The 72089-nt window shown below is 36.9% G+C and overlaps 3 protein-coding genes and 1 non-coding gene across 4 annotated transcripts; 2 read left to right on the top strand and 2 right to left on the bottom strand.

The window, feature by feature from the left end:
• Nucleotides 1-8556: 8556 nt before the first annotated feature.
• TRNAR-UCG (transfer RNA arginine (anticodon UCG)) lies at nucleotides 8557-8630 on the bottom strand. The gene has a single exon. It is a non-coding gene; the product is annotated as a tRNA-Arg (tRNA).
• An 11955-nt stretch (nucleotides 8631-20585) lies between these two features.
• On the top strand, nucleotides 20586-30126 carry LOC143891581 (uncharacterized). The gene is made up of 2 exons (XM_077396077.1): nucleotides 20586-24677; nucleotides 29787-30126. The coding sequence occupies exon 1, from the start codon at nucleotides 22875-22877 to the stop codon at nucleotides 23931-23933; it is 1059 nt and encodes a 352-aa protein (XP_077252192.1). The 5' UTR covers nucleotides 20586-22874; the 3' UTR covers nucleotides 23934-24677; nucleotides 29787-30126.
• On the top strand, nucleotides 28465-29815 carry LOC143846625 (uncharacterized). The gene is made up of 3 exons (XM_077355113.1): nucleotides 28465-28845; nucleotides 29004-29469; nucleotides 29787-29815. The coding sequence occupies exons 1-3, from the start codon at nucleotides 28465-28467 to the stop codon at nucleotides 29813-29815; spliced, it is 876 nt and encodes a 291-aa protein (XP_077211228.1).
• A 14748-nt stretch (nucleotides 30127-44874) lies between the features above and the next one.
• On the bottom strand, nucleotides 44875-52550 carry LOC143846620 (FCS-Like Zinc finger 8-like). Its single transcript, XM_077355106.1, has 5 exons — nucleotides 52496-52550; nucleotides 46552-47117; nucleotides 46117-46381; nucleotides 46015-46084; nucleotides 44875-44986 (listed from the first exon to the last, which is right to left on the bottom strand). The coding sequence occupies exons 1-5, from the start codon at nucleotides 52548-52550 to the stop codon at nucleotides 44875-44877; spliced, it is 1068 nt and encodes a 355-aa protein (XP_077211221.1).
• Nucleotides 52551-72089: the final 19539 nt, after the last annotated feature.

The following is a 72089-nucleotide window of genomic DNA, read 5'->3' as shown; positions in this document are numbered from 1 at the left end:
AACTGCCTTTACGTTTGAACGCATCCTGTTTCCCGTAACGATGCTTTGTTCACACTCAATTGGTGTCCTTCTTGCTAAGAAGCCCAACAAGGAGTTGGAAATGTGAACAGTGGAGCCAGAGTCAATCCACCATGTATAAGTAGGAACGTCAATTAAATTAGATTCATAACAAACATAGCATGAGTTTTTACCTTTCTTTTCCAGCCAAGCCTTGTATTTCGGGCAATCTTTCTTTAAATGTCCCGACTTTTTACAGAAGAAGCAACGGACATTCCTTTTGACATGTACGTTCTTCTTCTTCTTTTTCTTTATCGGTCCACTTTTGCCTTTTTCCACATGTTCCTTTCCTCGATGAGAGACAAAGTTTACAACTTCAAGTCTCTCTCTTTTTAACCTCTCTTCCTCTTGTACACACATGGTTAGTAGATCATTGACTTACCATTTTTCTTTATGTGTATTATAAGAGATTTTGAGTGGCCTGTATTCAACAGGTAGATAGTTAAGGATGAAATGAGCCAGGAATGTGTTTGAAAAGTTAACCTCCAATCTATCCAATTGGGCCGCTATCAGGGGCAGAGCTAGGAATTTACACTTGGGGGGGGGGGGGGGCATGGCCCCCCTCATGCTATATGTGCCTCCGCCCCTGGCCGCTATGTCTCTCATTTCCATGATGTGTTTACGGATTCCACTTGTGCCTGAGTATTTCATTGATTACATCTTGCTCATCAGGGTGCTGGTGTAGACACCCCCATTTTGCTACTCTTTGAAAAGCAAGAGATTCGAAAGTTTCATCAAGTTTCGAGTTCATATTCTGCAATAGATTAGGCATCGATGCATTCTAGGGTAGATTTCATCTCATTTTAGGTGTTTGGAAGTTGATTCGGAATCCTAAAGGTTTCTAAGGTGTTCCAATGGTATCTGAAAGATGAAAGTTCAAGTTTCCAAGCAAGTGAAAAAACTTGGTATTTTTAGAATTTTCAGGGTTTCCCTCGTTTTTGCCAATTTTTGCACCACAGGGGTATTTTGGTCATTCCCGATGTGTCTCGTTTGACCCCCGAGTTGTGTCTGAGAAATCTTGAGTGATTCTATAAATTTTGAAAAAAGCTGCAATTTTTAGAATCTCTCAAGATTGTCCCCATTTTGTGTAACTTGGGGTTGTGTTGGTCATTTCTGGTGTGCCTAAAGATTATCTCCAAGGTATGACTGAAGAATCCTCAAAAATTTCAAGTATTTTAAGGAACCTGCTATTTTTAGAAACTCATAGAGCATCCATATTTTCATCATCTTATAGATATTTCGACCATTTCCTATATATCCAAAATCATCTTGAGGGTATGGCTGAGAAATCATGAGTAATTTCATAAGTTTTGGAAGACCTGCTAAATTTAGATTTCTCAAGGTTTTCCTTATTCTTGCACTCCAGGAGTATTTTGGTATTGTCCTGTATGATTCATTTGATCCTTGGACCGTGTCTGAGAAATCCTAGGTCGTTTCTTGGATTTTGGGAAACCTGCTATTTTTGGAATTTCTCAGGGTTTTCCCTAGTTTCACCAAATTTTGTACCTTAGGGGTAATTTGGTCATTTTCAATATGTTTCATTTGACCTCTAGGGTGTGTCTAAGGAATCTCAGATCATTTCACGAATTTTGAAAAACCTGCTAAATTTAGAACTTCTTAGGGGTTTCACTTGATTTGGAAATTTTACGTGTTGAGGGCATTTTGGGCATTTTCAGGGGGTTCCAAGTGATCCTGTTTGATATTGCTCACCAAAAGGAGCTCACCAAAATGACCCAACTTTAAAAGTTTTTATTTTTGAAGATTGACCACAAAGACTTTCCATTTTAACTTTCCCCTTTAGGGGTGAACCAATGTGAGGTAAGTCAATGATCTACTAACCATTTTGGTCATATTTGGATGTGTAATGATCAAATAAGAGCATTTTGGTCCGAAAAGTTATTTTTTCAAAAAAGATGGTTTAATCACGTGTTGAGGGTGCACCATAAATGTCATATGAGTTGGGTTCATCAATAAAAAATTTTAATTTAAAGGATTTATTGAATTTTCATTGAAAAAAAACCCAAAATACATGTCATAAGGCCCATTAGGCTAAAGCCCACAAGGTAGGGGTCCATGTGGACTCACCCATGTGGGTCGGTCACATAAGTGGGCGCCCCACATGAGATGAGGTGGTTGGTGACATCATATTTAAAAAATAATAATAATAAAGAAATGAAGAGTTATAATTAGAAGGGCTTGTATGGTCAGGTTACTAAAATGGCCATAACTTTTTTTACCTTCTTGTCTAAAAAATTTACTCTTATACTTATTTCTAACGTCTCAAAAATATCTACAACTTTCTAGCTAATGACTGTTCCTGAATCAACCTCTAAATAAGTAAAAAATGAGCTCAAACATTGGGCAGCCCTTTTTGGACGAAAATCATTCAAAAAAGCTAGTTTCCTATGTGAGAAGGCTTCTAGATTGATCTTGAAGGATCTCCATTGTGTAATCTAGCGTTGCTTAGCTTGCAAGAAATCAATATAAGAAGTAAATCCAATTTAGAAGGTAAGAGAAAAGCAAGCCATAAGTGAGAATTGGAAACTAACTAAAGGTAGGAGTCATCACATTGGAAACTTCCAAATCCAATCTAACCCGATCATTTTCAATAAAAACAAAGCAAGCACAACCTTTGGCCTTTCTCTAGAAAATTCGTCCCTCTCTCTTCCTCCTTGGAATTCATTCATCTCTTTTGTTGCTTTGGTGTTTTTCTCTTCCACTTGGTTCTACACAAAGTGCTTTCATATATTCAACATATTCAACATTGGAGGCTATATTGTTATTCTTTGGGATTTTCTTTGCGATTAAAAGGATAAGTTAAAGCGTATATCCAAGGATTACTTACCCTAGAGACAAGGAGAGCTAGCAAGGTTGGTCTTCCAAAACTCTCTTTCATATAGTTTAAACTAGAAGCATGCAATGAGTGAATTTGTGATTTTCTTTAAAAAGCTATGAAGATAAAAGTGTTTGCATGTGAAATTTTGAAGAGATGAGATTAGGTTTAGGTTATTTCATAATCTAAAATTTTTCTTGAAAAATCTTTTTTTTAATATTAAAATCTGATTTTTGAACTTAAGAGGGTTTAAATCCATTTTACAAAGCAATTCTAATAAGCCTTTGTAATTTTTTGAATTTTTGAATTTCTGACTCTTTTGTGTATTAAAAAGTATAGAAATATAGAATTTTTAAAAATTTTGACATCATTTTGACCGCAATTTGACCTTTTGAGCTTTACCCTTAAAGGGGTAAAATTTCAAAGATCGAATTTAAAAAGGTATCAAAACAGATAAAAATCAATGAAAATTTAAACATAACTGACTTTTAAGGTTTTAAAACAGTACGAATTTTTTTGAAGAATTTTGGATTTAATTTAAGGGGTTTAAAAATTTATTTAATTCCAAAGGTATTTTGGGTAAAAATCAATTTTCGAAAAGTATATAGGGTTTCCAGACGTAAAATTTGGATGAGAAGTAACTTAAATCTGATCTGATCTCTAGTGAAATTTTCAAGATTTTTGGTTGCTGTTAGACGTCTTGATTTTTTATGCCAAATCAAGCATGCCATACTAAATCTGAAACAAAATAGTAAATTACAATGAACAATTCTGGAAATATTTTATTGAGATTTACTGCTGGAATTACATGTTCTCACAAAGCTTGGATTGATTCAGACTATTTTTACTATGTGTTTCTTTGTAATTTTATAATCTAGACAGATATCTTTAAAATAAAAAATTGATAGTAAATCATCTTTAAATTCCATGAAAACTTTACAGTAATCTTATCTGGTCTATATAAAGCTACTGTAAATATTTTAGATTGTTTAGATTAGATTTGCTATAACTTTATGTGTAATTCCATAATCTGGACAGAGATCTTCAACCTTGGACAACTGATAGTAAAACACATTTAAAATCTATGAAAATTTTACAGTAATTTTCTCTGGTCAAGAGAAAGCTACTGTAAAAATTTCATCTTGTTTCGATTAGATTTGCTATAAGTTTATGTGTAATTCTATAATCTGAACTGAAATTTTTTAAAATCCTTAAGAAAATCAAAATAAATTCAAATTGTTATAAAAATTTCAGAGAATTCTAATACTCCATCATGTATTCAATTTTTAAACTAGCGGAATAGAAACCTTATGAATCATTGGCTTCCTTTGCTAATTTGCAATGCTATGATAATTTGAAGCCAAGATTGTGTTATAATCGTATCCTAATTGTGATCAATCCTTGATAATTTGAGCATTTAAATTATCGTATGTTGTTGGCTCCGAGGTCCACTGTCCACGAAAACCCTGAGAACTATGACAGGCAATAACATACTATAAGTTATATGCCAAATTATGCAAGGGTGGAAAGCACGATTCCCTTCCATGGATGCAACTCAAGGCTGAAACTTGCCAGTATTAGAGCCATTGGTATTCCTTAGATTTTAGGAGTCAGAAACCTTTAAATATCTGAAATTATTATCTTTAACAAATTGAATTAATTTACTCAATGTCTTTTGGGAACAGTTGGATTGCGGTCTCCCATCGTAGGAACCTTTAGGGCCCCTTAGGAACACTTACGTCACATTGTGTTCTAGGTTTTAGGGTGTCCTAGAGTTAGGGAGTTCAGCCTCATCATGACCGATTGTTATTATTAGCAATCGAGTCATAGATCTAGCTACACTAGTTAATCCATTTCCCTATAGGCCTAGTTAACCTAAGATTGTAGGATCATCTGCAGTAGTTTAGGGAACGTCTTGTACTTAGATAGGACCATATCATCTTAGATGAAGTCCTAAGATAATAAAAGCTACTCAACTTGAATTAAATGAATTCCCTTAAACAGTTGAAATAGTTAGTCCAATTTAGATTGTGTCCTAGATGTTTAGGCATATAGCTTAGTTTAGGCACCGAACTACGATCGACTATGATTCCAGTGAGGTTTGGATACGTAGGCAGCTTTGGATGCTTTGAATAGCATACCAAGCACGAGTCGGCCCACTACAAATGGTGGGGTTTTGTAGATTAATTTTAACTAATTTAATTAATTAAAACATATAGGATTTCTCTCAAATTAGAATTTTAAAAAAATATTCACTTAGATTGAATCCAAACAAATTAAGAAAATCAGGATACACATTAGGGAATACATTGAAATTACATTTTAGGATGCATGTCATATAGTTCGCACATTGATATAGAGTTAAATGAGCTATTTAAAAGAAATTCAAGAGTGTTAACTTTTGGAATTGAAGACCGGATTATCGGGCAAGAATGGTGCATGTGGTGGTAATTTTCCATACCTTCCATTCTCGTAATCAGGTAACGATCTAGATTTCTGGTCACTTATGGGTCCTAGATCTCTCATCTAGGTGGCGACTCTGTCATTATCTTTTGCGTGAAATTCGGATTGCTTTAGTGATCCCAAGTTCACGGAAATGATGAAGTAAATCAATAATAAAATGCACACGCCAACTGCTTGGGTACGAGAGACCAAGAGAGAGGGAGGCGGCTCGCGCCCCCCTCTCGCGGGATCGGGCCCCACAGCTGGCCATAGTCTTATCGAAACTTATAAATTGTTGTTCCACAGCTTTCATGAAATTGCTAGCCTTTTTAGTACTAGGAATGGAACCCCTAATATTCTTAGCCACATGTGCTTGCATAAGCAACATGCTTAAGTGATTGGATTTCTCCCATTTCTCATGAAAAGGCTTTTTATCTGGTGTACTTTCCGCTGTAAGTGGTGGTGGCTCTTCCACTCGGAAAGCCAGATCTAAGTCCATGCACCCCAATGTAAACAAAATACGTTCTTTCCATTCCGAGAAATTTGAACCATTGAGAAAAGGTAATGTCGTTGCATTACTACCAACAACAGGTGAAGAAAAAACTGCATATAAAGAAATAAATGCATGCCATCAATATTAAAATTTCTCAAAGTAAATCCAATTTTAATCTTTATGATTCACCTTGACGGATAACCCATCGCGTCATTACAGTCTCTCCTTTGGGTGAGTACGGTAATATGCTAGTGGTTCACCCGATTGGTGATTTACACCATAGAACTGACAAGACACACTCATTAATGCAAGCTAACTCAATGCCTTTGGGCATTAAAAGCTACTTAAACCAATGTGTATACTTGTTATTCTATTCCGTTTTATTTCGCAAACATGATGACCCTTCTTTGGAAGTGATACATCATTTCAAAGAAATAAATGCAATTTGATGCCACTTGATCTTTATTATGAAATTTAATTCATATAACTTTATCTGAAATTTCAAATCCCTCATGTTCACGGCCACTTTGGTGGTCACGTTAACATTTAGAATTTAAAACTTTCAGTTCTTTAAAAGTGCATCAAGGGTTTAGACATAAATAAACAACAAGAAGTAAATACTTGTATTCCTAAATATGTATTAAAGTCCTCTTTATATAATTAAAACCTTCCTTGTTTAAAAAATGGCCTTAAGGGTTCATGAGCCAGAATATGGGCTCGGACTTACAACTTGATTTCATCCACATGTGGGTTAAGCTTTAGGCTTGTGCCCTCAAGTGGACCAAAATCCAAGAACCCATCTTCTTGTCATGTAACCCAAACACACTTCCCTTGTGTGTGTGTGTGTGTGTGTGTGTGTGTGTGTGTGTGTGTGTGATCCATCGCTAATCATACAAATAGACAAATATGGTTAGGATCTGGTTGCCGCAACCAAAATTTTAAAATACCGTTCATCCATTTTTCGATAATCGGAATCCAACTAAGAAATGAATGACCGCTACAAAATCGGAAAGTTTTCTTTATCGGACTTTAAATGTAATTTTTCGGAGAATCAAGTGTTGGATCTTCCTAGAACTTTATGGGAAGATACCTCAGCGATGTTTGATCATTTTCATATAATCCGATCGGCCAGAAATTCCTCCGGTTGCCGCTGGCGACCGTATTCCAGCGGCTGGTCACAATATTTTTAAAGTTGGGTTAATTATTTTTGTTTACAGCAATCTGAATGTCGGATCATCTTGAAATTACATAAGAAGGTTTTTCCTTTTTATAGAAAATTATTTATATAGGATCCAATCACCAATAAACAACAAGTAAAGTCACAACCACTATTTCTTTCATCTGGTATCGACATCCATGAGATGTACAAAAAATGACGACTTTTGACGACGGCCCACATAACCATTTTTTTCATAGTCTCTTTATTTTGAATTCATTTTTCATGGTTTGTTTAGATTAGAACCTCATCAACACTGTTGCATTTTCTTAAGATTAATCGTGATTGGTCATTGAACGTGAAGATGTCAATGAAGACTTTATCAAACAGAGGTAATATGAAAATCCGTCTGATTTATTACATAACCATGAAAACCAACCAAAGCAAATCCAAGGCATTAAGACTCCAACCCTGGAGCTTTAATACCACAATGTACGATACATTGAAGGGTTATAATCTTTACCTGAAGCCATGATGTCTTTGGATATTTGATCATCGTACGTGCACTACGTTATTTTGATTTGCTGGATGTGTCATCTCCTTTGACCGTCAGAGCATCACCTCTGGTTTCCAATCTCAATCACTTGTTCCGTATGGTATGGTAAGAGAACAATGGGTGTTCTCTACTCAATCACTTGTTCTGTATGGTATGGTAAGAGAACAATGGGTGTTCTCTACCTCACTTTATTTTCTTCTGTGATGAGATGGGGACCAAACCCATGTATTGATATTGTCATATTTCCTCTTCCCATAATGGAAGGACTTAATGAGATAAGAAATGCATGCCGATTATCTCTACTTTTGCTAACCATCACCCATTAGTATGGCTTTATTTAAGAGCATTAAGAAATATAAGGACCCACATTTTGCAAATGTCAAGATGAGGCCATAACTATTATGGAAAACCCTTACATAACCCTCTTTTACGCTGTTTTCAAACTAAAACATGGATTCTAAAATCTGTGTATCTAGGGGCCGTTTGGATACGCGGATTTTAGAATCTTGGATTTCCTCAAAATTGTATATGGGAGACGAGAGAAGAAAGAGACCAGCCGTCGTTTTCTGATTTCTCGCCCTTCTTTCCGACATCAAGAGAGTAGGCGATCTTCCTATGTTTCCAGGTTTTGGAAATGTCAGGATGTGGGAGAGATTTCTAAAACCTGGATTTCTTACTTAAAATCCAAGAAACGCTGTCAGGACAGCATACCAACAACTTGATCATGACCCTCTTTTACACTATTTTCAAACTAAAACCTGGATTCTAAAATCCGCATATTTCCATATTCCTTGATTTCAAAATGGCAACATCCGTGTTCTTATAAACCCGAGAATTCAGGTGATTTGATTGATTGATAGGATTTGGAACTTCTGAAGTTCAAATACATTTTTTTCATCTCTAACCAAACAATGGTTACAAGAGGAAATTCTTAAATTTTTTTCCAAAAATGCTTGCACTCGAAAGAAGGCCACAAGGTATGCACATTTAGCATGGGGCGAGAAAACATTGTAATTCTGCGACCACAATGGGAGTCGAACCCACGACCTTTTGATCCGAAGTCAAACGCTCTAATCCACTGCGCTATGCGGTCATGTTTTGAAGTATCAGAACACTTATTTTAATATTAATATTTTACAATCAAACAAAATCACCACATACAAGGTCCTTTTGCTTAAATAAATGAGGAATGCTAGGCTCATAGGAGCCCTTGCAAAAAAAGGATGGAAGGGCTCTTCCATTAGTCAATATCCATTTATACCTCTAAATCAATGGATATTGACTAATGATATAAATGGATATTGACTAATGGAAGAGCCCTTCCATCCTTTTTTTTGCAAGGGCACCTGTGAGTTTTGCATACCTCTAAATCAATTAGCAATTTTCCCAACCTTGGAAAGTAGGGTTTCGTGTAGTCCACAGGTTTATAAAACACCATTCTTTCTTAATTTTTTTTCTTCCTCATGTTCTATTTGGGATTGAGCCTCTAGATCAATGGCTAAGGCTATGTTCTTTGACTGAGAGGTCAGGGGTACGATCCCAGGTTACCTACCAAAAGAAAGAAAACACTTTTTTAGTCGACTATTGGACTCAAAATTAAATGTGATTTTGAGCCCAATAATCGGTTTGAGACTGACTTCGGTTGGCAAAATCTAGTTTGAGCTCTAGAGGAATTTGGTGTTGCTCATATTTCATGTTAGAGCTCGTCAGGAAGTAATTGACTACGATCATTGGAGAAACAATACCTAACCTGAGGATGCTCCATAATCTTTTCGATTAGTTATTCAAAAATAATGATCTTTGGCTCTAGAACTGAATCATTTCCTTATATATGAGAAGAACTTCCATATTCACAGCAAGGAAGCTTCATTTGAAAGGGGCCTTCGAAAACGGGATTTCATTTGGAAAAAAATAAGGGATTTTTCCTGATTAGTCCCTACCAGGCAAAATAATTGCTTAAAAATCCCTAAGAAAAGCATATTATCTTAACAGTCCTACTTTTGAAAAAGAATTGCTAAAGGTCCCTAAAACTAACCTACGTCAATCTACTCCGTTAAAAAATTTAAAATGGCAAATTTACCCCCAACCTCCATTTTAGCCCATTTTCTATTTCCCTTCCAATATTTTTGGGGAAAAAATTAGAAAATTGGCGGAAATTGTATTTATTAATAGGATGTGATCCCCATTTCTAGCAAGATAAACATCCAAAGAATATCTAATCTGCTAGGATATCACCCAAGTAAAAGTCTGATCATTTGCCCGTTTTTACCCAGAAAAAACTAAAGATGTGTTCTACGACTGATAAATGAACCTTCAACATTTGCGTCTTTAACCCATTATGATAAATACACCCCTCCCCCCCCCCCCCTCCCCCCGCCCTAAAATTTAACAAACCATACACCTTATGCATCAGGCCCCAATTTTTGATAAATACACCTCATACAACTTTAAATTATTTCCAAGTTGAATCCTACTCGATCCGACCCAAGTTGCACCACTAGGGCTCATTACCTTGCATGAGTCCAAAAAATATAATTTCCCTCTTAAATTATTGAATGAAAAAAAGATAACTTTATTTACACATGAAGAAAAGATAACTCCACCCCGACTCTATTTAATTTTTATTGAGAGGGGTTTTCAATTTATTATGAAATTCATCTAAATTAACCTAAATCATATCATTTAATTTGCAATGAAAAACATGAACAACTATTCGAATGATTTTTTGTGGAAGGATTTTTGACGAAAATATTGGAAGAGATATTTTCGCCAATTTCCTAATTTTTTCCAAAAATATTGAAGGGAAATTGAAATTGGGCTAAAACCGATTAAAGGTTGGGGTAAATTTGCCATTTAAAATTTTTTAATGGAGTAAATTGACGTATGTTGGTTTTAGGGACCTTTTAGCAAATATTTTTTAAAAGTATGACTAATTGGATAATATGCTTTTCTTAGGGTCTATTAAGCAATTATTTTGCCAAGTAGGGACTAATCAGCAAAAATCCCAAAAAATAAAGACAAAGGATGCTATAGTATCTCTTCTTGCGCATGTGTCACAACTTGGTGTTTCATCTTTATTTTTATTTTATGCTTTTGAAATACACGTGATGTTTAGTAGGAAATCGAACCCTATTAACGGTACTCAACTCAACTCAACTCAACTCTACCTAAGCCTTTGTCCCAAACTAGTTGGGGTTGGCTGATGAATCCTTTAGAAAATTTTCGAACCCTATTAACCGTAATTGTCCTAATTGGAGACCACCATAAATAGAACTCAACCGTTCATCTAGTGCTGTCCCACCAATGATAGGCCGATTGGAATGTGCAAATTAGGGGAGTAGCTCAATTGGTTGGGGGTTTGTATATCAACCTTGAGGGCATTGGTTCAACCACGCAACCCCACCTTGACCAGATCTACTAAAAAATGTGGGCATATCTACTTTTCAATTACGGCCTATTAACTCAGTTGGCTAGAGAGTCTCGTGCTAATAAAACAAGGGGCTAATTCCTTGTCTTCTAATCAGGCGATTGTGGGTTGGAGTCCAACTGGGCGTGTTCTTCTTATCTGAGGGGAGAGATGCTCATCTCCTCTGGAGTTTTATCCAGAAGTTGCAAATAAAATGTGGTTATTTTGAAAATTTTCAAAGTTTTGAAGTTTTATGGTTCTATTTAAGAAAATGTTAATAATATGTTTGTGGAAAAAAATACGAATAAAATGTATATTTTGAAAGAAAAAGAAAAAATTTCTAGGCTTTTATCTATGTCTAATTTCTTACCTGTTTCCTTTGATTGATGGCTCTTCTTGTTCTTCTTTTAAGTTGGGATTGAACCTACAACCTCTAGGTCGAGGAAGAAAGCCAGATCCATTTCAGCAAGAGGCCCCATACCTGATCTAAATTTTCTCCATTTCAGCAAGAGGAACAATTTTTACGTCCATTTACGCTGAAAGAAACGGAGCCTAGGGATTTCTACAAGCAATAAAATTTCTTCCTGAACTTTATTTAATTGTTCAGTTGTCATCCTTCTATTTCTTATTTAATAGACAATTCTATGAAATTATTTAAAAAATACTTTCCACCCCTTCTCCAAGGCAAATACATCAACTAAACAGAGCCGAATTCATGAAACATGGCCGACTAATAGTAAGGCGTCTGAACTTTTCTCTCGTGAGACGAGTCTGACCTGACAAAAGTATAACTCCAAAACAAACACATGTAACCATCTCTGCATAATTCCATTTAGGTACCACTTTCCATCACTTAAGGGAGGGATAGAAAAAAGTGGAAGTATTATTACTTTGTCCACCCTTTTTTGCAAGATGCATTGGAGGAGAGCCAAGCCATTTGCTTCCTTGTTTAAGCAAATGATGATATCTTGGTTTCCACCTTAACCACCTAAAATTCCTCCACCCCATCATCATTCCATTTCTTCCCCGTGCTTCCTTGAGAAAAACTCAACCCATAAAAAAATTCAACCCTTGTCCACCTTTTTTTTTCTTCTAATCATTCTACCTTAAAAGTAATCAGTTACAACCATAGTCATAAGTTATCTCCAATATTTTTAAAAAAAATATAGTTATGTTTTGCGATTTTTTTATACCAAAAAATTTGAATTTTTCTGAAATTTCGAAAACTCATCCAGATATCTTCATATTTTTACAAAAATATCACAGCAAATTCACAATATTATTTGTTGTCCTAATTTTGTACTTAAATTTTTTATTTTTATATACTTCAAATATTTTATTTTCTAAAATTTTCTGATATAAACCTGAAAGTAACAAAAAAAAATTACATATAATGAGATATACCCTTTCCAAGAAATTCCCGAGACAAAAATTGCGACTATGCTTACAACCTACCATACAAGTAACAGAAGATTTTCTTCATCGCCCAATAAATTAAGGGAAATGAAATCAACACAACCATGTTTTGATATTTTCACTAACACATATGGTCTTCTAGTATTTAAAGAGCTGTCAAAAGGTTATTACAGTTCCCAAAAAGCTCTTAAAAGCCAATTAAAAGGAAAAAAGAATGTGCAATTATTAAAACATGGTTGCGCTGATATCATTTCCCTAAATTAAATTCGCGCCTGTTTATCGACAAAATAGCGGCAGACTTTTCCATGATAACAAACTCACTTAAATCTAATAAGCAGTGCAAAAATATTATTAGGTCATATTACTAGCCTATAGCCTAGTGCTCATCATATTATGGCAGACATGGTGGAAAGCTTACCTTTTTGCACTACACCCTGTGATAAACTTAACAGGACTACAATTTACCAGGAATATTGTGTTTCTGTGACATGATTTGACCTCCCTAAACAAACCCAGATTCCAAACATCCTCAATCATGAAGTATTACCACTGACGCAACACAAGTAAATTAATCCAAACCAAGGATGCAAAACACTAAACGCCCCAAAGCTCAGTACACAGACAGAGCCACATCTTAGCCTTCAACTCTTCCTTACACAATGTCAAGAAGAACCCATGTCTTAGAATCAGTGGAATTGCTAAACACAGCCCAAATTTGCAGAGAATCCATTAGAATATTACTCCTCCATCCAACCCACTTTCAGTCTATCTCCATCTTTCTCTTCTCCCCTCTCCCAATCTCTCTTTTCATCTCCCATTTACTCATTCACCAATTCCCCAAGATACCATCCTCCACCTTGAAACTAACAAGCCATTTATTTGAAACAAACAGTGCACCCCTTTTGAAAATTCTGTCAAACACTATTTTTTCATTCATCATCTGTTTCCCTTCTTTCATTACTTTCTCCCTTCTTGGAAAGGCGGCCACTGTCCAAGCAGTTGCCGACAGTTACAACGGTGTAAGCCTCAGTAGGGGAAGGTTATTTGCAAGAGGTGGTGTTGTTTGGGTGAAGCTCCTTCACACAATCTTTTGGGAGTTTTTGATCATTATAGGTATTTCTTGGGTATTGGTTATTGGTTTGACAACAATTCCAAAATTCTTAATTGCCTATGGGATTTGTTCTTCAAGGGTCTTGAGCTCTTGGCTGGTTTTAGGATTCTTGGGGGTTCCTTTTTCTGTTGGATTTGCAAATGTTATGGTTTTGGGGAATCTTGCAAGGGTATTGGCTGTTTTGGAAGGTGATTGCTATGGGTTGGAGTCCTTGATTAAGGCTAAGGGGTTGATAAAGGGAAGGAGGCAAACAGCTCTACTGATGGCACTGTTAAGCAATGCTGGTTTCAGATTTGTTGAATATTTGTTTGAGTTTAGGATGAATAAGGGGATAAGTATGTGGGAAGTTCCCATTTTGGTTTCCATGTACTCTTTGCTTCTTATCTTGGACAGTGTTATGAATGTTGTTTTCTACTACACATGTAAACCTTAGTTCTAGCCTTCTAGGAGTGTTTGGTCATAAAGAAAAGGTAAACTTATTTTGTATAGGCATTAGAATCTTATTATAGCTATTTTTATGTAAACCCCAATTGGTGTTTGGGAGAGAGATGCTGGAGGGATTCTTAGTACCATGAACTTATGGGTTGATCACTCGCAGTTAAATTGATGCTAAATGAGTCTCCGGTCAACATTGGCACCCTGTGATTTCCGAATAGTAAATCCACGGTTGAGCACGAATCAGCAACATCTTCAGATTTTCTCCACGTAAGAGGAGCGTGTGGCTGAGCTTTAATGTTTCACTAGTTAGGCAAATTTGTTCTTTGAATTTTCCTAATTCTAGTTTAATTGGAATCTATGTAGATAGAGGAAATGGAGGAAGAAATAAACAAAAAAAAAAAGGATTTTCCTGATTTTCTTTTGTTGGTTATGTTTTCTTTTGTGATTGGAAGCTGATTTTTTTTATAGATACACCCTTGCTTTGATAAATACACCCCCTCACTTTATTTAGACCTCTCCATTGGCTTGCACACCTCATTAAGAGTGTATCTACCTACCGATCAGCTATGGTTTACTATGTGTTAGTCCCACAATAGGTGTTTAGAATGCCTTATATAATAGGGCCCAAATTATGTACATCTGGCCAGGAAAGTCCTCTGGGTTTCACTCTTCTTACAGAACGTCTTTGGTTTGCCTAAGGTTCATGTCTTGTTTTGGGTTTCCTCACCTTCTGTTTCTAGGCTGATCCGGTCTTTTGGTAGCCTAGAGTTGACTTTACCCTGCTTTTATTTTGAGGCTAGGCAATTTGTCCTCCTGTTTTTCTAGCGTTATATATATAAAATTTTACGTCCACCCCAGGGCAGCACTCTTTTCCAGGTTAAAAAAAGGGCCCAAATTATGTATGTAGTCCATCACATATGGAGGGCACTTTAGTTGAGTCTTATTTTGGGGCCCACATAAGAGATGGTGTACCATGTGTGGGTCCCACAATAGGTGTCCATATGGACGCCGATTGCCCCAAAATATGTATGGTGTGTCCAACATGTGTGGCCTCTAATCTCACTCAACTCCCCTTTCCATCTAACCAAATGCACCACCATCTACTATTCCCACACTTTCCATTTACAATCATACACCCTACATCACACTTTTCTTCAATTTTACTCCACTGCAGTCTGCACTTGCATGCCCAGTCATATCCCAAGGATTTCTCATCTTTTTCCATGCAATTGCAACCAGGGGGAGCGCAAGGAAATCTAGGCCAATTTTGCCAAGTTCAAAGAGTTTTTGTAGTGGTTTCAACAGCCATGTCCTTCCATCAATGAACAATTTCCATGTCAATGGATGTACACTTTTTTTGGGTTAAGGAATTGCCGTGGGATCACAGCAGGGGCTGCAGGTTTGGTTAAAAACTAGATCATCCCTAATGTTTCCAGAGTTTTTATATGATGCTCGATCGTCAAGTAGCGTAAAAAAGCTACTGCCCTTGATATTTGATCCAACAGCAGCCCACTTTTTAAGAGGCTGCTGTTGGATCAAATACAAGGGTGGTACTTCTGAAGTACCCCGGGCACCATAAAATTTCTCTTCTTTCCAAGTGTGCTAAGCAAAGAAGATGAATGAGGATTTCCAAATTGTAAGGATTCTAAACATCCAATCCGTTAGAGAAACTAAGAATTTTGCCAGCCATTGGATGTCACTGTTTAGGCGAAGACCCAGATTTTGCCAGAGGTTGAAGAGGAGGACATACATAAACACTGCGAATTGTTGATTCGAACGAGAGAAGGCATCAGGACATGTGGTGTCATTGGTTATGTTCTTTGAAAATAGATTGTTATGAATGACTTGCCACAAGAACACTTGACCTTTGGAGGCAGGAGGACCATCGAGCTTCCAAATCTTGGACCACAAAAAGGGGTGTTAGGGCTAGGTTGAGAAGAATTTGTGATAATGGTGTAGGTTGACTTCACACTAAACTATCTCCCTCTCATGAATTTACCAACTAAATGATCAGTAGTAGAAAAATCCAGGACAAAGATGTGTTGAATCTGTTCGGCAGTGTCAGAAACCATATTCTATTGATCAGATCCGAGTTCCAGCAAAAGACCTTTTCCATTGATTAAATGTTGAACTCTAACAATTGGGTTGGGCCTGACTAACTTGAAATGAGGGTGGAGGGGAAGAGAACGAAGCCAAGGCCAAGAATCAGTCCCCAACCTGGTAGAAGAGTCATTTCCGATTATCCAGTGAATGCCCTGTTCAAGGATAGGACAGGCTTGATGATTCTTCTCTAAGCACTCGAGTCTTCAGAACTCGGGGAGGCCTCTAAGAACCGGTAGGATTTGAGATAACTTGCGGAAAATACATAGGTCCACAAGGAGTCTGGTTGGGTGAGGTTTTTCCAACAAAGTTTGGAAGTAAATGGCGAATTCTTTTTTTTTTTTTTTTGAATGGTCAAAATTTTCATTAAAGAAAAAGAGCGAGATGGTCAAGAACAAGAACAAGAGAAGATATACAGGCTATACAAAAAGGAAACAAAAGCAGAGTATAGAAAATCAAGGCGGAAGGAAATCGAACTGCTCTAAGTCCTCCAAGTGAACCCTGATTGTAGCAAGCTTGTCCGCCTCACTGTTGGCGGATCTCCGAACATGACAGAAGCTATAGGTGCCCACAATGTCTTTAATCACATTAAATTGATCCGCAAAGCGAAAAGGGAAAACATAGGATCCGGGTTAACCATCAAATGACAATGAGAGAGCCCCCTCTACCACAACCCGAGTAAATGCCCGAATTCTTAGCTCGAAGGTATTGATAATTGAGCAGATAAGTCCATTGAACCTTGTCAGACTAGATGGTTTTGATGAAACTCGAGCTAAATCTATAGAACACAACCAATATACCAGGAGTTTGAACATCTTCTCGGCTGAATTTAGACTGCTCATCTCAATCTACAAACATGTAAAATGCAACAAAAACTTAAGCAAGAAAATGTACGAACCATAGAACAATCAAAATAAATATACCATGCATCCAATGTTTCCAGAAAAGCTTATCATCTCACTAAGTTAAAATGGTGCATGTTCACAATTGAGTTTAGCAGAACACCCATTATTTTCTACCAATATAAGCTACAGCTAAGGGCATCATTCTGAACCTTCCCATTTCGTGTGAGTCAGGAAACGCAAGCAATAACACACCAAGCAAAACTCCATAGAAAAAACTGCCCATTAAACCCATTAAATGGATTTTTTTTTTCAAATGGAAAAACACGGGAATGTGGATATATGTGCGCTCTATATCAATGTTAGTGTTAAACCAAAATCCTGAAAATAACACTAACTTTAATATAAAAATTATAAAAGAACCTAAGCCAAAAACATTATAACTTGTATACAAAAGACAAACCATCATGCTCTCAGGGGTAGTTTTTCCATTTCTAAAGCCTCTAAATGGATCCTAGCATGAAGCTGAAAAAATGCAACTGAAGTGGGGTAGGCACAACATTAATATTTTTTTTGGTAGGTAAGCTGGGATCGGACCCCAGATCTCAAGGTTGAAGGCCAAAGCCTTTACAATTGAGCTAGAGGATCAATCCCATTGGTACACCATTATAGCATGCACTGATGCACCACAACTCACTTAAAAATTATCTTGGCAGCTACATGAAGTTTTCACCATTCTCACCCACTGACTAGTCTGATGATCCCTGACCCATAAGAAGTTTAATGTTCCACTTAACAGGACATTAGCTTTTAAAACTGAATAATACAAGCTAGACATTATAACAATCAAGAACCTAGAACATTTTTTAACACTAAGGCCCTGTTCGTTTAAGATTATGACAACCGATTGTGACTGCCAAACCCATTATTGGACTAAAATTTAAACATAATTTTGAGTCCAATAATCGGTTTGGAACTCACAATCGGTTGTCATAATCTTAAACGAACAGTGCCTAAAACAGAAAAATGGATACATGGAAGCGATGCCAAAGGAACATTGGAATAGAAAATGACAGCTTTATCGGAATAGAAAATAATAGGGGCAGAAGTGCAGAACTCTCTCCGATACAAAACATAAATTTTGAGGAACCTAAGGCATTTTGCCACCTGAAAATGTGAAAAAAAGAAGCATTTATACCAACACCAGGTAAACCAGTTCAGCGATCGGTGTTTACCAACCTACAATGATATGACCTCTTTGTCAATGTTGAGAAAATGATGATAGTGTCTCAACAATCTCTCCTAAATCTGACCTCCAATTTTCCAATTTGAAATAAGAATATCAGATAAGACAAAGGAAGACGTGATGCAACTTTGCAACTAGCAGACTCACCATCAAACAACCCACCTTATGGAACAGATGAGAGTGATACCAAAGATTTACCACAATAAGTGCTTAATAATCATAGCAAAGAAAACTAACAAGAGAAGAAAAAACATCATGCCCAGAAAATTCAATAAAAAGAACACCACAGAAACCAAAAAGAAAAGATAAAAACAACAATAAAACTTATTATTAAGGTAATAGAAGTTAAGACAAATAAGTTCAAGCCAAGAAGGCCGTAAATCATAAAAGAACACATACATCGCCCACTCGTATCCTCAACTAAAATATCGATCTCCTCGTCATCCTGCTGCCTAATTTTCGCAATCTCCATTTGCGGCCGCTCAATAATTTCTCTTTTGAATCTCCAAATCTCTATGAAACTCCATGCTCATCCTCTCCAATTCCAACATCTGCTGCCTATTACTACTCTCAATCTTCTCATAAATCTCCCCAAACCTCTGAATCGAATCCACGAGCAACTAAACAACAACCCCCCATCATCATAAATTATACGCCTCTTGGGTGGTAACCCATTCGAATCATCCTTGTCATCCTTCGAAGTCTCCGAAGGACTATCCCTCATCTCATCCAATCCATTAGTATTATTCAAATAAACCCTAGGATTCATACAAACATACTCCCCATTATCCAACCCACAAGAAAGCCCAGGTTGTCTCAAAGATGGTGTCATTAATATATCCATCTCCCTAAAATAACAATTCCCTGTTTCAGATAACTTAGGGGCCGTTTGGATACGCCGATTTTAGAATTCAGGATTTCTTCAAAATTGTAGCTAAGAGACAAGAGAAGAAGCGGACCAGCAGTTGTTTTTACTCGTTTTTGACCTCTCACCCTTCTTTCCGTCAGCAAGAGAGTAGCAGATCCTCTCATATTTCCAGGTTTTAGAAATCTTAGGATGCATGAGAGATTTTTAAAACCTGAATTTCTCACTTAAAATCCAAGAAACGCTGTCGGGACACCATTAAGCAGCTTAGTCATGAACCCTCTTTTAAACTTGTTTTCAAACTAAAATCTTGGATTCTAAAATCCGCGTAACCAAACGGCCCCTTAATCTTCTCACTTTTGTATTTTTTTCTTCAATGTATCCAATCTATTGCCACACTGAGAATCTGTCCGTACAGTTTTTGATGCATTTGAGACCTTTTTCGTGACCTCGAGCCATTTGTCTGAGCGAAGGCTTTTGCGCCCAAGCTAAAGGAAGTGTTCCCCCCCATGAGTCGAGGAGGACGAAAGTCGAATGCTCCGACCAATCGGTAGGGGAATTCTGGCCGCGGAATGAGGGTTTTTGAACAGAATGTGGTGGTGGGGGTTTTATGCGGGGGTGCAAATTCAAACCCTAATGCGAATTTATCTAATCTCTGCCTCTTTGAACTATGTACAGACTCCTCATAATCGTTCTCATCTTCATCGTCTTCTTCTTCCTCCCCTTCCTTGACGACTCGCTCAAAACCATTTTCTTCTTCTTCCTCCTCCTTCTCTTCTTCTTCTTCATAGTGGAAATTATTTTCTATGGGAGAGACGAAAGTGGGGATTCGGATGCGGAGTTTTGGGCGGTGAGAAGAAGGTAAGCTTTGATGGAAGTTTATAGGGTACGGGGGATACCTGGCATTGGCTTCGTTGTCATCAATGTTGTTTCTCCTTTGGATAGGGAAACAACGAAGAAGATCCGAAAATGAAAACCCTAGCTTTCGTTGCTCAAAAGCCTAATTTCTTTGGGTGAGACGATGGGTTCTTGGGTGATTTCGTCCTTTCATTTATTTTTTTCATTCTTCTTCGTTCTTTCTTTCTTCGATGACGCGGGTGTCCCTATCCCCTTCGGGAGTAGGACTATTCCCTATGGATGCACGCCTCTTTCACTCTATGGGGGACTTTCTGTCTGTCCCAAGCAACAAAGAGGGGAAAATATATCATGGGAAATGATATCCTGATGTGGACCGGGTCCCGGCCGAGGAATAATTGGGCATGTGGTAGTATAGGAAGGAAGTCTGTTTGTTTTAGTTTTCCTGCACACAGAATAAAGGTAGGGAAAACGGGCACTCTCAAGGGTTATGAAGGCTATGAGACACCTCAAGGCTTTGGATTGGCAAGATTAACTTCTATGAATATTTTACTTGGCCCCTGAGAGTTTATCTCATGACACACCGTAATATGGTGTTGACACATGGGCGAATTTCCTTCTACTTGGACGAGCTCCTACATGATATGATTCGGCGTGGACCACATCATTTTCAGGTGGCATTGGACTACTTCACCTTCATATGATGGTTTATGTACATTTTATGAGGCATGAGGGATGTAGTGAGGATACATGTATAAAGAGATGGTGTGTAGCATGTAGGTGTCAATTGCCACTTGCATGCCACCTCAGCCATTTAAGACAGCTGATGGGAGCTTCTAGACCCTTCCTGATTGCCTATAAATAGGCAAGAGGGGTTCTCTTCTGTGGACCTTTTTCTTTTTGGAGAAGAAAGAGAATAGATAATTCGGTTGGAGTTTCGGAGAGAGCTTGGCGCTCCAGGAGGGAAGAGCTTCTTCCTCCATGGCTAAGAGGTTGGAGTTTCCCTTTGTATAAGAGATTTTCATCTCTTGTTCATGCCATTGAATCCTCATTATGCAATTTTCAATTTCTTTGTAAATCAGTCCTGAAAATCTTTGATTTCCTCCTAGTTGTCTATTGTCTTTTCTCTTCTGCTGATGGAAATGAATGGAGTTCTTAAGGTTCTTGAAATACAAAGTTTTATTTTACATAATTTCCAGCCCTAGATCTAGGTTCCTCAATCCAACGTTTGCTGAATTAGATCCTTGCAATCCGGTTCCTCGGCGACACTAAGATTCTTCTTGACTAAATCCTACACCTATGTTGCTTCCGCTTCGTTGATTCACATCAAGTGGTATCAGAGCTTAGGGTGCTGGAATTTCCCAATTTTAGCCGATCTTGGAAGAAATCTGCAGAGGTCTTATGCAATTTATCAAGAACATCAAACAAGATTAAAAAGAGTGTGCCGATTTGTCATGTTACTCCTTTCTGGTTAAGAATTGCTGCTGGAATGCTTCTAAATTCGTGAGTTAGTGAACAATTTCTTCTCCCATTGCTATTTTTTGTAAGTGGAATTTTGTTCGTATAGCCTCTATCTTAAATTTTGAGATCTAAGAGTAGACCTGTTCCCAGAGAAAGAGCCGAATTCTACGCCATTGACGGTCTTGGTGAAGTTTCTTTAAGGAATTTGATCTTGTCTCTGCGCATGTGTAAGCACCTACAAATTTAGCTTGGATCTCAAAGTTGTTGGTTGTAATTGTATGCTCAGAGTATGTTCATAATTGTGTGAAATGCGACCTGTCTGAAGCTTCTTCCTAGTGTCTTCTTTCAGCTCTAATTTCAGACCTTAGTATTGATGGTTATCCATTCTTGGAGCTTTTATGCATGCCATGTGTTTGATTAAATGTGCCTGTTGAGAACCAGAAATTAGGTTGGTAGGTTTCATCATAAAACCCAAAGTTACCACCTCAACAGTAATTTTTTTAGCTGAGATAATAGCAATGTCTACATCCCTTAATACATGGATGCTCAAGACCGCTTAGCTACACTTTTTTTAGTTGGGAAGGAGTATTCCAATCAGCTATTCATCTTATCGGCTTGGGAAATACTGAACTAATCATTCTCAGTCCCATTGTTCTTACAAGTCTTCTCACCTTCCAAGACAAGTGGCAACCACTGCTTGCTATTGTCAATTCTCTTAAGCATTTGAAGCACGAACCACATGCGGTGTTATTTCTCTCTTGATCTTGCAATAGAACTTTATATTTTGAGAGCAAATTTTCATCAGCCGAACATCAAGAGGAAGTGATTCCGTGGTGTAAACCAGAGAATTTTGAATTGTCTCCATCACAATTTACAAGTTGGAAGGCATTAGTTCTACCATGGGCATGTACGAGATTGGGTTTATTTTTCCTTTGTCATCTTGAATCAGTTTGTCATAGTCCTTCCTTCCAGAGCATATTCATTATCATCCGTTGAAGACTCTGGAGGTTCAGAGCTAGATTCAGCTCTAGCTAGCTTGAGGTGTTTGCAAGTACCTTTCCCTATTGCAAACTACATAAGTGTCTCTGTTGGAATGAAGCTAGTTGAGTGTGTGGGACCAAAGATTAACTATGAATCACCTTTAAGCCGAGGGGTCAAGCTTCAGAATTTCAGAGGATGGATATGTTTAAGTGAACCTATTAGTGCTTTAACCAAGTTTAGAATTTTCTGAGGCTTCAGCCGCATCGTGAGCTACTATGGTGGTTGAGTGAAGAACTGAGAAGGCTTCAATATTATTTCTTGGAACATGAAATGGTTGGTTCAGTTATACCTGATCCAATCAAGGTCCATATTTTTCTTTCTTTAGTTTCTGGACTGAACATTCAGCTGAGAGTAATCATTGCCCATTGAAAATTGAGCTTCGACAAATCCTTCAACACTCTATACTGAATTTCATTTGCAAAGTGCAGCAAGACCTGCAAATCCTTTGAGAAGCAGCAGGTTACATATAGCAGATCGAGATCACTTGAAGTATACTCCATTTTGTTGTTCTGCTCTAACGAGTGCCTTTCCATTCGGACATTGAGGCAAGTACAAGATGCAGCATACAAGGCATGATATACATGAGATGAGGCACAAAATATTCTCCTCCAAGTGCACCATTAATGGTAAGGTTTGCTCATTGAGTATCGATGCCGGTAGTTGCGCCAATTTTATCTCGCGAGAAGTCGCAGGGAAGCTCTGTTTGACGCTCGAGCCACACCCCGAGCCATATGAGGTGGCCAGATTGATTAGGGACCATAGTGCATGGGTTACTGAGCGGGCTTACGTGCCATTTTCTATGGGAGTCAAATACCAAGATTCGGCGTGGTTCGATGTGGTGACGATGAACACTTGTCACGTGCTCTTGGGCCGACCTTGGCAATATGATCGAGGCGTATCTTATGATGGCAGGAAAAACACTTATTCCTTCTATATAGGGCAGCGAAGGTTGATACTTCTACCATCCAATGGAGAGAGTAGTTGCTTCAATGATTCTTCACTGCCAGCGAAGCCAAATCCTATACATTCGGTGCCTTCCAATATGATGATGACACATCCTGGGTCTGATGAGGAGATATTACCTTTGGCTGAGCATAATCTAGAGATGATGGATCATGAGGAGGGTATTGAGCAGAGGTCAGTGAATTCTAGTAAACCAGATGACGCTTGGGATGATTGTCGGTCTGAGTTGTCAGTTGTGGTAGAGGATTCGGATTCTATTGTGCAAGGTATCATGAAAACAGAGGAAGTAGAGAAAGTGTTGGAAGAACCTGCTTCACATGATGAATTCACTTTGGAGGATCATCATGAGTTGTTAGACTCAACAGAGCATAACCTAGACTATGATTTGTTGGGAGTTGAGGCTTCTTTTGTGGTTAGACATGGAAGGGTTTCCTTACCATTGCATGATGAGGTGCTTTATAAGCCTAGAACACATTATACTTCACAGGATAGAGATGGTAGCAGGACACCACTATATTTTAATTGGCGGTGGGAGGAAATTGATAAGAAGGAAAATGGCAACACTTTTAACGGGCCTCGAGGTGAGGGACTTGCACAGGAAAACTACGTGTTCGATCCAGGCATCAGTTGCACCATTTCCTTGGCCGCTTAGTGGAGGGATGACAACCTTGCTAGCCCAACAACTTGAGTTTGCGCCTCCTTCGACGATGGCATCGAGCTTGAGGACAAGCTCTTTTCTAAGAGGCGGGGGAGGGGGGGGGGTGTGTGTGGAGTTTGATGTGGACCGGGTCCCAGTCGAGGAATTATTGGGCACGTGGTAGTATATGTAGGAACTTAGTCTGTTTTTTAAGTTTTCCTGCACACAGAATAAAGGTAGGGAAAACGGGCACTCTCAAGGGTTATGAAGGCTATGAGACACCTCATGGCTTTGGATTGGCAAGATTAACGGCCATGATTACTTGGCGCCTGAGAGTTTATCTCATGACACACTGTAATATGGTGTTGACATATGGGCGAATTTCCTTCTACTTGGACGAGCTCCTACATAATATGATTGGGCGTGGACCACATCATTTTCAGGTGGCATTGGACTACTTCACCTTCATATGATGTTTTATGTATATTTTATGAGGCATGAGGGATGTAGTGAGGATACATGTATAAAGAGATGGTGTGTAGCATGTAGGTGTCCATTGCCACTTGCATGCCACCTCAGCCATTTAAGACAGCTGATGGGAGGTTCTAGACCCTTCCTGATTGCCTATAAACAGGCAAGAGGGGTTCTCTTGTGGGGACCTTTTTCTTTTTGGAGAAGGAAGAGAATAGAGAATTCGGTTGGAGTTTTGGAGAGAGCTTGGCGCTCTAGGAGAGGAGTTTCTTCCTCCATGGCTACGAGGTTGGAGTTTCCCTTTGTATAAGAGATTTTCATCTGTATTTTACATCTCTTGTTCTTGCCATTGAGTCCTCATAATGCAATTTTCAATTTCTTTGTAAATCAGTCCTGAAAATATTTGATTTCCTCGTAGTTTTCTATTGTCTTTTCTCTTCTGCTGATGGAAATGAATGGAGTTCTTAAGGTTCTTGAATTATAAAGTTTTATTTTACATAATTTCCAGCCCTAGATCTACGTTCCTTAGTCCAACGTTTGCTGAATTAGATCCCTGCAATCCAGTTCCTCGGCGACACTAAGATTCTTCTTGACTAAATCCTACACCTATGTTGCTTCTGCTTCGTTGATCCACATCATATCCCCCCTCTTTGACAGATAAAATCCTCCATTTAATGTTTTCTTTAAGTTTGAGAGGCAGAGAAAAACGTTAAAGGAGTGAATTTATCCTCAAGCAGTGAACCATTCACACAGAAACTGATTAGGGGGGGGGGGGGGGATTTTATCCATTTAGGGTGGGGGGAAATATCATTTGCCAAATATAATTAGGTATGGACGGATGAACTGGAGTGAATGAGGAAGAACACTGTAACCTGAGCATGGTTTCAAATTTCTGCGGATTTCGGTGGGGACCGAAAGCGAAATTGAAATTTGCTGAAATTCCAAATTTCGGAATTTCGATAATTTCGGTTTGACATTTTGAGAAAATATCATGTTTAAAAAAAAATGTTACAAAATTTCGGTCCGAAATTTTGGAAAGTCGGTCCGAAATTTCAAGAAGAAATACCAAATTTCGGCCCAAAATCTTGGATTTCGGTGGGGTCCGAAATCGGTACCGAAACCGAAATTTGAACCTTGAACCTGAGTCATCTTTTACGTTTTAGTTTCTTGAGATTTGAGATTTTACATGCTATGTGTGCGTGAAAAGTCCAGTATTTGTCAGAATGTACAGTGGGCCCCTTTGATAGGACAATGACTGTACCCTGTAAATCATCTCCGTAGGATGATACAAACCGTCAGCTAAGTCCAGTAAGTATTTTTTCAAAAAGTACAATGGGGCCCACTTCATAAAACAATCCAAACAGTTCACTTTCACTTGATGGGCAAGAACATAAATAAGATGCATACCATAAATCATCTCCTAGGATCATAATGTTAGAGTTAGTGCCCTAAAAGTCAATACATTTCGTATATCTTGTCATATTAAAATATTAATAAAGATTTTATTTCATGGCATCTAATGGGTAATATATGATTGAATATGTGTGATGTACTTGTGTTTGTCACATATTCGTCCTTAGGTAGCAAAGTAGGAATATCATGCTTAAGGATTCACAGATCCTAAGGAGCAGGGAGATATGCTATCCCGGTTCTTTGCAGACCTAAAAGGTTTCTGGTTGGGGTTGAGATTGGGCATCTCCTCCTGTACACAACCAGCACCAGTCTTGTCTACATGTACGTGTCGTGGAGTGGCTTATCTCAATCACTTGGGTAGTAGACCCTAAGCAAGAAGAGTGGGTGCGACAATACGGATTGTGCACTAAACAGGATCACACCAGAATAGCCTGTGGACAGGAGTTAGTAAGGTCATTCTGCCAGACAGGACCCTTTACATGTCCTTAGACCTGAGAGGTCATATTGGTCTATGGGTCCGCCTTTGATTCTTAGTCTATCTAACCGTGGTCCTTCTAGAGATCACTAGATGTTAGTACTAGAGTCATGGACAAACCCACGAGGCTGATAGTGATACCCGACATGGAATTCTCCGCCTCAACTATGGGAATATCATCTATAGTTTCGGTCAGAGCAGTAGGCCTATAAAATACCTTGGCCAAGCGGACTTGATAAATGGTTTATCAAATGTTTTATTAAAACATGTTTTTGAAATGATATTGCAAATGCATTTGCGGGCTCTAACTGTTTGACTGGAAGGTATACCACGAGTGGGCCCAGGAGGTAGTAGTTATCCACCCCCCGTAGAACTCAACTCAGTAGATGAAGAATGGAGAAAGGACTTGCACATATTAGATGTGATTATGGGTACGATGATTTCACGGTCATCTTCAGGGTTACGTCTCGATGGAGGCCACTGATCCAATGTGATTGTAGTTATTAATTACGGAGCAAAATCGCAGTGGGGCCCATTATTGGGTTCTGCAAGATCGACCGTTGGATCCCTGCAACGATCCCACTCACAACCCGAATGACCCAGTTATATCCTTTGGATAAGGGTTCGCATTTATTAGATTGCACGAACGGACTTGATTCGTCACATTTGATACGAGGAAAAAGATTTACGTAGTTCCTTTGGTGTATAAATGCTGTAGGACGCATTTGGAATATTCAAAGAGTTACTTATTAACTTAGGGGTATTTTGAGAATTAAAGAATATTATGGATGGAGCTTTTATCCCATTAAATGTGAGGAAATAAGTTTATTTAATTAGAAAGATTAAACAACAGCCTTATGGATTTGTTTTACTAAAACAGTCATATCTTTGTCATCTCTTGGCAAAAATGAGCATGTAAGTACTCCTTTCGAAGAACTTTTCAAGGGCTACAACTTCTTAGTTTATCGTTTTTCCAAATTCGTTCATCCTATGGTTCAAAAAGGAAGTCGAAATTTGGACAGCAGTTTTGTGGCCGGAATGCACTTGCATAGGGTGGGTGTTGGAACGTGCAAGCTGGTCTTGCCTTTCTCACCACTTGCCATTTTACCTCTTTACCGTTGCACTCTTGTTACTACTCTTGGAAGATTTACTTGATCTCTAAAATGGAAGATTGGGTAAATCTTATGGGATTTGATTGAGTAATTGTGGCATGACCGTTACATCTTCTTCTATATATTATTTCTAGACTTGTATTATTTTTCCCATAAATGAAAGAACAAAGGAGAGATCTCATCGTGGAGTAGGCACTGCCGAACCACGTAAATTGTTGTATTGTGTGATTGTCAATTTCTTCATGGTATCAAAGCGAGATCCATAGCCGCTACAACCTTTGCTCCCTCTCCATAGCCATATTTCTGTTGAAAGTGGGTTTCTGCAACTCTCAACAAACAACCTTATTTTTGTTCTAGAACCCTAACATAGCCCTCACCGTTGTCTGCTTTACACCAATCTCATCGTTGCCGTGAGGCGGATTTTGTTTTGCAAAACCACTTCAAAGTGGGTTTTTGCAACCCTCACAAAACCAGTTTTTGTTGCTTATCCCACAAAACTTCTGTTACATCCAGTTTTGTTTCTTCCACTAGCATTGTTGTCTCTTCAAGGTCCCTTGATTGTTGTAACAAATTTCAACAAGAGAAACAGTAAAAAGTCTTGGCTAAGGTTACTTTATTATCTCAAGTCATTTTATCTCTCTGAACGAGGCAAGATTTTTTTTTTCAACCCTCTCTTTCATCAATCCTTTTTAAATTCATTAATTTATTCCCATCATTACAACCCCATTAATTTATTTCCACCACAATTTCTGCCCAAGGCAGTTGCAAGCCATTAATTCATGCCCCTCTTTATTTGATAATTATACCCTCAATTTTCATCTTTAGCTCCCCACTTTAACCGAGGCTTCTCACTGGTGTAAGTTTATCAAGACTCTTGGGCAGACTTGTATTGTCAGATGATCGGTGGCGCAACAATACTTTTTGAAAGGCTCGAGTTACAAGAAGAGTGTATCTTGCCGCCAACTTCTAAAGGACCTTTTACCAAGTGGAGGCTTTGGTGCTCTTAGAGGGTGTCTTCTTCTGACGCATCGTTATTGGTACATTCGCTCCTTTATTCTTGTTAAATTTGTGAATCATGGGTGATAAATCCAAGGGTAAAAATATTGTTCATGAATATGAACATAATACTGGGATAAAACTTACCTTGGTTCCCCTCAATGGGCTAAACTATGTGTCTTGGTCTAGAACCGCGTCGTTAGCCCTTGGTGGGAGATCAAAATTAGACTACATAAATGGGAAGAAGGAAATTCCCAAAATCACTGATCCTAATTTTGATGATCGGCAAACCAATGATCAATTAGTTATGTCTTGGATCTTAAATTCTATGGAGCCAGCTATAGCCGAAATTTTCACACAATCAGAAAATGCTAAAGAGCTTTGGGCTGCCATTAAGGAGAATTATGGGCACCAAGATAATTTTGCAAGAATATTTCAGCTAAAACAAGAAATCTCTAAAGTTAATCAAGAAAATAAGAAAATAAGACTATAACTGAACTTCTTGCCACATTAAAACCTATGTGGGATGAATTGAATAATCTCGCCGAGTTAAAAAAGAGAGCCGAACAAGAGAAAAATTTTCAATTGTTGCATGCTTTAAAACCTGAATATGAGCAGGTTAGGAGCCAAGTTATTCTTTCTTCTGAACTGCCAAGTTTGTCTAATGTTTGTGCCACCTTAATGAGAGAAGAAACTCAAAAAAAAATTATGAGTGTTGAAACAAAGTATGAACCTGAAGGAAGTGAAAAATCTGCTTTTGTTTCAACTAAGCCAAACTTTAAACATATCAAAAGAGCTAGAAATAATGTCTCTGGAAAGGGAAAATATGATGGAAATAGTGTACGTGAAAACAGTCAAGCCAACAGACATTCTCTACGATGTAATCATTGTGGCAAAACAAATCACACTATTGATAGATGTTGGCAGAAGTATCCTCACTTAAGACCCAGTCACAATAGAAAAGGTGGAACTTCATCTGCTCAGACCGCTGATACTCAAATTACTATTGAAAAGTTCGCCCAACTTCTTCAACAATTTGCTAAAAATGGCTCTTCTTCCACACAGGATGCTACTCGTGACACAGGTAATCTCTGTGCTCTCTAATCAAGTCTTTCTTCTAATGACGGTGGTTGGATTATTGATTTAGGGGCTACAGACCATATGATCGGAAATAAAAACACTTTAACCTCTTATCATGATGTATCTAATAAAACCCCTGTCTCAATTGCAAATGGTTCTCTTGTTCCGGTTACAGGAGTAGGAAGAACTAACTTCTTTTCAGAAAATGCCAACTCTGATGTTCTTTTTATGCCCTCATTTCCTTCAAGTCTTCTATCTGTTAGCAAACTCACCCAAAACCTGAATTGTAATGTTATTTTTCTCCATCTAATTTCTTTTCAGGATCGGGTCACAGGGAAGATGATTGGTGAAGGAAAAATATCTCGAGGGTTGTACTACCTGGATCAGAAAAATAAAGCTTTGGTGGCTAATAATGTTGATCTGAGTAGGACTTGGCATTCTCGTCTTGGCCATCCTGCTAATAAGGTTTTACATTGCTTAAAACCAGAATTACCTTTAGTGTTTAATGATTGTGATGTGTGTCATTTCTCTAAGCAGCCAAGCTTTCCATTTCAGTCCTCTGAAAATAAGGCTGAAAAACCTTTTGACTTGATTCACTCTAATGTGTGGGGACTGGCCCCTCTTGAGTTATATAATGGTCTAAGATATTTTATGTTGTTTATTGATGATTTCTCACGAATGACATGGATTTTTCTACTCAAATTTAAAAGTAAGGCTTTTGAAAAATTTGAAGAGTTTTCAAACCAAGTTAAAACTCAATATAATGCTAATATCAAGATTTTACATTCCGATAACGGAACCGAGTATAAAAATAAAACTTTTTCAAAATATCTCTTAGATCAAGGTATTTTTCATCAAACCTCATGCATCTCCACACCTCAACAGAATGGTGTCTGAGAGGAAAAACAGACACCTGTTAGAAGTTGCTCGATCGATTAGGTTTGAGAAGAATGTTCCCAAAAGTTTTTGGTTTGAAGCCATTCTCACTTCATGTTATTTGATTAATAGGCTCCAGTGGACCTCGATCCAAGAGAGGTGGGGGACGAGCGCCCAAAAGTCTCTAGATTATCCACGTGAAGGAGAGCTTTACCAAGGAACTCTAAAAAAAGTGTCTCTCACAGCATGAGTGGCGATGTAAAGTGAGATACCTCTCGATTCGGGGACTAGCCCGGATTCGAGACGTACCTTAAACAAAGAAGAGTCGCCATCCAAGGAAGTAGGCCCTGGATCCCGTACTATGCTCTGTTGCAATGGATAACCAGAGATATAAAAGGTTCGTGCCTGGTTACGAATTTGGAAGGTCTGAAGAGCACCTCATCCGCCTAAGTGCAAGCATCTGGTCTCTTATGCCATTTATTTATTAATTTTGAAGAGTTTTAAGTGAAAATCATGTGAAATGGGAACATATATTTCCGAGAAGATGTCTACCTAATCATGCATGTCTCGGAGATGAATAATAAGCACACACAAAATAAACGAAAGAAGTGTCACCTAAGAGCAGCTAGGTTATGAGTGTCATGCCTAAATGATGTCTAAGTTCTGGTGTGCGAACACATGCATGCTACAGCTAAAGGTATAAGGTCTGCACAAGATATAACAAATACGATAAGCTAAAAAGATAAATGAGCTACATCTAAGCATATGATCAAGGTAAATAAGAAGGTAAATGCTAACATGCGAATAAGTAAAGAAATGATCACACATTATCATAATCCTATGCAAGAAATCATAATCAATACAAACACAAACATTAAAGTACTAACAATAAACCCTAAGACTCTAATGCCTAAACCCGAGTCTTTGGATGATCTGATGTTCATCCAAAGAAGCCTACGTATCCCTGCCTCTACAAGAATCAGAGTCACATAGTTCTTCGCACCTATTCTAAGCTATGATGCCTAAGACATCTAGACCTCTATCCTAGACTCGACCTAAAAGACTGGACTAGTTATTAAAGGTTCTTGTGCGATTATTTAAATTCTAGTGGATTGTGGATTTTAGGACACCCTATATGCCCTAACTAAATGCAGGTTAGCCCTAAGCTAGTGCAGGTGGTTCCTACAACCTATGTGTAACTAGGCTGTGTCCTAAGGAAAATAATGTGATCACTATCGCATCCTAGACCTAGTCATCAGTCGGCGATGTGAATCGCCAACTAATCGAACGGAGGCGTAATCTACTCCTAGCTAGAACATACTCCTAACTCTAGAACAAACACAACCAAGACAGACTCCTAACTCTAAAACAACTCAAATAAATAGGATAGACTCCTAACTCCAGGGGAAGATCTTTTTAAAAAGGTTTTGAAGAATTTTTGTATTTTTGGAAGGTTTGAAATGTTTATTTTGAAAGGTTTGACTGAACTTGGGATAAGAATCCCAAGCTGCCTACGTACCTTGTGGAAAGGGATCAAGCCAACGTAGTTTGGAAACATAACTTCCTAGCTATTCCTAATGACTCGAGATTTTTGATATGTTTTGGATTTTTCAGATATTTTGATATTTTGAAGAGTTTCAATATTTTTAGAATTTTAAAGGATTCTCCCTTCTAGCCAAAAGGGAAACAAAGAGACAATCAGAAGGTGAAGAACACTACTGTGATCCATAGCCTGGAGAAGGGTTAGATGAAAAGACAGAACCCTTTTAGCCTAAGGGTTGTCCTAAACAAGCAAATCAGTATCTCAAATAGATGATAGAATGGAAGGAATCCCAAGAAGGTGTGAAAACCTAAGAAGACTGAGTTAGACCCTAAGAAAAGGGAGAAGAACTAAATCAGAAATGAAGTCTTGCACTGCTCTTCTCTGAAAGAGTGTGTAGATGAGACAAGGTCTGTCTCTCAAATAAAAATGGACATTAAGATCAATGAGACATAGACTGTCTCCTAAAAGAGAAGAACCGACAAGAGAATGGGACTGGGGTGAGTCTCTTAAATGAGAATGATCATCTAATGAGACACTGAATGTCTCCTATGGAAGGCTCCAAGTAACCCTATTCATTGCCCCTGCAATGATAAATAGGGTCAAGGCAACTATAAGACTAGGTTAGTCTTTATCCTAAAGGCATGTTCTACTTGAGACTTGGATTGTCTCCTATGTATGACTCACTAATGAGATAAAGCCTATCTCCAAATGGTATGACATTTTACTAAGACATAGCTTGTCTCCTAAAGGATATGACTTTATATGAGACAAAGCATGTCTCTTTAAAGAGGTGGGCTCTCTGATGAGACAAAGCCTGTCTCTTTAAAAGGGTGGGCTCTCTGATGAGACAACGTCTGTCTCTAAAAGGTTTGACTTTCATGCTGGGACATAGCTCGTCTTCCTAAAAAGGCTCTAGATGACTCTTTCATTGCCCTTGCAATGAATAGGGGAACATAATGTCTTAAGGGATACACATCTAAAAGACTAGGCAAGTCTTTTAAATAAAAGAGGGGAGTGCTACTTGGACTGAGCAAGTCCCCTAATGATGGGCTTGGGCTAGCGCCGTCATCGCCCTGAAATTTCTTTCTAGAGCACTACAACCAATCTCTATAAGTGGATCCTTTAGCAAAAATCTATCTCAAAATTGTCTAGATAATCAAATCAAGGATTGATAAAAGTCAATAACCCATCAGTAAAAAAAAATATTCGGACCAGCGCAAAGTTAACTTTGGTCATTTAAAATGTTATTGAAGAATGTTGTCATTGCATCATAATGATTTTGATTCATCTTTTAGCTGAGACAAAATAATATTCAATAATTTAGAAGCAAGTATTAACATGAGATGCACAAGGTATCACAAAAAAAATTACTGTAAGCTCATCCCAATTTGTATTGTTATGTGAACTTCATAATTCTAGTTTTATGTATGAAAATACTTTAGCTCAAAATAAGACAATAATCATATGAACATGAAAACTCAGAATAGTGCATTGCTACCAAGAAACTGTCGATGGAATCAATTGAAAAGAATGGGGCAAGAAAAACTATGCTATTTAATTTTCATACAATCTGCGCTAATATTCACTCCAACAGAAATGACAAGGATATGGCTAATCAATTAACCCCATTCTTCAATTAATGACATTAATGCTACATTAGTTCATTAGTTACACCTATTCATTCCATGATTATTCAAAAGACAACGAAAGGAATATATCAGAGAATTCGAAATGTTCTATTATACTTATTCATGCCAGGACCATCTAAAAGCCATCCAATTACTAATGAATTATGATTATGTAACTTAAAAGTATCTAAACAAGACAAGATCCTATAACCCCTGATAATATCAACAGCCGTGCCAACAGTGTAAGCATAACAGAACATATATCGAAAGTATTTATACTTCCGAAATTTATGAAATCAAGTGCTTGTGCTAAAACTTAAAAATTCATATAATTATGAGATTAATAATGAAACATGCACCTGATATCTGAATTATCACATCTATTGAATGGCACTACTAGCATATATGCAAAATGGCCTCACAGGTTAATTATTGAACCATAAAACGAATTACTGACAACATCTCAAGGATGTAATAATACTATCCAACAGAACATTATGACATGTGTGGATGAATCACAAATTGTATCCCATACAAACTGACACTCATAGAAACTCACAATCTGTCAGTTATAAGTTTAATAAACTCAGGGACCTGATCATTAAATTCTAAAATAGTAATCATAAAGAAATTATATTCACACATCTTCATTCTAGTACCTATACCAACCTGTTTGTCTTTTGGCAGTAAATATAGATAGCAGGGCTAAAAAGAAATATAAATTCAACCAATGAATACTCCACTTTCTGTATTCACTTTCATTTTAGATAAATCCATCCAACACATCACTGAAATCCCATATATGACAGTAGTTTTCTGAATTTTTTCTACAACTATTCATAAAATTTCAGATATCAAATTCATATATTATGCGTAATGTCATCTCTTAAACATAGCATTCAAAATTTTCATTAGAGACCCCTTCATAAAAACCAAAGAGCCAAACCTAAAGAACAGTTAAAATCTATCTAACAAGTTATGGAAAGAAGTGAAGGTGGTGAAACTTTTTGTAAGGGTGATCAGGATTCACAGCATGACAACTTTAAATCGAAAGGAAATATGGTGAGTATGGGGTGATTAGCAGCTCAATTTGACGAGGGTAATATGGGCTTGTTGCAGGGCATACGATGGTGTAGATCAAACAGACAAAATAATTTATTTTTTTTACCAACAAGAGGTGACTGGAAAAGGGTCTGATAATCTGCACCAAGGAATAATAATGGAAAGAAATGAAGTTTGGATATTGAAATGGTAGGGGAATGAAGTCTGGAAAATGAGAAAACCAATTAAGATCTTTATGATTTCAGATCTTACAAAGTGTTGAAGATAGTGGAAGAGATGGGGATAAGTGATGAGAGTGCCAGAAATTGGCTAGAAATTGGAGCTTGAGAGAAACAACGGCACAAACCACTTTCTTCTTCTACTCCTTCTTAACCTTTCAACAACCAAATCTTAGATCTCAAATCTCCTTCTACATCCCTTTCTTCTTTTTCTCTATGAAACCCTCTATAAAATTCCATAATCTCTTTTTGCTTCTTCTTCCTCTTCTTCTTTTTTTTAGACCAAACACTCATAAACAGAACAAACATTTTGACCTTATCAATACCATCAACAGATTACTGAAGTGTCAACCGAACTGCCAGTATCTTCATTTTAAGCTAATGATAAGAAAAAGAGATTCCTTCTCGAATTTTCGATTAAAAGCATATATTAAGAGCCAAAATTATAATCAGAATTGTTAATATAGCTCTTAAACTTATATGTGTATATATATATTACACACAAGCACGTACAAACTAAAATTGCATAGGGTAAGAATAACAGAAAAAAATCAAACCAAAATCAGGAGATACCAAACACAGCAAGACAAATTAAATACAAAAAAAAAAAAAAACCTCTTTCCTTTGAAGATAATATGAAAGCTAAAGTAACAAACTACATCATTACCCCAATATTCAAACAATTCTCAAGAGCTTATTTATACTAAATTTTTAAAGATCTAAACTATCAAATTCATCACTCTGTACATAACCTTTATTCACCACAACAGATTACTTTGCTCTACAACTATTGTTCTTATGATCTTAAATACCCCTCCTATCTTACATAGATATTTATATTTTATAAAGAACACAAGAACATTTTATCATGATTCCAGGCACTACACCTCAATATCTCAAAAATCAAACGGCACATAAACAATGATCAAACACCTATATAATTATCCTTGGAATCAAATTTCAAACTAAAAATAAATAAATGATCAGATGCTACAAATGAGACGTAAATCCACAGAATCATTATAGGCATTAGGCGAAGGTGAAAATATTTATAGGATAGATTCACTTAATTTCCCTCGTTTCAGGCCAAAGTATTTGTAAAAACTTACGAGATTTAACTAAATCAAGTAATTCCTACAGACTACTGATATTAATTTTTCTTTAAAGTTTTAAAAATAGAAGATAAAAAAATGAAGAATTTAAAGCTAGAAAATTGCAAAATTTGAAATCATAAATCCTGATCTGAAGTTCTATAACCTGAACTTGAAATTACAGATAAAGAATCTAAAATTTGATGACCTTAAGCTAAGGTTACAAAAGCTAAAAATAAAAATAGAGTTCTTCATAGAGAAACACATAGGGATCAAAACAATTCATAAACCAAATTACTAATAAACTAAACATGATTGACACTTGCAACATAAACTAAAAATAAATATAAACAATTTACCTGTGCTGGATCGGAGTAGTGTAAAAAATCAAAGCTGATAACCAGAATTTGCAAAGACAATTCACAGAGAATGAAATTTTCCTTCTGCTTTGAGATAAAGACAACGGATCTTCCAAACAACTATACAGATCTAAGAAATATAGGTAATGAAAAGTAGATGTAAGGTTTAGGTATCAAGCAATGAGAATCCAAAGGTTCTAAGGCTAGAATGAAGAACAGAGTAAGACAAATAGTGTAAACAAGAACAAAGTCCGACCAAAATTTACCAGAGATTGGCCGGAATCCGATTAGATTTGTCGGAAAAGATGAAGCAAGGGTTAGGCTTTCTGATATTTGGGTTTTTCTCTCTTAGCTCTCTCTCTCTCTCTAATTAGGAGGAAAATCTTGATTAATTAAAAATGAGGGCTTAAAGTGATATTTATAGGAAGATTAGGGAAATGATATTGGCACAACTAGTTTTGATAGGCGCGCGGTTGACGAAAAAGATGATGGGCGCACATTGAAATCGTGTCCCATTCAGACCACGATCTGCACCGCTCAGGATAAATTCAACCCCCTTTTTTGTATTTGCACTACGACGTTGCTTCACTCGTTCGCTAGGCAAACGTTCTCGGATTTCGACGAAATTTTGCAGGGACCTTGGTGGGACCCTAAGCTAGATTGGGGTGAAATTTGGGGTCCTAAATCACTAATTTGATGAGGTTTTACGTAAACTTGGAGGTTTAGGGCACGGTCAAAATGGGGTGTCTACAGCTCCCAAGTAAGATTCTTGGAAATAAGTCTCCACTTGAAATTTTGAAAGGCAAAAAGATTGATTTATCTCATTTATGTATTTTTGGATCTATTTGCTTTGTTTATAATAATTCTCGACTAAGAGATAAATTGGATCCGTGTGCCATTAAATGTGTTTTCTTAGGGTATTCATCTACAAAAAAGGGGTACAAGTATTACGATACAAAAAGTATGTTAGCCCAAGGGTTCAACAAGTACTCTCATTGACATGTTTTGATGATTAACAAACTCAATTTGATATAAAAAGGTTTTATGTACTAATGATTTTCATTGGCTAAGTTATTGTGTTCATAGCTTTAGTACATTCAAGCTCAAAGTGAGATCAAATACTTGAAGAAGGCATCATTAACACAATGACGAATCAAGCAAGTCAAGACCAACACAAAGCAAGACAAGGTCATTCAAGAACAAGGTTGAATTCAAGCTCTACAAGGATGGAATCAACTCAAAAGCTCAAGCAAGGCTCAAGCATCAAAGGAGTTGATTGAAGACAAGTCAAAGCTTCTACAAAGTGCCAACAAGAGTGAAGACCAAGCAAATTTAGAATGTATATGGTTCATCATGTATAGTCAAGGTCAAAGGCACAAAAGGGAGTTAAAATCAACCTAAAATCGAACTTAAATGGTTAGTGAATGTTCATAGTGGTGTCCCAACATAGTTGGACCCTCATGACATTCCATTTATCTTGATAAAATAGAGTTCCAAAAGCCCAAACCAAAACAGCAACAAAAACAGGAATCATATGCTGTTTTTAGGCTTCTCGGAGCTCCGAGCTCGGAACTCCGAGAAAATTCTCGGAGCTCTGAGAATCGTTCCAGGTTTAAAAAATAAGGGATTATGGTCCACTCGGAGCTCCGAGCCTGGACTCCGAGAAGACCGTTGGGGAGCTTAAAAAAGGCATATCTTTCCCCCCTCTATATATATATATATATATATGTACCTTGGGACTCTTGGGAACCTATCTAAGGAGTTTACCTAATATTCTAAGTGCTTTCAATAGCATTTACACTTAATTTTCTTAAGATTTTCACTCTCCCTCTCTCTCTTGTGCCTTGAACTTAGTTTATACTTGAGAGACTTGAGGGTTTTCATTTGTTGATCTTTTTATTGTGAGATTGAGTGAGCTTTACATGTAATTAGCCTCTCTAGAGGCAAGCAAGCTAAACCCTTTTCCCTTCTTTGTATTTGGCACAAAGGGCGCCATAGAAGACCCTTGGAGAGCGAAGCTCAGTTTGTACAAGGCGAAAGGAATGCCGTATTTAAGTTCCTTGGAGAAGATAGTGGAAACCTTAAGGAGCCAAACATGAGAAGAGTGGAGTAGGTCTGTGGTTAAGACCGGACCACTATAAAAATCCTTGTGTCAATCCTCTTTGTCTCTTCATTCATTCTCTTGTGGTAAGCTCTTTACTTTTGTCTTGAATCTTAATATTGATTTTCTAATCAATCTAAAACTAGTGAAACAAAGTTTTCAAAATCCTTAAAATTTTAAAAGAAACCCAGTTCACCCCCTCTTAGGTTGGTAAGTGGAATTTCACTTGGTATGAGAGCTTAGGCTTTTACATAGGATTTTTCTTTGAAAACCTACAAGGGAAGATCCAAATGGCAACCTTTTCTCATAGCAATGAGGGGCAATCCACTACTAGATCATTGGATGAATGTAAGACATTTAAATTTGATTATTTAGATTATTGCAGATGGTTTTGATATTTGCTTTGCTAGCCTTGCACGCATGTGAAGTTTGCTTTGCAGGTGTACGTCACTGTCACACCCTTAAGCCTTGTGTTGTGAATATGTATGTGTATGTGTGTGGCTTGGGGGTGTGACAGAAAAGTGGTATCAGAGCCTAGGCTTTAGGTCCTATGTGTTAGAAATTTGAGAAGTGATCATTGACTAGAAAATTTTGATGTTAGAATTAAGAAAGTTCTTAGCAAATTTTGAGAGAATGATTTGAGACCTTTTGAGACCTAAGGTGTCATTGAGGACTTTGTAAACCAATGAGATTATGGATTCAATTTTTATGCATAATGAGAACTCAAGCTTGTAACCATCTACGCAGTAACAGGTTAACCAAATAATTTAGATATTTGAAGAAATCATCTTTTGATTTTGAGAACTTTCGACTATTAATTATGAATGGAGATGATAACACCAAGAACTAGAAAAATATTGGATTTGATTCAGTACATTGCGAGAGATTAGACAGACGATTATGAAAGTTATTAAGAACTAGTCTATTAACTCAGAGATTTGGAAGAACCAATTGTGACAAGTAAGCTAATAAGTCCTTGTTTGAATCCGACAACTATCACAATTCAGCCTGATGACCGTGTAAGCGGTGATAAAGAATTGTTTATTTATACGGATAAGAAAATATTGAAAATATGACAGTATATAAAATGGGAAGTGTTTATTTGAACATGAGTAAATTGACTAATTATCAGTGAAGGATTTTATATAAGATTGAAAATATTGATTTTGAGACAATTATCGATTAAATTTGAAAGATTTATCATTGATGATGAATATTTGCGAGGATGGCATGATGGGCTTGTGTGTACCGAGGATGCTTGGTTGCACATGAGTTAGTTGTGCTATTAGAGAACACACGATAGACTCGCGTGCACCAGAGATGCTTGGTTCAACATGTGGGTTAGTCGTGTTGGAATGAGATGATATGGTATGATAAGTTTGCATGCACCGGGAACGCTTGGTTCAGCATGTGAATTTATTGTACTTGTGTGAGATAGCATAGTCTGTCATAAGAATTTAGAGCCTTCGGTCTTGCATGTGAGTTAGCTGTGTTGGTATGGGATATCATGGTGAGCTTGCATGAATCTAGAGTGCTTAGTTCGACATGAGAATTTGTTAGTTATGGGATAGGACAATATAGTCGGCTCATTTGAACTAGGGGCATGTTGGTTTAGCATATAAGTTAACCACGCTGGTATGGGACGGTGTGGTGAGTTGTGTGCACTAGAAGCCCTTAGTTGAATTTGTGATTCAGCATATTGGTTTGAGAAGATAAGATTGGTTCAAGTGTTCTGAGACAAAGTTAGAGAATGAGAATGAGTTATGAATTTGACTTTTGTGACAGGCACCGTTTGATTTTGCTCTATGATTATCCTCCTTGATTGAGAATCTGATTGATTTGCCCTATCTTGAGCGCATCCTAGCTAAGATATGATTGATTGTTCATCACCGATCCAATATGAATTCTATATCTTTCCTTGCATTTGCTACCATGCGTGGTAAAGTTTCGATTGCTTTCTTATAAACTTCTTTAATCGACTAATCAAGGATTATTAGTGTGGCATCTGAATCAATTCTGTGGAAAATTTGCCTTTGAAATTAAGGAAACCGAATCCAGTTCTCATTTGATATTATGTGTGCTATTGTAAATTGAATCTGACCCTAAACTTTGTTTGGACCTCAAATCATTAATTGAGGAGATAAATTAGTACTTTAGTAAATCTGAAAGGAACATGTGTTTTAGATTTGAACTCTTGTGTAAGTTATTGTAGTGTGCCCATCATTCCACCTCTTACGTGGCTATCTCGTCTCTGTTTGTCAAACGAAAATTTTGACAAAAGAAAAGCTTCAGGATAAATCAATTTGGCTTTGAACCGGGTCAGGAAAAACCCCACAATCTAAGATTTTGAAAACTAAAAAAATAAAAAAAATATTTTGGATAGTGTGTGTTGTTGTGATTTGAATTTGACTCAAAGTTTCACCTTAACCTTTATCTGCTATTAGAGCAGCTAAGAATTTGTACTTTTATTTGTGTTTCCAAAGTATAAGTTATTGTAATAAGACCTTTGTTTCGCTCTTAGATAACTGTCTCATCTTAGTTTGTAAGTAGAAGATATATATATATATATATATATATATATATATATATATATATATATATAAGGAAAGAAAGAGGAGAATAATTTGTATATTTGTAATCGAAAGAAACCGCCTAATATATTAGAACTTAGTAGTGAGAGCTGACCCTTTGAATCCATTTGAATATGAATGTGTGACATTTAGAATAGTTAAGTGATCCTTGTTCAGTACCTAAACTCTTTTGAATCCTATCAGAATGTGAAAAACTGAACTCTGATAATCGACTTGTGATGCATGTTTGAATCCCTTATATCTTATCAGATTTTGACTATGTGGACTTTGATATTTAATCTATGTCTTTGGCTAGAACCCTATGAATTCTTGTATTGTGACCATTTAAATTTTATCACTTGTTCTGTGTTTAGAGAGAGATCTATCTCGTATGTATCAAATCTAGCTTAAAAATTTTATTCGATAAACCGTAAGAGATCTTTATCGTTGTTATGTACCATTGAACCATTCACATTTTGAATTCTACCTTCAGTAATGTAATGAACACAGAAAGGAAAAAATAATTTGTTTAAAACCTATAAGTGTGTTAAATCGTACGTTTGAAAGTCAGAATTAGCTAAAATAGTGAGTGGAGCACACTCAGTAAATATTATGCGAATCCTAACCTAGAATTATATATTCTCCCTAGGATACCTTGTGTCGGCCTGATGATAGAGGCCCCTTCTTAGAAATTGTCCAGTGTGTGAAGTGAGTAAGAAAAATCAAATATAGAATTGTACCGCCTTGTGTATTACAACTCAGCTTAAGAATTGTTCAGAATAAGAAGCTAACTTAGTGAGTAAATTTCAAGGAAGAATTTTTTGTAAGGACGGTAGAATGTAAATACCCGAAATATCCCTCCCTTTAAAATTCGTCCCCCTTGAGAATCAAGGGTAATTTTGTCATTATAGTTGGATTAGAATTAGGGCTTCTTTAGAAAAGCCTATAAATACAACTTTAAGAGAGATTAAGAACCCTAAACCGTCTTTGCAGCCCTAAGAGAAGGTCTACGAGGAGAAAGAGAGGAAGAACGCGATTCACAAAGAGGGAACGCGAATCAAGGTAAGATTTGTGTTCTACATAAGATTTAAGATGTTAAGAACACTAAAACAAGGATAAAAGTATTTAAAATATATGATTTGTGATCGATATGACTTAAAATAAGAACCCTTTGACTGATCTTGGATTCCTTGGGTTTGGTATCACCCTTCGATCCCCAACGAACCCAAGATCTGGCCGTTATGTCATAAAATTTAGTTTTAGGAATCTTAACTTAAAAGATTAGATTATTTTATAATAATTATTCGGAGAGTGAAATTGATTTAGATGGATTACTCTCGTCAATACGAATCCAACGGATTCGACCATGTGCGAATCAGAGCTAAAATGAAAAAGTTATGGTCCATTGAAGTTTTGGGAAAATCGGGACGAATATGGAATTTTCGCAAAAATCCGTCATGAATAGTGTTGCGGGCGTCCATGGAATAGTAAACCGAGAACTCAAAAGTGAGCAGAGGCGTCCGATGAATAGTGTTGCTGGCGTCTGATGAATAGTGTCGGACTTCCGAACCCATTGAAAATTTTGAAGTATTTTTCTTAATTTTGGGAGGTTTTAACTATTGCTTTGGCCACTATCCTAAGCCCATTTATTGATATGAATGCCATTGTTTGGGATAGGTATTGTGCCCTAGAAATTGCTGAAGGGATATATATTCGTCATTCGAGGTACGTAATTTCATTCCACTTTAGTGCTGCGATTTACCTTTCGAACACTATGCCATTGTTGATTGTGAATCCCAAACTCTCTGAATCTTTGGAGCCATTGATAAAATTTAGACTTGACTTGGGTCTTGCATTCTAATTCCGTTATTGTTTGAAATCTATTGAATCTTATGGTGAAGAGACTTACATTGAATGCTTTTCCCAATATAGGAAACTTTTGTGAAAACCCATTTGTGATTCCTTCACACTTATGAACTTTGACCACTGTGCGACCATCTACATTGACAACCTTATGAAAAATCCATGTGAATTACTATCTTTGAATGTCGTATGAACCCTATTGAACCCTGTTATTTAGTACATATTTCAGATGGAATAATTTGGATTTATGAAACCCCTTTCAGTTTTTCTAACTATATGAATCTTTGAACTATCAGACATCCTCTACTGTATGAATCAACTTTGGAACTAATGTGAAACACCCACTTTGAACTTTGAACACATTCTTTTGAACTGTGTGAACTTTGAACACCTATTGAGAGGCTTAGGTTATATGAACTCAGAAAAGACCCCGTCAGTGGGGCATGGGCATTAGCCTATATGTGAACATAAGAACTGTGATCCCGCCAATGAGGGATAAACGTTGGCCCTGTCGATAGGTATGTGAACCCAGGAACTAGTTCTGACACTGTGCGGTTGGTGTAAGCAATAACACACTTTTTGGACCCGTGAGCAGTCGGGGTGAAAATAACTTTCTTTGTGGACCCGTGGGTAGTCGGGGTGAAAATAACTTGCTTTCTAGACTAAGCCGATGATCTCGGGGTGGTATCGTATCTATATGAGTTTCCCTTCTGTGACCCTTAGAACCTGTGACTCCCTTCGTTGCAACATTATGAGACATCTTTTATGACCTTTGCTTCTACGTTATTGCTCTTGTGATTAGGCATGCCTTGTGTAGCTTGTGCCTACTTTATTCATTATTGGCCTTTGATCTTTTGAACAGTGTGACTCTTCAGTTGTGATACTTTGACTTATGCCTTTATGAACCTTACTCCTCAATATGGAACTTGTGTTAATTACTTCACTTGTGGCTTAAATCCTTTTCATTTAGTTGCGAACCTTTCCTTTGTAGCATGCAAGGACCCCACTTTTGTAGCGCGTTATTATGTACTGAGCTTTTCAGCTGATTGTGGTTATATTAACATTTTCAGAGTTTGATCCTCGTGGACTCGGCGAGGAGGCGCAGAAGTGATATCTGATTTTTATTTTTGTTATCTTTCAGTACTTTACATTCTTTAGACAGTGAGTACTGTTAGGATTATTGAGACTGTGTCATTTGATTCCGTTACTTTGATTTTATGGGATATTGGGTTAGATGACAGATTTGGAAAGAAATTGAGATTTGATCATTGGATGAATATAAGACATTTAAATTTGATTATTTAGATTATTGCAGATGGTTTTGATATTTGATTTGCTAGCCTTGTATGCTTGTGAAACTTGCTTTGCAGGTGTACGGCGATGTCGCACCCTTAAGCCTTGTGTTGTGAATATGTATGTGTATGTGTGTGGCTTGGGGGCGTGACACATTGAAACTATGCCAAATGAACTAGATATCTCCATTTGGGTTGCTTGATGAGGCATGTAGAAAGTACGACGTTGTTGAGCTAGCAGAGTATGCAAGTAAGAATGTAATAAAACTAGACCCTCAAAATACAACTCAACTCAACTAGGCCTTTGTCCCAAACTAGTTGGGGTCGGCTAATGAATCCTTTAGAAAACTAGACCCTCAAAATGATGAACAAAAAGCATCATGTCTCTCAGCCCATGCCATTTCTGTACAGCGAATTGTTACAAACCGAAGAAATAGCAGATCATAAAAGAACACAATGTAGATATATCTAAAAGTAGCTCATATTCAATTTGTGAATACATCAAGTTCAGAGGCTTGTACATTATCCCTTGCCAAAAAAAGTGGAAAATAGAAAAGTGGGGAGCCAGCCAGAAGAGCGGCTACAACCCTTTCTAATCAAAATTATATGATAAAAGTCTATACTTATACATAATCCAACTGTGGGAAAAAAACCGATTTGTAGCCATGATCCACTCAAAACATCATGAAAGTTGAAACATAATCAGTATAAAAAAAATGTACAAAATGATCATCCATGGTTGCTAGCGATTCACATAAACAGCTCTTCATAAACAGATGATCAGACCGTTTACCTCAACAATTTCATTAATCATGGGCTGATCGAGTCACAGAAGAATTAGTAGTGGGATTCTCCATTTCCTCCTCAATTAAAATTTCCTGCGATCGGCAACTAGAACTGCAGAATGCTTTCTCACCTCTGCAAGAGATCAAAGAAATCAGAAACTTATAAGTGTTGAATCCACATATGGGAGTTGTTGAAAACTTGAAATCAATATGATACTTGACATCGATGGATATAATCAGACTCTGGACACTAAACATGCAACTTTCTTGGATAAGAAGACACCAAAACAACATTTTGTGGATATAAAACTGGAGCTGAGTATAATTAACAAACATGCAAGTGAAGACTTCCATTAATTGGAGTGAGATGGCTTGCTCCAATGACTATCTATGGATGCTTATTAAGTAATCTGGAATCGACCGGTATTATGGGCATTTAGAAATGTGAGGAGAGCAGTTGAAATGCTTCTCTGCCAATTGGTGTCAAAGACTAATGAGGTCAGGCCTCGACCTCTCTTTGCGAGAATTCATATCTTTTGAAAGAGCTCGAAAGGAAGCATTGGGTGGAAGAAGATTCTTCAAATGCCATCACTTGCGCTATAATTCATAGAGCTTCAACGTGTAACTGACAAACTGTTAGACATCCTCTCAAGTTGTTGACAAAATCCTTGATTTATGTTAAAGAGTTTCATGTTTCTTTTTTGATATTCTGAGAGAAGTGATATTGCCCCTATTGTAATTGCTTATAGTTTTCTTCCAAAAAAAATCTTCAGAGAAAAACAAAAATGCAACGAAATTTTTTTATATATTTGCCTTTAAAGATCAGCACAGAAAACCTATAATTCAACTGAAAGAGAAAACATATAATGGCCACTCATACACCAAATGAACAGTGGAAAAAAATCCATTGGGGATCTTCAAGAAAACAATCAGTTGGAGATGATCTTGGAACCAACATGCTGATTTTTTTTCCTGAAAGGTAACATGTTGAAATTTTTATATATTTGACATTGAAAATCAGCACAGAAAAAGCATAATTTAATGGAAAGAGAAAACATATAATGGCCACTCATAGATCAAAGGAACAAAGACAAAAAAATCAATTGGGGATCTTAAAAAAAAATAAAAAATAAATCAGTTAGAGATGATCTTGGAACCAACCTGTACATATAGATGTCTTTCCCCTCTTCCAATTTCTTCTTGCAAAAATAACAGAAGCTCAAGAATTCAACTGACGAATACAACATGGAATCGTCTGAGCACTTACTGCCGGTGGCGATCCGATCTCCCACTCTTCCTTTTTATTACAGTCAGCCAACTCAGTTGGGTGACTCTCCAAAATGCAGTCACCATAAATGTCAGTTGTTCTAGGATTTGGACCATGAGAAATGACACAAGTGTAATCCTCTGAAAGCTCAATCTCACTAGCAGAGAGAGAACCCATAAATCCATGGTCAGAGCCTATGGATATCGGTACTGACTTTGATTTTATACCAGAGAATTTTTCAAAATTTTGATCTCCAACAAACTAAGGAGAACCCAATTGGGTATTTTCCAAATCAGACCAAAAATTGTCGGAGTTCGACTTACAATTAGAGTACGTTAAACTCGTCAATGGCGACATCAATCCACCACAATCTGACAAACAAGATTGGATTTTTCTAAGCCCTTGAGTTTTAATTGGGTTTGATTAAATACTAGTCCTTGGAAACTTGGTTGGGGAAGAGGAGATGTGATTTGAGTTTGTGGATAAATTGCAATGTTTTTAGGCAAGGATTTGGAATCGAAAGAATTGTGCTGATAATTGTGGCTAGAGGGGATATTGATCCTCAACTGAGATCCAAATAGTATATTCCTATTCTCTGAAAAACCCAAACTTTTCCCACTAGTATTGGGTTCATCATTGAGAGAATCAACAATTCCAAGTCCTACTTTATTGAAATCCCAACTCTTTTGAGGCCCATTAGAAAAATGACCTAATTTTGGGGATCTGCAAGGATTGCCCACACTGGAAAAACCCTTATAATCTAGTGGAGAAGTAGGGCTCTTTGAAACATCAGAATCAAATAAAGCTTTGGTACTAAAACCTACAAAAAGACCAGGGATACTGAAAAATGACCTGTTTTTGTTTTTCTGCACAGAAAAATAAGATGAAACATCAGAATCTAAAACAAAATCAGATATGAGATGACCCTTGTTTTGATCCATATGAACTGGTCTGCTCCTCTTCCTTAGCATTTTCTCAATAGAGAAATTAAAATTTTCTGCAAAATAATCAACAGAAAAGAAAATATAAATACATTTAAAGAACCTTGACAAAAAAAGTCCCATTTTTATCAAAACACAAATAGAATCCAACTGTTTTAGTTTCTTCCTCTGAGATGAAAGGGAAGGAGAGACCTAGTAAAAATATGTTGACAAAACTTGGGCAGTGCTCTATTTGTCTTACCTTTTTTTTTCTTTTTCTACTTCTTTTTTTCCCCTTTTTTTCCCCTTTTTTTGCTAAGATGCATGCATCAAAATTAGCAAAACAGTGAGGCTTCTGAAATACTTCACCTCCCATTCATGATTTGCCAGAATACGTATTTATATACGGTCTGTGCACCAGTAAATATACGTCTTCATTTTCAGTTTTTTTCCAAAAAGAAAAAAAAGGGAAAAATCTCAAAAAAGGGTAAAGTTGGCTAATTTCTCGAAAAAAGGGGGAAACACATCCCTAGGAGTGTTTTTGGACGAAAATGCCCTTGTGTTGGTTTTTCCTCCAAGAAAGTAAGCAACAGTTCCCAATGCATTCCACCTAACATTTTCAACATTTTATCTTCTTCTTACCTTCTTCTTCCTCACGCCCAAACAAAACTCCATTGTCTGTTTTAAAATTCCATTGCTAAGAGGTGAAACTCCCCTCTCCTAAAATCTAGCATTGGATCTCTTTATTTTTCTTTGGCTATCAAACCCATAAGCTTCTCTGGTAGGTCCATTGTGATACATTTGCATAGGTTTAATATGTTCCTTACAATGCTATCGTATACTGTCAGCATCTTGTTTATTTGTTAGGGATTTGTTACGATTTTGTTTGGCATTTGTTATTGTCATCATCCTCTTTACAATGCTATGATGTATTGTCATAATCTCTCTATCTCTCTAATGCCCTCTATGTTTCTATGTAGAGTAAACCCAAATGAAACTCATGTCTATACAATTACAACCACTATTTAAATTTGTAGAAGCAATATTTTGTTCTCGGAACCACTGTTGATATCTGGGAACCAATATTTAAACATTCAGAAACAACAATTATACATATGAACCACTATTTACCACTATGTAGTGGTTCCGATGTATAAATAGTGGTTCCAAGGTATAAATAGTGGTTCCAGAGTAGAAATATTGCTTCACACTATCTAATTGGGTGTTAATGTTGCAATGAATTTATGAACAATGGTTAGATAGTTTTCTAAACACTCAGATGTTATGGTGGTTCATAGTTTAGATGGCTTAATACTTGTGAGAATGACTGTATTTATAGGGTTTTAAACACTTAGAAGCACTCATTATACCTAGGAACCACTAATTATACTTAGGAACCACTGATTATACCTAGGAACCACTATTTACCATTATGTAGTAGTTCCAAGCTATAAATAGTGGTTCCAGAATAGAAATATTGCTTCACACAATCTAATAGTACTTCATTTGGTGTCAACGTTTCAATGAATTTATGAACAATGGGTTAAATAGTTTTCTAAACACTCGATGTTATGGTGGTTCATAGTTTAGATGGCCTAATACTTGTGAGAATGACAGTATTTATAGGGTTTTAAACACTCAGAAGCACTCATTATACCTAGGAACCACTAATTATACTTAGGAATTACTAATTATACCTAGGAACCACTATTTACCATTATGTAGTGGTTCCAAGTTATAAATAGTGGTTCCAAGGTATAAATAGTGCTTCACACAATCTAATAATACTTCATTCGGTGTCAATGTTGCAATGAAATAGTTATCTAAACACTCAAATCTTTTGGTGGTTCATAGTTTAGATAGCTTAATACTTGTTTATAGAGTTTAAATTGTGATTACAAAAAGTTATGCACTCAAAAACACTATAAAAAGTGAGAATGCGTTTATTTATAGGGTTTTAAACTCTTAGAACCACTAATTATACCTAGGAACCACTATTTATAACTATTTACCAATATGTAGTGGTTCCAGGGTATAAATAGTGGTTCCAAGGTAGGGTTTTGTGGAGGGTGGGGAGTGGGGAGTGGAAGGATTTAGGAGGGTGTTATAAGGGTTTTAGGTTTTAGATGTAATTGATCTTAGGGTTATGGTGGAGGAAGGGGAGTGGAGGGATTTATGGTTTGGGGAGGAAATGCACGGTTGTAATGGGGGTGGGGGGGGTGTGGAAGTGGTCTTTAGGGGGAGTGGTTTCTGCAAACGACGTTTGGTTTTTTTTTTTTTAAATCGCAAAAAATCGGTCGACCTGCAGCTCGACCTTTTCATATGTTTTTAACTTGTCTGACGAGATGGTGGAAAGGTCGACCTGCAGGTTGACCCATAAATGCTTCTCCTACCTGCTTGGTCATATGGTGAAAAGGTCAACCTGCAGGTCAACCCATTAAGGGAAATTCACACATGTTTGTGAATAATGTAAAAAGGTCGACCTATTAAGGCAAATTCGCACATGTTTGTTTTTGAAGAAGGTAAAAAGATCGAATTAAACCTTTGGTAAAACTCCATTGTATAGCCCCCTTCCAGAATGAATTCAGCCCATTTTTTTCAAAATGGACTATACAACCTATACCACAGGATGATCCAAACCGCCCAATTGATGGGCCACAACATACATAGGTTGTGCCCCAAAAATCATTTTCGTAGGATGATTCTAACCATCCGATCTAAAGAGGGACTTAGATTATGGAAATTTCTATGGATTGGATGGTTGGGATCATCTATGGAAATAATTTTTGGGGCAGAACCTATTTATGTTGTGGCCCATAAATTGGGCGGTTTGGATCATCCTATGGTGTGGGCTGTAAATCCATTTTGAAAATACGAGGTGAATTTATCCTTTTTGAAGTTTCCATAATCTAAGTCCCTCTTTAGATCGGATGGTTAGAATCATCCTATGGAAATGATTTTTGGGGCACAACCTATTTACATTGTGGCCCATTAATTGGGCGGTTTGGATCATCCTATGGCATGGGCTGTATAGTCCAGTTTGAAAAAAATAGGCTGAATTCATCCTAGAAGGGGGCTGTACAATGGAGTTTTACCAAAGGCAATGAACTTTCAACACTTGGCGTGGGAAAGAAGAAGCTAAAAAAAGGTGAAGAATAATATTTGTGAAATGCATTTGGATCTGTTTCTTAAAAAGGTGGAGGGAAAAGCAACTCAAGGGCATTCTTGTCTTAAAACATGCCTTGGGATGTGTTTCACCCCTTTTTGAGAATTTAGCCAACCCAACCCTTTTTTGAGATTTTCAATTAAAAATCCCATTTTTTGAGAATTTTCCCCAAAAAAAGGATTCCCATTAATTTTCTTAAAGAGAGTCAGCAGGAAAAGACAAACCTGACTGGTGTGGTTGAATAAAACTTGAGTACTGAACAACGGCTACTGCGTCTAACCATGGTTAATTTATGCTTAGGATCTATCACAAAAGTCCGATGGATCCAAAATGGATCCTTTGGATCCGACTCTAAATACGTGAGACATTGTAAGTCTCGTGGAGTGTCTAGTGTGGGACAGAGCGTGTTCTATTTCATGAGAGCCATTGGATCGTGGCGTGGATTCGTATGGATCCTAGGATTAAAATTTTTCAATGGATCCTCTCCTCGATTATGGCAGAACCATGCTTTTTTCGATCTTATCTGTCTATTTATCTTTTTGGACTAAGTCTTCAATAGATAGAATTCTAAATTAATTAGATGTGAAAAAGTCTGAAGGGGGTGTCCCAAATCCAAATGGGATATGCTAGGCAATTTCGCATAAAGCCATTTCACGGCTCGCTTTTGAAGGGGAGGACAGCCACTGTGCAGAAGATGTTGTCTTATTCATTTAATTCATACGAGGGGCTGCCAAATGGCTTTCCTAAAAATTGCCTTACCAGATACCTTTTTGGTTTATAACACCCAACATAACAAAACTAAAATAATCTCAGTGCTTTTGCCGAACATATTCCTTTCATTTTTATTTTTTTTGTTTGTTTCAATCTCCGCATACAAAAAGATAAAAAGCAAAAGTGCTGAAAAGAATGGTTGCCAAATGTCATTAGAAGGTATCTGAATCCCCATTTTACCAAATTGGCCATGTAAGCTCTCTCAATGTATTTTTTGTTGGTTTTATCTTCTTTTTTTTTATTATTGATATTGTTTTTTCTCGTTTCACGACAAATCTCTACTAATGCTTCGAAGTCAAAAGACATGGGAATTAACCGGAAAAAAACAAAGAGATGGGAATTACGTCGTTTATGTTTTTGGGTTAGAAAATTATTGAATTTTTTTAGTACTTTCCTTGTCCTACATACAAACATAACACACAATGTCTTCCAATCAATTTTAATAGGGCGCTGATATTTTCCCCTGGTAAACGGATAAATCCACCCCCCCCCCCCTCCCTTAACGGTTTCTGTGAGAGAGGTCCGCTGCTTTACGATAAATTTTCCCCCTTTAACGTTTTTCTTTTGCTTTTAAAACCTAATGAATAACGTTAGGAGGGGGGAGGGGGGGGGGGGGGGGGGAGATGATTTTTATCAATCAGAGGGTGGGGGGAATCATTTACCTTTTAATAAATAGTGGAACACCAAACACACAAAGCAAAGACAAGGGAATCATTATATTCTAAAAAAATGACCAGTGATATTTTAACCCCTTTTCTCAATAATTGCACCCCTTTTGTTTGTCTATTCTTGGACCCCCATTGAGAAAAGGGACCTATATTTGCTTCCCGCCCCTTCATCGGTAGCACTAGGGGTGTAAATGGATATTCAAAAATTCGATTACCGTCCGCATCCGAATCCGTTTAAAGCGAATATTATCCGGATCCGTTTCAAGCGGATATTATCCGAATCCGTTTATGAGATATCCGGCTCTAAGCGGATGCGAATCTGGTAAATGGTATATCTGATCCATTTAACATCCGAATCCGAGAAGTAAAGTCTTTTTATTTATTATTAATAATATTAATAATATTTATTTTTAGTAATGACACACTACCTTTTGTTTCTAAAAGAAAAGTGAATTTTCTTTTTAGAAAAAAAAAACAAAAAGTGTTTTGGGTAGGAAATGAAGTAATCTCTCATTTTAAGGGCATTCTTGGAGTTTGACATGTCGTCTTTATGAAGCAACAAATGTGGGCTGTAGAATGAAAGAGACAAATGGGTGGTGGTGATTGAAAGAAGATGTCATAGTTTCTAGAGAATTCTAAAGCAAAAAGGCCATCTAGGTCATTGATGGTAAATGGATGGCTCAAATCAATTTCCCAACTTATGGTTATATAAAAGAGGGGACTTCTAAGGTTTACAAAGAGAAGCAAGAGAGAGGAGAAAGGAAGAGGCTGATGCACCATCTTCGGCATTCCTTGGTGCCTTCAACCCACCAAAATCCACTGCCGCCCCTCTCCACCTTCTCACAACCACCTCCATCACCGCCAGTTACCTCCATCTTTAACCCAATCCCCATCTCCATCCCCATTTCTCTTCATCTTCCACAATCAGCACTCCCACTTCCCCTGTTCAAAATAGCCCAAACCCATTCCATCATATACAAAAAAAAAAAAAAAAACCCAAAGACCACTACCAACACCATGATCCATCCCCGTCGCCTCTCTCTGCCTTTGTTTTAAAAGGAAGAAGAGGATCTCATATATTTTAGTTTGAGAGTTAATTTTGTGAAGAGAAAGTAGAGGTCTGGTTTGAGGGTTTGGAAAATTCATTCGAGGGGTAAGAAGGAGAATAAAGATAAAGTGCTGGAGTAAATGTTTGAATTAACCGGATAAACGGATAATATCCGAATTCGAATAATATCCGGCGGATACGAATTCGGTAATAGATATTAAATATCCGTCAAATTCGAATCCGAATTCGAATTCGGAGCGTCTATACTGTAATCGAATTCGGATATAGCCATATCCGATTCGAATTCGATCCGTTTACACCCCTAGGTAGCACTCATTCTCTAAAATGTGATGCAATATGAATGACTCTATTTGCAAGAGTACAAGTAGGTGGAAATGCAAGAATTTTTAGGAAGCACAAACAAGAGGGGTGGAAATGCTAGACATCAGAGTTAAAATATTATTTCTCTGAAAAAAAATATTAGCAAAGGATTAAGACCTCTTTGGATGCCTCTAAAATTTATTTACATGTAATCTTACATGCAAATGATTTTAAAGTTAAATATGGCTCTTTGTAAATAATGATTATAACAGCTTTAAAATTCATATATATATATATATATATATATATATATATATATATATATATATATATAGTTAAGTGAAGCTACACGTACGTGTAGCTAACTTAGCTACACCGACGGCTTAAAGTACAGTGGGCCCACATTATTTGGGTGATCCAAACCATTCATTTGATAGGCCCTCACATTGATAGGGTGTGCCCAAAAAATCATCTCCATAGGATCATCCCAACCCTTCAAACTGTGAAGGCAGAAATTGATAGATTTGTGAAGGTTTTTACACGTCCAATTTTGCCTCCACAAATCGTAGGGTTGGGATGATCCTATGGAGCTGATTTTTTGGGCACACCCTATCTATGTGAGGGGCCATCAAATGAATGGTTTGCATCACCCAAACAATGTGGGGCCCACTGTATTTTAAGCCGTTGGTGTAGCTAAGTTAGCTACACGTATGTGTAGCTACACTTTTCTCATATATATATATATATATATATATATATATATATATATATATATATGAGCCATGATAGATACAAGGGAGCCCTTCCATAAAGAGCTGCAAAAGGGCTCTTCATTGGATCCACATCATTTTCAGTTACATTTAAAATCAGTTGAAAAAGAAAAATCAGCTACATTTGATGACGTGGATCCAATCATAAGCCCTTTTGCGGCTCTTTATGCAAGGGCTCTCTTGTATCTATCATTCCTCTCTCTCTCTCTCTCTCTCTCTCTCTCTCTCTCTCTATATATATATATATATATATATATATATATATATATATACTAGTAAAAAACCCCGTGTGATGCACGGGCCGACAAAGAACTGTACAGACCACGTCATAGGTTGATCCAAACCATCCATGTGATGGAAGACAACATAAATAGGTTGTGCCCCAAAAATCATTTCCATAGGCTGATCCTAGCCCTCCAATCTATAGAGGTTTCCATAATTCCTCTTAAATCGGATGGTTAAGATCACCCTATTGATTTTTTATTAAAAAAGCATAAAGGAGGGGGGTAAGATTGAAATTATGGGGCTTTAATGGGTGCCTTTGTTAAAAAGCATAAAGGAGGGGGTAGGATTGGAAATATGTGGGTTGAATGGGTGCCTTTGTTAAAAAAGTCAAAATAGTGACGTGTAATTCTCGTAGAATTTTCAAAAAATTCAAAAAATTCTCTTATTTTCTCTTCTACTATATAGTATACTAGTAAAAAACCCGTGCGATGCACGGGCCGACAAAGAACTGTACGGACCACGTCATAGGTTGATCCAAACTGTCCATGCGATGGAACACAACATAAATAGGTTGTGCCCCAAAAATCATTTCCATAGGCTGATCCTAGCCCTCCAATCTATAGATGTTTCCATAATTCCTCTTAAATCGGATGGTTAAAATCACCCTATAGATTTTTTATTAAAAACCATAAAGGAGGGGGGTAAGATTGAAATTATATGGCTTTAATGGGTGCCTTTGTTAAAAGCATAAAGGAGGGGGTAGGATTGAAATTATATGATTTAATGGGTGCCTTTGTTAAAAGCATAAAGGAGGGGGTAGGATTGAAATTATATGAGTTGAATGGGTGCATTTGTTCAAAAAAGTCAAAAAATGTGATGTTTAATTCTCATGTAATTTTCAAAAAAATAGAGAAAACTCTCTTCTTTTCATCCCAGCTTATTGTAGTAGATAGATATATGCAGGAAGGGAAACTAAGGGAATTTCTTGAATTTCTCCCAAAATTCTGTGACTTTTTTTTAACAAAGGCACCCATTCAACCCACATATTTTCAATCCTACCCCTCCTTTATGCTTTTTAACAAAGGCACCCAGTAAAGCTACATAATTTCAATCCTACCCATTTTTCGGCATTATTTGAAAAAGCAAATCATGATTTGCTAGCCACCTTCTCCAAAGGCTACTTCTCGCCCATCCTTTGCAGTTGTATGTGTTCAGAGATTTGTCTTATTAGACGTGTGAAAAACTGCACGAAAATACTATTTCTTGAAAGGTGGCTAGCAATAATAAGTACCCAAAGAAGCTAGCAATAATAATCATTACGTAGTAAAGTTTTGGAGGAAAATTTCCGGACAACGGGTACCTGTATATGACAATTACGGAAAAAACTACAAAGAAGAGGTTTCGAAATATGACAATTACGAAAAAACTACTTTTTCTTAGTAATTTTTTGAGGATATTACGAATTCCGCACACCTTGAAAAATATTTACGAATTCCGGTCACCTTCAGAGGAACAACATATTATGGAAACCTCTATAGATTGGAGGGAAATGATTTTACGGGCACAACATATTAATGTTGTGTTTCATCACATGGACGGTTTGGATCAACCTATGATGTGGTCCATACAGTTCTTGGGCAGGGTACGGGTCCAAGATTCGTGACCCGTAAATTTTCCCAGGTCATTTTGACCTCGCCCGTGTCACCCGGACCCTTACGGGTCGGGTCAAACCCTCCCATATTTTTCAAAATCTTTTTGATGGGCCCAAAAATTAATTTCTTCAAATCTTTGAACTGGTCTATCCCCCACAGTTGGTGGGCCCAAAATTTAATTTCTTCAAATCTTTGAACAAGGTAGGCCCCACCTGTATTTTTCAAAATGAATTGTACGGACCACCACATGATCCAAACCCTCCATTTGATAATCCTAGCCCTCCGATCTAAAGAAAAACTGCATATTACGGAAACCTCTATAAATTGGAGAGTTGTGATCATCCCATGGAAATGATTTTTCAGGCACAACCTATTTACATTGTGGCCCATCAAATGAATGGTTTCGATCATCCTATGGTGTGGGTCGTGCATTAACATTAAGGCCAAATTGTAGGCCCCACCCATATTTTTCAAATGAAGTTTGCGGTCAACGCCATAGGATGATCCAAGCCATCCATTTGATGGACTGCGACGCAAGTAGGTTGTGCCCCCAAAATCATTTCGATGGGATGATCGCAACCCTCCGATCTATCAGGTTTCCGTAATATGTAGTTTCTCAATTGTCTATCATGAGAAGCTAAATATAATTTTTCCCCACTCCCTGTGCATTGCACGGGGTGTCCCACTAGTATATATATATATATATATATATATATATATATATATATATATACATGAACATATACTATGGGACTTTTTCAATTTCTCCCAAAATTCTGTGAGAATTACACATCACTTTTTTTGACTTTTTTTAACAAAGGCAGCCATTCAACCCACATATTTTCAATCATACCCCCTCCTTTATGCTTTTTAACAAAGGCACCCATTAAAGCCACATAATTTCAATCCTACCCATTTTTCGACATTATTTGAAAAGCAAATCATGATTTGCTAGCCACCTTCTCCAAAGGCTACGTCTCGCCCATCCTTTGCAATTGTATGTGTTCAGAGATTTGTCTTATTAGACGTGATGAAAAACTGCACGGAAATACTATTTCTTGAAAGGTGGCTAGCAATAATAAGTACCCAAAGAAGCTAGCAATAATAATCATTACCTAGTAAAGTTTTGGAGGGAATTTACGGACAATGTGTACCTGTATATGACAATTACGGAAAAAACTACAAAGAAGAAGTATCGAAATATGACAATTACGAAAAAACTACTTCTTCTTAGTAATTTTTTGAGGATATTATGAATTCCGCACACCTTGAAAAATATTTACGAATTCCGGGCACCTTCAGAGGAACAACATATTATGGAAACCTCTGTAGATTGGAGGGCTAGGATCAGCCTATAGAAATGATTTTACGGGCACAACATATTGATGTTGTGTTCCATCACATGGACGGTTTGGATCAACCTATGATGTGGTCCGTACAGTTCTTGGGCCGGGTACGGGTCCAAGATTCGTGAGCTGTAAATTTTCCCGGGTCATTTTGACCTCGCTCGTGTCACCCGGACCTGTACGGGTCTTGTCAAACCCTCCGATATTTTTCAAAATCTTTTTGATGGGCCCAAAAATTAATTTCTTCAAATCTTTGAACTGGTCTATTCCCCACAGTTGGTGGGCCCAAAAATTAATTTCTGTAAATCGTTAAACAAGGTAGGCCCCACCTGTATTTTTCAAAATGAATTTTATGCACCACCCCATGATCCAAACCCTCCATTTGATAATCCTAGCCCTCCGATTTAAAGAAAAACTCCATATTATGGAAACCTCTATATATTGGAGAGTTGTGATTGAAATACAGGTGGGACAATCCAAGAGGGGGGGTGAATTGGTCAATTAGTTTAGGCTTAATTAAGAGAGATTAAAAATTAATCCATTTAATTAAGCACTAATTAGTCTAACCTTTGTTCAAATAGGTATATTAATAAAATCTAGGGTTTAGACTTTCTAATCGTGCACATTTAGCTAACCCTTGTTCAAATAGATATTATAATACAATTTAGGGTTTAGGCATTTAACTTAAGTGCATTCACTAACCCTTGTTCAATTCAAGCATAAACATAAGTAAGGTTAGAGATTACCAATCACCACACGTGCGAGAGAGAGAGATAAAAGAGCAAGCATCTACAAGGCACAAGATTTATATTGGTTCGGTCACAACTTGACCTACTCTACTCTTCTAAGTTTACCTCATTGGGATCTCCACTAAAATGATGAAGCATGTATGCCCAAGGGTTCACAGGGGTTAATCATTCATCTTACCTTCTTGTTTTGATGTTAGCAAACCAAATTGATTAGCATTTATGAACTAATGTGTTGCTTTGAGGTGTTGTGTTGTATACAAGAATTTCATGTCATTATCGCCATTACACAACTCTTCACAATACATGACTTGTGGATCAAGAATCAAAGGAACCAAGAGCTTCCACCTACATTGCAGTCATCCTCATTTGAAGATGCTCAAGTAAAGTAGCTCAACATGAAGATCCCACAAGTTCCTAAGCAAGGTCAAGAAAGAGCTTGGAGTTGAACATGACATAGTGACACCTCAACATGCATTGAAGATTGGAGGACAAGTCATAAGAGCCAAGATAAGGACAAGATGTTCACTCAAGCCGAAGAAGTCCAAGAAAGTGCATAGGAGCCAAGACATTCCAAGAAGACTCAAGGTTCTTATTTTTAGAATGTATTTGGAGTCCTCTTGATTTTATGTTTAAATGTACTTTCAAAAGGTTTTCAAATGATTTTCATACTCAACTTTTTGCATCTTTGAAAATCATACACACACCCAAAAATGTGTTTGAAAACCTTAGACTTAAGCCCAAAGACCATAGCCCAAAAGCCTCTGATCTTTAAAGTTAAAATGAAATTTTACGACGGCCGGTCGACCGGGCTATGCCGGGCGACCGTTGGATGGAACCTAGAAATCCAAGCCATCTCGAATTTTATCGGGCCAGTCGACTGGGTTAAGCCGGGCGACCGCAGATGCACTTCTGTTTCAAACAGAACAATCCAATTTGGTCTAGGGCGGGCGACCGCCGTGGGTCGGTTGACCGGCAAAGGTTTTTGAGTAAAATGTTTTGAGCAAACAGTTAGCCCTCGCCGGGCGACCGCCATGTGGCCAGTCGACCACGTCGGTAAGAAATTTAAAAATAGAATAGGGCGCCCAATAGGGGTGGACGACCACCGTAGCCCGGTCCACCGCCGCGGTCGAGCAAACTAGCCGTTGGGGCATTTTCTACTTGACTTTTTCAAGCCTATTATTTACAGTTTTACCCCAAACGGTCATATTTTCAAATACACTATATATACATCATTAAAACCTATCTCCACAAGATTTTGAACATTTGAGAAAGATCAAATCTCATTTCTCTTTGAGCTTCAACATTTTATTTCAAAAGCTAAAAACCTCTTTGATCTTTCATTTCTACATATTATCAAGAGGCACTCCATAGGGCGTTTATTTGCTTATTCCTTGGGAGTGATTGTGAGCTTACAATGTTGTAATCCGCCTATTAAGAGGCAAGAGAGTTTTTATTTTTCTTTGTTTTTCATGTAAGGGTCTCCTCTTCGGCCCGTAAAGAAAGGTGAAGAAAAGGTCTCCGATTCGGCCCATGAAGAAAGGTGAATCATGTGCAAGAGTTTGACTCCCTTGTCAAGGCTTCGTGCGAAGGGCTTCGCTTTGGCCCTTGAGAATGAAAAAGCAAGGCTTTGTTCCCTTTGGAGATGAAGGAATCAGGTGTACGGCTTCATCATTTTAGTGGAGATCCCAAAGAGGTAAACTTAGAAGAGTGGAGTAAGTCAAGTTGTGACCGAACTACTATAAATCTTGTGCCTTGTGGATGCATGCTCTTTTTTCTCTCTCTCTCGCACGTGTTCTGAGTTGCAATCTCTAACCTTACTTATGTTTATGCTTTAATTGAACAAGGGTTACTGAATGCACTTAAGATAAATGTCTAAACCTTAAATTGTATTATAATATATATTTGAACAAGGGTTAGCTAAATGTGCATGATTAGATAGTTTAATCCCTAGAGTTTATTGATATATCTATTTGAACAAGGGTTAAACTAATTAGTGCTTAATTAAATGGATTAATTTTTAATCTCCTTTAATTAAGCCTAAAATTTCTAATGACCAATTCACCCCCCCCTCTTGGATTGTCACACCTGTATTTTTGGTATCAGAGTTTAGGCTCTTAAAGAGATTTTTAATTTTAAAAATCTACAAGAGAAAAGATCTGTGACAATCCCTATGGAACGAATTATGGAGCTTGGAAAGCAAAAATACAAGCCTATCTCAAATCCATAGATAATGACATTTTAGATGTCATTAAAGATGAAATTTCTTTTTCAAGGAAATGCACTGAAGGTGATATGAAATTATTTTCCTTGAACTTAAAGGCTATGATTTTATTGTGTTGTGGTTTAACTCCTAACATTTTTAACAATATTTCAAATTGCATCAATGCAAAAGATATTTGGATTTCATTAGAAAACACTTTTGAGAAAAATGTTTGTCTCTTTTCAAATGATACAATTTCTAGACAAAAAGAGATTTCAGAAAAATCTTTTGTAAATGAGTTTCTTTCAAACATTTAATTTCTGATTTAGAAATTCAAATTGAAAATAAAAGAATGTTTGAAAATAAATGAAAAATTAAGTCAATTGAGAATATTTTTTATAAATAAAAATGTTGACTTATTTCAAATATGCAATGCCTTTGAGAAAGAAATTAAAAGCCTTGAAATCACAAACGTTGAACTTGTTGAAAAAGATAAACATGTTTGTGAAAATGAAGAACAAAAAAATAAAAAACTCTCTAATAAGAATCAAAGACTTCATGAAGAAAAAGATAAACATATTTCAAAGTCTTATGATTCTAATTGCTCATCATCTAGCAATCATAATTATTGTAGTAGAGTTGAGCATCACAATTCTGAGTGTAAGCTGGAATTGTGAAATCTAACAAGTTTGTTTGGATAAGAAAATGTACACTCCCACAAACAAACTTGGATGGAACCAAAGGGATTTGGGTTCCAAAATAGTCCCTCTAAACTAATAGTGAATGAGTTAGTTTAGGGGCTATGCTAAAATTGTCATATCATTCACATTCATTCTAGATACTTCAATTCATTGATTCATTCTTTGTATCTAGATTATTTGAGCTTAATTGTTATATCTTGTTGTCATGAATGTAGATACCCATAAAGGGTGAAATTTTTAACTGGAATGTATCTATATTCTTAGTGTGCTTTAATGATCTTATTCTTTTCTTGTCAAAAATCCACCTAAGTGCAAAATCACATTACTTGTGCACTTAGCATCCACAATTAGAAAAGTTTAAATGTGTCAAACCTTGCTTGACATAGGATAAACTTGCATCTAATGATTTGTGGATGGTGGTTGGTTGGACCATACACCCTTGTGTCCAATCATTGTAGACTATCCATGGAGGCTTAAAAATATCATATCTTTCTCATGTTTTCCCATAAGTGATAGACTATCACTTGCATGAGCCATGGATGTCTCTCTATAGACTATTCATATTTTGTCTAAGTTCTATAGATTTGTGCTTAATTGATATATGTATATAAAATCTATAGTTATTTCCCCTGAATGGTATAAGCTCATGGTAAAGATAGTAAACCTTAAAGTTGAAAGCTACTCAATTGGTGCTTTTAGCATTCTTACCAGTTAAGAGGGAGTTGTACCTTCTTCTTAATTAAAACATCTAATTACTTTAGCTTCTAGCCAACATCTTAACCATGATATGCCATATATGCATTGTGTGTTATACATATATATTATATGCACATATTCAAAGGGGGGCATGGTTTGCTAGGTTGTCAATTCTATCACATGACTACCTATATCAATCATGCATTTGTAGCCTAAGGGTGGTGTGTAAATCATTCACCATAAATCCCTTGGTGCTTTTGTGTTAGGACAGCCCTTTGAATTCATACCATGTATGAGTCTCTAACAAAGGGGGAGCTTTACATGCATTGTCTGTCCTTTCTATCTTATCATATGTAGGTTGATATGGGTATCATACTACATATGATGAGCTCACCCATACAGAGCTTCATTGCTTCATATGAGTGGTTGTTGGGATTTGTCCTATTCTTACATTTTTTGAGATTATCTCTCATTTGTGACAAAATCCCTTAGCCTGTGCCTTAATGACATATCATCTTAGGCTTTATACTTATCTTGGATGGACTCATTTGATATCATCACTTCCAATGATAAGTATCTTATTCTAGAGTTTGAAAAATCTCTAGAACTCTCCTTCATAGGGCAATGCTTGAGATGATCATCTCATTGTCTATGAAGTAGTCTCTTATCATGTACTCTTAAAGCTAAGAACATCTTCATCATGATAAGATCTCATGGCTATACATCTGTAGACATATAAATAGCCATTGTATATTGTCATGCCTTACCCTATAGATTTTATCTAAGGCCAATGACAGTTGTTTGAGGGAGAGATGATTCTTTGGGCTAACAAAGTATCTTCCTTAATATCTTTGAGTTTGTCATGTCCCATTGCTCATCATCTCGCTTGTCTGTGAAGAAAAGACCAATTCCAATAATTGGTTCTTCGCAGCTTGTCTAAGGTATCTGTCTCTCTCCATCGTGCGAGATGTAATAACATGGTAGATGTACACAATTTTTCTCTATCCAATCCTATCTCTTTCCACAATGAAGAATGAACAGAGACCAAAAAAATTGATGATGCATCACTAAAGGCTGGCATGTGCATTTTCTGAATCCTCTTAAGGATGATCTTTTAATGAGAGAAAAAGATGTAGGACAAGTACACAGCCCCTCAAACCAGGAAGATTATTAAGGATGCCAACATTATGGACAAGGATGAAAAGATCAAGCACTGATCTAAGTTCTTCTAAACTTTCATCAGTATTCTTGTATCTCAATCGTTTCTATCGTGGATAGTCATTCCGTAACTCATCTAACAGAGTCGAAAGGCTTTGCGTGAGAGCTCTAACTATATGTAGAGTATTGTAGAGCTCATCTAAATTTTTTTTGAAAAAGAGTTCCGGAAAGGATGATGCGCAGTTCAGTTTTACTTCTTTCGAGAGATTTCCAAATCATCTCGAGAAAGTAAACAGATCTGCCAATTCCAAGAGGATCATTAATCATGTCCAAGGCTTCCTAAACAAACTTCCTAACAAGGTATATGCTTATCGTGCCAAACCTTTATAAGCATATCCTTTGTAGTTTCATGGGTCGTAGAAGTGATTTACAGTAATTCACTTCCTCTATGCCGGTCATCAAACATAGATGTGCCACACTGACATATCTCATGTCTATGTTTGATTGTTCTTATCATGTATGGTTTAATTTAAACATCTTATATATATGATAAGTTCTTTAGGAGAGAAATTATGATTTGAGCTGTAATGGTTAAATCTCTTCCTTTTCTGGTTCATGTATACAGAACTTTATTTGCTTTATCTATGTATACATGTTCCATTTTATGCCATGGATATGTTATTCACTCTTATAATTTTGTATCCATGTGCATGTTTATATCAGACCATGTTCATTTTATTTAGTATATTTTTTGTCTGATATCAATCCATTCTCATTTTAAATGCAGAATTCTTTTGAATGGATTAATAATGAATGGTTAAAGGTGTAAAGTGGCAACTCAATTGCCCTATGTGCTTGAACTATTACATATAGTTCATATGCACATAGTCAGGGGGAGCTTTAATTTCAAAATCACTAGGGTAAGCAACTTCCGCCTCAAAAGTTATTTCATAAGTTCAGAGCATGCCCATGTGTGGGACCCGATCCCGCGAGAGGGGTCGCGAGCGCGAGCCGCCACGCTCTCTCTTGGTGTCTCGTACCCACGCAATTGGCGTGTGCTTTTTATTATTGATTTTAATTACCCAACCAAGCAGGCAGCAACCAAGCCATATGGTGCAAACAAACGTGCAACCCAGTACCCATAAGGGCAGGGGTAAGCCGCCGAGCCTAGTAAGGTTTTAATTCATCTTTTCCGTGAACTTGGGATAACTAAGGTAATCCGAATTCCACGCAAAAGAGAGTGACAGAGTCGCCACCTAGATGAGGGATCTAGAACCCATAATTGACCAGAAATCTAGACTCGTTACGTGGTTACGAGAATGGAAGGTATGTGGAGTTACCACCACATGCACCATTCCTGCCCGATAATCGGTCTTCAATTCCAAAAGTTAACTCTTTTGAATTTCTTTTAAATGGCTCATTTAACTCTATATTAATGTGCGAACTACATGACATGCATCATAAGATCTAATTTCAGTGTAATTCCTAAATGTGTATCTTGATTTTCTTAATTTGTTTGAATTCAATCTATGTGAAAGTTCTCCTAAAATTCTAATTTCATAGAAAGTCCTAAGTGATTTAATTACTTTTAATTTAAGGATTAATGTACAAAACCCCACCACTTATGTGTAGAGCCGACTCGGGCTTGGTATGCCACTGAAGTATCCAAGTTGCCTACGTATCCCAGCCTCACTGGAATCAGAGTCGATCGTAGTTCGATGCACCTAAACTAAGCTACTTATGCCTAACTCATCTAGGACACCGATCTAGACTGGATTGACTGTTTCAACAGTTTAAGAGAGATTATTTAGTTCAAGTTGAGTAGCTTTTATTATCCTAGGAATCCATCAAAGATGCAATATGGTCCTATCTAGGTGCAAGACATCCCTTTGACTAATGCAGGTGAACCTACATCCTAGGTAACTACGCTTGTCCTATGAAAAAAAAGGGTGACTAGTGTAACTAGATCTATTGGCACGGTTGCTATCCATAGCAAACGACCGTGATGAGGCTGGACTCCTAACTCTAGGACTCCCTAAAACCTAGGACACAACGAGACGTAAGTGTTCCTAAGGGGTCCTAAAGGTTCCTACGATAGGAGACCGTAATCCAACGGCTCCTAAGATGCAGATCGAGTTAATTCGATTTGTTAAACTTAATGATTTTTTATTTTTGAGAATTTTCGATTCCTAAACATCTAAGGAATACCAAAGGCTCTATGGTTCATAAGTTTCGGCCTCGACTCGCAACCATGGAAGGGAATCGTGCTCTCAACCCTTGTATAATTTATCACATAAGTTATAGTATCTTATTGCCTGGCATATTTCTCAGGATTTTCGTGAACAGTGGACCTCGGAGCCAATAACATACTATAATTTACGCACTCCAATTATGCAGGATTAATCGCAATTAGTATACGATTACGGTTGCGATCTCGGCAGTTGGACTATCGCGATATAGCGAATTTACAATGGAGATCTATGAACCCTAAGGTTTCTATTTCAAACAAGTTAGAGATTAAATTCATGATGTAAAGTTAAGATTTGTTGGAAGTTTTTACTGACTTTTGTGTTGATTTGCTATTAAATTATGATTTATTAACATTAAGACCAGATTGTTAGGATTACACAGAAACCCTAAGCAATCAAACTCCAAATCAGCTGAAACTTTTCCAGTAACAAGATATGGATGATTGTGGCTTACTGGAAAATTTTCATGAATTATCATTAGGATTGGATATCAATTTCTGATTTTCTAAAATTTATATCAGATTATAGATTAACACAGTAACTTATAGCATATTAATTTCAAATTAATCCAAACTTTCACAGAATAAAGATAATCATGAGATTAGACTACTGTATTACTTTCATGAACGTTTATTATGATTTGATGCCAATTGAAGTTCACACAAAAATCAGATGAAACCAAAGAATTACTTAAAAAGCAAACATAATAGTATCCTAAAATCAAATAAAAAATTCCAGTAGATATATAATAGATTATAAAAGTTTCTATCAAAATTTTAAAACTTAAAAATTAAATATTCTCCACAAAATTGATTTTCAAATAGAAAAGGGGAATTTGTTTCCTAGAAATTGAAACCCATTTATTAAAATAAATTACAAAACCACATTAAAACTTTGCAAAACCAATTGAAAATTTTTATCTAACATTCCAGTAACCTAAGTTACTGGTTTGTAAAGAAAAATTTCAAAAATGTACTAATTTAATACGAAAAAGAATTATGGCACGTAAAACGAAAAAGCGATTAGAAAACAAATAAAAAAATCTTTTTTTCAAAAATCCAATTTCATGAAAAATTCAATTTATTATTGAAAATTAATTCTGAAGAGTTTCATGAATTTTTAAAATATTTTGATATTTATTAAAAATGGCCGAAATTTAAAATAATTTAAAATTGGATTAAACAAATTCAAAAAAATCCAAAATTTTTTGGGTATTCTGAAAATCAAAACATTAGTTTGGAAATAAGATTTCACAAATTTTGGACATGTTTTGATATACTTTTGGCTTCGTTCATCAAGAAATAACACCTTTCGGGGTTATTGTTTGAAAAATAGAATAAAAATTAAAACGGCCAAACCGTGATTGGAAATTAAGTTTCCAGAAGTATTTTATTTTATAGAAATCCCAAAAAATATCAGTTTTTAAAGAAACCCACGTTTTCTAACACTTGCTTTGATAATCCGATTTTAAATCCATATTGAATAAAAAACGAAAGAAAATCATTATTAAATGGAGGAAATTTAATTTTTTGGTGAAATTTTGAATTTTGAAAATTTATAATTTATATTATAACATACTGGAATTTTAAGGAAAAATTCATTGATTTGATCTATCAAAAGTAAAACCGTAGCATGCTTTTCTACTTTTGATATTACAAAGATAAAGATCCTACCGTTGATCGCGCTCCTTGTTTTTAGGGTGCGTAGATCCGAGGTATACGCTTTGTCGCACCCTTTTATATGATGAAGAAGACCCAAAGAACACCCCAAAGATCCTTGATGTGTAATTTGTTGAAGAAGAAAAGGGATTTCAAGAATCTCTTTTGTGAAGAACCCTTAAGAGATATGAACACACTTCAAGAGAGAAGAAGTTTTTTTTTTTTTTTGAGAGGAGAGAGAAAAAGGATGAATTTGGATTTTTTTCAATCTTTTCTAGGATTGTTTGCTTTGATTTTTATATAAAAAAGCTAGGGTTAAGAGACAAATAGTAGTTTCCAATGTGAGAGCTCTCTTTTTGGCTTGTTTCCAATTTTCCCCTCTTGCTTTCTTTCTTTCTTGTTTCCAAATTGGATTTGATTCTAATCTTAATTTCTTGTCAATCAAGACATGCTATTCTTTATTCCACATTGCTTCTTTGGAAGAAAACCTTTTTTAACCAATCATTCATCTTTTCCTTCTTCTTTTTTTATTCTTTTTATTTTTCTTTTAACAAATATGATGTCACCATTGTGACATCATCAAGGTTTGGTGATCAACTCATGTGGGTCAGCCATGTGGGGCGCCCACCATGGTGGTCGACCCATATGGGTGAACCCACATGAGCTCCATCTTTGCGGGCTTTAGCCCAATAGGCCATTTCACACGGGTTTCGAATTTTTCTGTAAAAATTCAATAAAATCTTTCTAAATTCAACATTCTATATATGGACCCAACCCATTTGACATTTATGGTGCATCCCTCACACATGATCGAACCATCTTTTTTGGGAAAATAATTTTTCGGACCAAAATGCCCCTATTTGACAATTACACATCTAAATGTGACCAAAATAACCTTAAATTGGTTCACCCTTAAAGGGAAAAGTTAAAAATGGAAGGTCTTTGTGATCAAACTTCAAAAATAGAAACTTTTGAAGTTGGGTCCTTTTGATGAGCAATATCAAACAGGATCATTTGGTACCCCCTGAAAATACCCAAAATGCCCTTGACACATAAAATTTCCAAGTCAAGCGAAACTCCTGAGAAATTCTAAATTTAGCAGGTTTTCCAAAATTCAAGAAATCATTCATAATCTCTCAGACATATTTCGGGGATCAAAAGAATTACACAGGAAAAGACCAAATTACCCCGAGGTGCTAGAATTTGGCGAGACTAGGGAAAACCCTGAGAAATTCCAAAAATAGCAGATTTTTGAAAATTTATGAACGGACTTAAGATTTCTTAGACACAACTTAGGGACCAAATATGATATATTGGAAACGTCTAAAATACCCCCGAATTGCAAGACGAAGAGAAAATCTTGAGAGATCTAAATTTAGCAGGTTTCCCAAATCTTACGAAATTACTCATAATCCATCAGCCGTACCCTCGAGATGGTTTTGGACATATGAGAAATGGTTGAAATATCCATAAGATGATGAAAATCTGGAAGCCCTATGAGTTTCTAAAAATAGCAGCTTTTTTAAAATTTGTAAAATCACTCAAGATTTCTCAAATATAACTCGGGGGTCAAACGAGACACATCGGGAATGACCAAGATACCCCTGCAGTGCAAAATAGGCAAAAATGAGGAAAACCCTGAAAATTCTAAAAATAGCAGGTTTTTTCATTTGCTTGGAAACTTGAACTTTCATCTTTCAGAGGTCAAAGGAACCCCCTAGAGACCTTCAGGATCGCGAATCAACTTCAAAACTCCCAAAATGAAATGAAATCTACCCTAAAATGCATGGATGCCTAATCCTAGGTGGAATATGGACTCGAAACTTGACAAACTACCAAATCTTTTGCTTTTTTAAAGTCTAGTAAAATGGGGGTGTCTACACCATGCTCTGGAATAGACTTGTTTGCTTATTGCCCAAGAGTTCCAAGTTCAAACCCATCACCTTTTCAACCATTCTGTTTGGTCATGCCCTTTCACATAGGTTTCACCTAGGGCCAATGACAAATAAAAGGGGGGAGAGCCAAATTGTTGCTTTTTCATGTTTATATAGACCATTGTGATATGCTCACATAGTCTATTGCCCCCATAATTGTGCTTAACTTACATATCTCTTGAAAAAAAAAACTGCTTATCATGCATTTTACTTTGTTTATATTTTGCTAAGCATTCTATGAGCTTCATTGACACATCATATACACTTTGAATAACTCTTATGAGTTATTCTTCTTCTTGACACCCCACTTGCACTTTTACTTGCATATCCCTACCTTTTTGTTGTTTCCAAAAGGGAGAGAGTTTCTGGGAATTAATTAGGTAGTCCAATTGTATATGCACCATATGCTTTACATTCATATATTACACTTGTGCATATAGTGAGGGGGAGATTTGGTTAAATTGTTTACTATATTTAATGCTCATTCATATATTTGTTTAATATCTCCTGCCTCCCTAATCAATTTGTTTGCCATCAAAAAGAAGGGGGAGAATGTAAGCTCAAGGGTTCCCATGGGTTAATCATTCATCTTACCTTCTTGTTTTGATACTAGCAAACCAAATTTATTAGCATTTCCGGACTAATGTGTTGCTTTGAGGTGTTATGTTGTATACATGAATTTCATGTCATAATCATCATTACACAACTCTTCACAATACAGGACTTGTGGATAAAGGATCAAAGGAACTAAGATCTTACACTTACATAGGAGTCATCCTCATTTGAAGATGCTCAAGTAAAGTAGCTCAACATGAAGATCTCACAAGTTCCTAAGCAAGTGTCAAGAAGGAGCTTGGAGTTGAACATGCCATGGTGACACCTCAACATGCATTGAAGATTGGAGGTAAACAGGTATGGTGCATGTGGTGGTAACTCCCCATACCTTCCATTCTCGTAAACAGGTAACGAGTCTAGATTTCTGGTCAATTATGGGTCCTAGATCTCTCATCTAGGTGGCGACTCTGTCACTCTCTTTTGCGTGCAATTCAGATTGCCATAGTGATCCCAAGTTCACGAAAAAGATGAATTAAATCATACCTTGCTAGGCTCGACGGCTTACCCCCTGCCCTTATGGGTCCTGGGTTGCACGTTTGTTTGCACCCTATGGCTTGGTTGCTGCCTGCTTGGTTGGGTAATTAAAATCAATAATAAAAAGCACACGCCATTCGCGTGGGTACGAGAGACCAAGAGAGAGCGTGATGCCTCGCGTCATTCCCCTCTAGCGGGATCGGGTCCCACACTTATCAATATCAGAAGGAAGAAGAATCATTATCTCTTACCGGAAAATGCCGTCAAACTCGGTGAAAAAAAAAAGAAAAATAAATAAATAAATAATCAGTACCAGAGGGACTCTAGTAACCTAGATCGATTCCCAATCTGAACTTTGGAAGGCCTCCTTTGGCCGAATAAATCCCAAAATCATAACCCAGCATCAAAAGAATACCGGTTTGCAAACCCTTCGAGCCTAAATGAAATTTTCTTAAAAACTCATCAAACTAGGGGCATCTGCCCGGAACTACGCTAAGCCTGATCCCTACATTGGGGTACGTAGGCAGCTCGGTAAAACTGAGTTCGGTCATTTCAAAAGAAAAGAAATTCAATCGTTGCAGAAAAAAAAGAGGGACAAGTTCCAAAAGAAGAGAAGTCAATCATTCCCAAAAGAAAGAAAAAAAAAGAAAAATCAATTAACCTTCAAACAATTTATCTTCAAACTAGGGGCATTCGCCCTGAACTACGCACGACCTGATTCCTACCGTGGGATACGTAGACAACTTGTTCACAGGTTCAGTCGAAATCTTTGTTGAACCTTAAGCCATTCTTTGAAAACCTCTATCCTACCTATAAAGTCCTTCCGGTGTTCAGAATTATTGATATAGGTCTCGAAACACAAAAAGTGAAAAACAAAAAAAAAGAGCGGAGTTTGAAGATCTGCTAGACTGAAAACCTGAAAGGGCAGTCTAGGCAAAATTTAAGATCATTCCCCTGCTAAGTTGAAAACCCGAAAGGGCGGCTTAGGCAAAAGCTAAGGGGATAGCCTGCTGGATCGAAAACCTAGAAAGATGGTTCAGGCAAAAGTTAAGGCTAGCATGGTCCGCCACGTTAAAAACCCCGAAGAGGTGACTTGGTCACGGTAAGAGAATCATTATAAGAAGGCTACAGCCGGTATCAAGACTGAAGATCAACAGAAGTTTAGACAAATTCAAGTGCCATCCTCAAAACTGGGGGCATTGAAGCTAAGCAATCTTAGGAGTCGTAATTAAATCCTTGAGGCATTACTGTTTTAAGGAAAAAGTCCTGTGTTTACTAATTGAGAAACTATTCCTCGAAATGATAGACTTACCAAACAAAATATTAACTAAGTCAGAAGCATCACTGTATTTGTCAGTATAGTTAGTCAATCTTTGTTATTTTAAGTTCACTCCTTCAGAGCTCCTCAATCCTTTGAGTAGTGCCTTTAATCTAAGTTTTCTCCTTAGAAAGAGTCAATCGTCGTCCTTATGTCCAAATGATGCAACTGTCTCGGTGAAGGAGGCCCGACCTCGTCAGCTCCCTGCGATTGTAACTGAAAGAGCTCGAGAATATAGTCAAACAGCTTCATTTCAAAGAAGATCAACTCAGAAGAATTCAGAAGTAGAAACATCAGAAAGCCCAGTTCCAGTAAGAAGATCATACCCCAGGAAGGCACCTTAAGCTTGGAGGAACCTCAGATGCAATGGTGGTTGAGCCAATTTCTCAGAAAGATGAACCATTAAAATTCAGAATTTCCTTCCAGTTAGTTAAATACTATCCTGGTCAAGAAATGTTTATCTAAACACCTGTCAAGAGGCAAATCCCACTTTTCCATGTTAGTATCCAAGAGAGCCGTTGTTCTAGATTACCAATTTCAAGTATTTAGATCAAGGTTTCAGTTATCAAAATCCCCAGAAGACAAGACTAACCAGTCTCTCTTTGTGAAAAATCTTGTTGAAGCTTCATGAAAGTTTTCATAAACCATTCTCGTTAGTCATGCTTCTTCGTTCCTAAGGTTTGTCGTCTTATCATTCCTCAAAGTCTTAGTTTCCAATATCTTTATCGGGCACGATCTCTATTATCCCTGATTTCATTGAGTTCAAAAAATCTAAAATTCATCAAATCCAATCTTACGTCAAATTCAAATTCATGAAAAATCTCTAAATTCTTCGTTGTTGAATTCATCAATCGAAGCTATCTTGTTTCTTTGAGTCCGTTTGGGAACGGTGTCTCATTTTTCGAGTCCGTTTGGGAATGGTCTCTTATCTTCTTCGAACCCGTTTGGGAACGATGCCTTATTTTTTGAATCCATTTGCGAATAGTTTCTTATCTTCTTCGAGCCCATTTGGGAACGGTATCTCATCTTCCGAGTCCATTTGGGAATGGTATGTTATCTTCTCCGAGCCCGTTTGGGAACGGTGTCTCATTTTTCGAGTCCAGTTGGGAATGGTCTCTTAAAATTCTTCGAGCCCGTTTGTGAACGGTATCACATTTTTCGAATCCATTTGGGAATGGTCTCTTATCTTCGAGCCCGTTTGGAAACGGTGTCTCATTTTCTGAGTCCATTTGGGAATGGTCTCTTATCTTCTACCCGCCCGTTTGTGAACAATATCTCATTTTCCGAGTCCATTTATGAATGGCCTCATATCCTCTTTGAGCCCGTTTGT

The sequence above is a fragment of the Tasmannia lanceolata genome, unplaced genomic scaffold, assembly GCF_043159265.1.
Source record: "Tasmannia lanceolata isolate RefF3 unplaced genomic scaffold, GAP_Taslan_0.1 ptg000015l, whole genome shotgun sequence".
In the NCBI taxonomy this organism is placed as follows: domain Eukaryota; kingdom Viridiplantae; phylum Streptophyta; class Magnoliopsida; order Canellales; family Winteraceae; genus Tasmannia; species Tasmannia lanceolata.
Note: the sequence above shows the minus strand (reverse complement) of the source record. Positions and strands in the feature narration are given on the sequence as shown.

Bases quoted from the DNA above. Each gene is read 5' to 3' on its own strand.
- LOC143891581 (XM_077396077.1), top strand. From the start codon at position 22,875: ATGCAGCATACAAGGCATGATATACATGAGATGAGGCACAAAATATTC.
- LOC143846625 (XM_077355113.1), top strand. From the start codon at position 28,465: ATGGGTGATAAATCCAAGGGTAAAAATATTGTTCATGAATATGAACAT. The intron at 28,846-29,003 runs GTTAATCAAGAA...GAATATGAGCAG, and splicing joins TAAAACAAGAAATCTCTAAA to GTTAGGAGCCAAGTTATTCT. The intron at 29,470-29,786 runs GTAATCTCTGTG...ATTTCTTTTCAG, and splicing joins GGATGCTACTCGTGACACAG to GATCGGGTCACAGGGAAGAT.
- LOC143846620 (XM_077355106.1), bottom strand. From the start codon at position 52,550: ATGGGGATGGAGATGGGGATTGGGTTAAAGATGGAGGTAACTGGCGGT. The intron at 47,118-52,495 runs GTGGTTGTGAGA...ATTATTTTGCAG, and splicing joins GGTAACTGGCGGTGATGGAG to AAAATTTTAATTTCTCTATT. The intron at 46,382-46,551 runs GTATTTAATCAA...GGTTCTCCTTAG, and splicing joins AACCAAGTTTCCAAGGACTA to TTTGTTGGAGATCAAAATTT.